This window comes from Phragmites australis, chromosome 6 (genome assembly GCF_958298935.1).
Source record: "Phragmites australis chromosome 6, lpPhrAust1.1, whole genome shotgun sequence".
NCBI lineage: Eukaryota > Viridiplantae > Streptophyta > Magnoliopsida > Poales > Poaceae > Phragmites > Phragmites australis.
In genome coordinates, this window is record NC_084926.1 from 35779605 (window position 1) to 35851693 (window position 72089).

General features: G+C 43.4%; 4 protein-coding genes and 1 pseudogene across 5 annotated transcripts in view; 3 read left to right on the forward strand and 2 right to left on the reverse strand.

Moving 5' to 3' along the window:
- Nucleotides 1-7527: 7527 nt before the first annotated feature.
- LOC133923170 (uncharacterized) lies at nucleotides 7528-8451 on the forward strand. The gene is made up of 2 exons (XM_062368603.1): nucleotides 7528-7909; nucleotides 8006-8451. Exons 1-2 carry the CDS (start codon nucleotides 7528-7530, stop codon nucleotides 8449-8451), a joined length of 828 nt encoding a protein of 275 aa, XP_062224587.1.
- A 15709-nt stretch (nucleotides 8452-24160) lies between these two features.
- On the forward strand, nucleotides 24161-24991 carry LOC133923171 (serine/threonine-protein phosphatase 7 long form homolog). Its single transcript, XM_062368604.1, has 3 exons — nucleotides 24161-24384; nucleotides 24461-24848; nucleotides 24980-24991. Exons 1-3 carry the CDS (start codon nucleotides 24161-24163, stop codon nucleotides 24989-24991), a joined length of 624 nt encoding a protein of 207 aa, XP_062224588.1.
- A 7530-nt stretch (nucleotides 24992-32521) lies between these two features.
- LOC133922322 (F-box/kelch-repeat protein At3g61590-like) lies at nucleotides 32522-35356 on the reverse strand. Its single transcript, XM_062367606.1, has 2 exons — nucleotides 34854-35356; nucleotides 32522-34022 (listed from the first exon to the last, which is right to left on the reverse strand). Exon 2 carries the CDS (start codon nucleotides 33988-33990, stop codon nucleotides 32767-32769), a length of 1224 nt encoding a protein of 407 aa, XP_062223590.1. The 5' UTR covers nucleotides 33991-34022; nucleotides 34854-35356; the 3' UTR covers nucleotides 32522-32766.
- A 12564-nt stretch (nucleotides 35357-47920) lies between these two features.
- LOC133923172 (uncharacterized) lies at nucleotides 47921-49334 on the reverse strand (annotated as a pseudogene).
- Nucleotides 49335-70973: 21639 nt separating this feature from the next.
- Nucleotides 70974-72089, forward strand: part of LOC133922323 (large ribosomal subunit protein bL21c-like) — a 2618-nt gene continuing 1502 nt past the window's right edge. The window contains exons 1-2 of one of the 2 annotated variants that reach the window (XM_062367608.1): nucleotides 70974-71353; nucleotides 71809-71888. In XM_062367608.1, the coding sequence (XP_062223592.1) occupies nucleotides 71036-71353; nucleotides 71809-71888 (398 nt within the window). In that variant the 5' untranslated portion in view covers nucleotides 70974-71035. Of the gene's footprint in view, nucleotides 71354-71808; nucleotides 71890-72089 lie in introns of both variants that reach the window. The other variant, XM_062367609.1, reaches the window with a different exon arrangement.

Genomic DNA, 72089 nt, shown 5'->3' on the forward strand with positions numbered 1-72089 from the left:
TTCCATATCTACTCTTATTCTTTTTCAACCTCATTTTTTGTTTCACTTAAATTCACTCCAAACTCAATTTAAATTCAAACTCTATTCAAATTTCTCTGCAAAAGTTTCTTTTCTAAACCCTAGATATACCTAAAGTATCTTTGGGCTCAATCTTGCTCAAGTCCAAACCCTTAGCCAAGTCTTCTAGATGGCCCAACAAAGGATCCATGAAATCTGTAAATTTTCGCGGAGTCCTCGACAGCCTTATCTTCTCATGAAGTTTCGGAATTCAAAACGGCTTCAAATATAAATCTTGACAATACCAAAGTTGTAGGTCTCTTCGAGAGCTTCGATTTGAACCTATGGAAGTCCTCTTTTGGATAATGGAGCTAGGAGTTATAGCCCCCGAAATCAGTGTTGCGCAGATAAGTCAGAGTTCAAACAATTTATCTTGTGGTGCATTTTTGGAAATCAAGATGACATTTTTAGAAGTTCCAATGACTACTAAAGTTGTAGATCTTTTTGATTAATACAATTTAGAGTCAAGAAACGTCCAATTTGGAGTCCGTAGGATAGAGATATCATCCTCGGAATAGAGAGCTGTGAAAAAGTAAACCGTAACCGACTCAAACTCGAATCCGATTCGTGTTCAGCTTAGACTCTACCTCAACCAGCCGCCCCTAGCCCTATAAATATGAGTTGCACGCCCTATCTTACCCCTATTCCATGCCACCAGATCCTAGAAGTCGTTGCTGTCCTGTCCGTGCGCCACCGTTCGCCGGAACAGCCATCGTCGCTGCCCGTGATGCTCTACCTCGTCGTCTTCTCCGCGAATCCTCCTTCTTCGACCATCAAAACAAGGTGAGGATTCCTTATTCTCCTCCCTTACTACTGTTTTAGCATCATACTAAGTCCCTAGCTAAGCCCTAGTCCAACCAAAGCCCGATCTACACCGTCACAGTCGTCGCCATCGCGGACAGCCACGCTGTAGCCAATTGGCATCGACGTTCCCGGCCAACTAATTCACCGTTCGCCATGCCCTTTCACCGGTGCATGTCCCATGATGTTCCCCACGCCCTCACCAACCAGGTCGGTCAGTAGAGCAGCCAAACCACCGTAATCAAGGTTGACATACACGCTGTCCGGTTTCGGGACGTGTTCTGCGCGTGCACCGGATTTGCATTCGTGTTCCCCGTCAATCCAAAAGCCATATGGATGCACCAACCACTTCACGGCGTGTCCCATCGAGTCTTCTATGTGATCCTAGGAGCTTATCCCTGTTTGTGCAGCGACACGACCAGGACATCATTGCTAACCACAGCACATCGCAGCCATCACCCGTCTCATCTCTGCTGATCGTTCTTCCTCTCAGTGGATGATCTACCCAAAAGTATGCCATAGCATTGTGTTCCCGGGATATACAAACATCTCTATTCAAATGGTTTCTCAAATTTCATAGCCAATCTCCTGAAATGCAAGCGTCTTTGTTCCTGCATCTGTTCGCGGTCACCACCAAACCTAGAAGCAGTCATCGCTGTTTTGCCGCTACCTTTGATGACCCCTTCCAAAACTAACCATACCGCTGAGTTAGTCTTTCCGCGTTCTACGCTATGCTTCCCTCGTTTCGCTGAAACACCACTGAAGCCTGATATCGATGTTAGTGGCCACGTGCCCGATCGCTGTCTTCGATGAAACCCGAACCATCGCCGCTACACAAAGTCACCGGTAGTATCCTTAACCTAGAAGCGCAACCTTCGGCCTTTTTGATCCATCATAGGTGATCAAGACTAGATCTCCGCGTATCCCTTCTTTAATTCAAGAGGGTACTTGCATAGTATGCCAAGTTAGCGCCACATCATTCTCCTTAGCCTAGTCAGCGAAGTCTGGTCTGCCCTACACTTCTTGAATCTTGCGCAATAATATTGTCAAGCCTAGCGTAATGATTGCACAATAAACTCTTTTCCCATAGAAAGATAACTCCAGTAAACTAGTCTTTCTTTTCAGTCTAATCAATCTCCCGAAAGCTCATTATCTTTTCATCTTAACTCCGATTTAGGCGATTCTTGCGTCTAAATGTTTCTAAAATCATCCCTATCCAACCATAGTATTTTTAAAGTATTTTAATGATGTTTAATATGTTTTTCTTAGTATTTTCCTTTGTGTTGTTTGTCGGTAGTTCTCGCGATTAGTCGATAACATTCTGGAGCAGTTCGAGTGACTTCAAGACCAAGACTTCGACAACACCGAGCAGTATTGGGAAAAAGGTAAGTGTCCTTGATCATCTTGAACCTATGTTTTTAAATATTTTGTTTTACAAAATTGCATGCAGGGTGTGTCAATATGATGGATAGTCACCTGTGTTAAAGTTTTTCCTATATTTTCCCTTATCATCCCTTGAAACCTATATGGTTTATGGTTAGATATCTTTGGTGGGTAGATTGCTTAGACGTGCTTTTGGGATACTGGGAAGTGTCATAATCTTGATTAATGAACTTATGCAATAATGGTCGTTAATGTGTTAATGGTCTAGCAATATGGAACCTTAGGCCTTGAGCAAAGTAGTGTTGTTGATGTTGATGGTTATGTTGTTGGTTTAGTGTTTGCTCAAGCAACCTAAGTAAGGATCAGTTCGTAGAGCGACAACCCAAGAAATATCGTACCAACCACGAGACCTGGTATGGAACAGGCCTAGCCTATTAATTAGTGGATTCCAGTTTTGTGCGTGCTAAATAGAAGAGTGGATGTGTGGGGATGGCAAAGGCCAGAACTATTTGGTTAGTGGTATGAGATGTGTAGTAGAAGGGAAGAGTAAAATCTTTCTAGAGCTACAAGGCGCAAAAGGGGGTTTCTGGGTGGTGTGAATGCCACTTTGACGACGGTGAAACCTAGCGGGCATACACATACTGGATGAAACTCTGTAACGGCTTTGTAGTGACTTTCCGGGTGACACACCACTGGCGTGTGTTAAGTGTCTAGCTAACACGGCAACATGGAAATCACGACTTGTGGGGAAAGCTGGACAACCTCTGCAGAGTGTAAAAACTGTTATAACAGCCTTGCTCACGGTTATGAAAGACTTGGATCCTCACATGATTAGTGGGTTGTGATTATGAGCTGTGGTTATAGATTTGATTGTGGTTATAGTTCTAGTACAAGGAGTACTAGATGGTTGTGGTTTTGCTTATAGTACATGGAGTACTAGACGGTTATGGTGTGCAAGGTGTGGAGTCTTGTATGCTGGATATTGGACTGTATGGGTTACATTCACTTAATAATTGTTTAATACTTTTGAATCCAAATATCTTTTTATTACTCGCATTTACGCAAATATACCATATGTTAGTCTATTCTTGATATAAGCATGCATATCATTATCTTTCCCACACTTGCTGAGCGCATTATGTGCTCACACTTGCTATTTTTCCTATGCCATGTGATATGTGTGATGCTACTCAATGAGTGAAGATGTTGAAGACTATCAAGACAAGGTTGTAACGTTCTAGGCGCGTGTCTCCCGGTCGGTTGACTACGGTGTTGTTGTCACCAGTGCTTCTGTTCCACTGCAGATATCTTTATAGAAGATAATATATGTCAATTACTGTAAGAGTTTAACGTTTATTTAATAAAAGTATTGCTTTTGTTACTTCACCTGTGACGTCCTTATGTGTGTTGAACATCCTTAGCACACATAAACCGTACCGGGTTTTGACCGTTAAAACTGAGTGTGACACCCAGGAGGGGGCAAGTGGGGTCGCTGCCCTGGGCGACCAAAACTCAGAGGCCTCCTCCTATATAAGTATACATGTATACTACTTAAGATCCAATAAAGCATTACAGTCCAAATTTTAATAGATTAGTGATCGTAGTTACATGATTGTTCATAGGCTTTAGCTTTCGTTCGGCCTAAAAGAAGCAGCTTTACTATTTTGTTTCCTTCACAACAGGTTAGTTGCATCCCAAATTAGCCTAAATTGATTTTACCATAGCGGTCAATGTCTTATATGGAGATTTCTGAGTATGTCGTAGAAGCATATTGCTATCCTAATGTTTATATTGTTTATCGAATTTTATTTATTGTGCTTGTAACCGTGATGTCAACTGAAAGAATGTTTTCAAAGTTGAAAATATTGATGTCAACTGAAAGAATATTTTCAAAGTTGAAAATATCGAATAACTATTTAAGATCCACAATGTCTAAAAAAAGATTAAATAGTTTTATAACTTTATGTATTGAGAAGAAATTATTGATCATCATCAATGACTTTGCATTTAGAAATGTTAGAAAAAATTATTTAAAATGATCTTTATAAAGTGTTTGAGGTGAGTATTATTTTTGATATACCTTAAGTGTTTATTGAAAATATTTTTTAATACACCAAATATTATCTTTATAATTTATACTTCAATTCAGTAAATCCTATTTCTAGTTTCATCTCGAACCACAAAATTTCAGAACCGGCGCTACCTCGGCCCATTGTATCCGTACCTCCCATTGCAGCTATCGCTGGAATGGTCTCCGGTCTCGAAGCCACCGACTGTAGCATTCATGCATGGCAGGCGCACGGCACGGCCATGTGTTAATCCTTTTTATAGCAGCACACGGAAGTGCAGATTTGCAGTTTCTTTTATAGGATTTGCAGTGTGTTGGTCTGTTGGGACAGTACAAGCCTCCGAGAAGAAGAAAGCCATGGTTGGGCCTTTTCCTCATTGGCGCAAAAAGACCACAATAGCCTTTGGGCCATGTAACGCAAGCCCATCCTGACACATAAGTAGCATCGTGAGCCTCCAGAGGCCATCTCCAACAGTAAAATGCCGCACCTTTTTTACCGTATCCCTCTCCAACAGAGATAGTATCGAGCAAACACTGATACGGGAGGCAGCTGCCCGACGGCATTTTTGCGGCACTATACGGCTGCCTCTATTACTATTCACAACGTATGCACTTGAGTTTGAGAAGAGGAGAAGGAGAGTAATGAAAGGTAGGAAATAAAGTAGCTGTTGAAGATGTAAAAAATAAGATATGTTGTAATAGTATTATAGGTGATGGATTTTTAGAGTTTTCGTTGGAGATGATCTAAAATGCACTACTTCATGTACACGTCTCGGCTTTATGGATTTCAGCTCTGTTTAAGATTTTAGACGTTTATTGCAGGGTGATATTAAGTGATCGAGAATTGCATTGTTTTCAGTCGCTTGACATCCAGACATTCCGCTTATAATAAGGAGAGGGGGAAAATGAACTGAAAAGATGACTGACTTGGAACTATAAAATCAAGCGACGGTCTTTATGATTGGGAGATCCTAAAATATCATGCAACACTCTAACAAGCCCGATTACTTAACAGAGATGGGATTAAGCTGGAAAAAAGAAATAAAATAGAAAAAAGGAGGACTATGCTAATCCGTCAAGTAAGGCTTAGGCCTAAAAAAAAAGGAAGGCGTTGTTGGGCCAGTATAACGGCTATTTGGGCCTTTGCCTTGGCACAACAAAGACCATATAGCTTTTTGACTACCTAACGAAAGCCCAGCCTGACTCATAATATATATAGGGTTATTTTCTTATATGCCACTAAATAAACTTTTATCCGTACTGCTAAAACTGGTATCCCATCAATGTCATTGAGTTGATTTTTTTTATCCCATCAATGCCATTGCCAGTGGATTGGCATCGAACGAATTCCAGTTTTAACCGTGGCAGAAGAGTGATATGTAATTCTAATATATATTATATGCTTTAACCTCTGTGGTTTTCTCTCTTTTTTTCTCGGTCACGCATTTTTGCGCGTATTTCACCTCCGTGGTTTTCATCCACATCCCTGCATGCTTACTAGTGAAACAACTATTATTACGTTAACTTACAAATTACTCATTTCTATAAAAAAAATACATGCCGTTTTTTATTTTTTATATTATACGACGTGCAGCTTTAATTATTATTATTTATTAGAATATAACTATAATATCTAATAAAAGGCTCATGCTTGTGTGCTTCAAGAGGAGAATGGAAAATATCCATAGTAAATGGAACTTCACCCAATTCAATGACCTCGGGTACTTATCTACTCATAATAATATTATAAAATATTTTCAAGATCAGTCTACATATGTCATTTTTATATTTTTAAATTAAATATTTTAAAAGTTATTGATGATCAAAATTTTAAAAATTTAACCGGATCTTAATATAACGACAAGTATTATTTTTATAACTAAAGAGAGTACATCCAAGAATATAATAGTTATATGCAGTGTATCTCTCTACTGATAACCGCATTAAGATGTATGGCTGTCATCTCCAGTATATCCAAAATTTGACAATATCTATTTACAGTAGCTCAAGAACTGTAAAATAAAGGAGTTCTGAAAGTGTCAGTACATGGCAGCATACCACACGCATTGAATGGATGCATCTGATCTCGCTCTGAAGTCACTCTCACTAGCTAGGCCCTGCGTCTGCATACCATACCAGTAAAAGATAATGTGACAAGAGAGATCGAATTCAGAACAGCATCATGAATTGACCAGGACACTTAAAATCAGGTCTCATCAGATGAAGTATGGCCTTAAAACATCTTTCCATGTTTCTTGACTGACAGCAGTATTAAACAGAGCTGGCTATAGAGAATTGAAGAGTCCTTTGCACGGCAATTTCCGCATCACGGGGCTTTGTATAACTGCAGTTACGCCATCTTCAATAAAAATCAATAGAAATCATAAAATTTTATCCTTAAAATACTATTACAATATTCTCTATCACTATTATAGTATCTCTTATTCCCTCTATCTCCAACAGAAACTCTATATATTATCAACTATCTTCTCTTTCCTATATTAAAATATTTTGTCCTTCACCGTCATAACCGCCGTAGCAGCATCAGGTTTCACCTATTCCCGTTGCAACTGGTATTGATTCGCACGATTAAAATTAGTGGTACGAAAAAATTGCATTTGTTCGGGGAATAATAAATATTTGTTCGGCATATTTTTTGTCGAAGCTAATTTTTTCGCCCATACAACTACGCAGTCAAAAATGATTGTTTGCAACGTATGAAAATTTAGCTTGCAGAGGAAGGAAGAAGCAGTCTTGCTGCGGAAGCCTCACGACTAGTGGCCTGTAGGGGAAGGAAATGCGGTGGATTCCGTCAAAAGGCTCAGCATCTCACTATATATATGAGGCTGATGTACTCTCACTTGCAACCCAGCGAAATGGATCCTCGTTCAGCCTGGAAGTAGTACTTGAGAGACTTATGTTTCTCCAATAATTCTTCCGATGAGGAAGATGATTTGGTCTTAGCGACTCTCAGCGCCTGACATGCGAACGGGGAGGCATCACACAAAAGACCGTGGGGCGGTTCAGTGCCGGGTCATCGTCGTATCCACCGGAATCGGTTGGAGGGCCACAATAGGTTGTACAACGACTACTTTGCGGACCCCGCGGTGTACCCCGACTACATTTTTCGTCATAGGTACAATTGTAAACAGAGATTGTCGTGTGTATGTACAGAAGGTGTGTGAGGTGGTAATGCTCAGTGTTCGTGCAGGTTCAGGATGAAACGTGACCTTTACTGCAAGATTGTGCAAGCGATTGAGGAGCATGACCCGTGGTTCCAGCAAAGGAGGAACGCTGCAAGCGAGCTGGGGCTGTCCTCCTTGCAAAAAGTTACTGCGGCATTCCGTATGCTAGCGTACGATGCTCCTGCAGATTCTCTGAATGAGTGCCTCCGGCTAGGGGAGAGCACCATCATTGAGAGCATGAGGCAGTTTGTACGTGCTATCGTCGAGGTGTTCGGCGATGAGTACCTCCGTGCTCCGAACGAGGAGGACACTGCTCGCTCGCTTGATATGAACCAGCGAAGAGGGTTCCCTGGGATGCTGGGAAGCATTGACTGCGTGCATTGGAAGTGGAAGAACTGTCCGACGGCGTGGTCGGGTTCTTTCACTGGCCATGTGAACGCACCGACGATCATTCTAGAGGCAGTGGCGTCGTAGGACCTGTGGATTTGGCACGCCTTCTTTGGAATGCCAGGTTCTCTAAACGACATCAACGTGCTGCACCGTTCACACCTCCTCGACAATCTTGCCGTCGGCGAGGCACCCAAGGTACAATACTCCATTAATGGACACCATTACACCATGGGTTATTACCTTGCAGACGACATCTATCCGGAGTGGGCTACGTTCGTGAAGCCCATACAATCTCCTGTTGGGAGGAAGCGGCAACACTTCGTGGTTCAACAGGCGGTAGCACAAAAGGATGTCGAATGGGCCTTCGAAGTCTTGCAGTCCCGATTTCCCATAGTTCAGGGAGCAGCGAGGTTCTGGGATCAGGAGACCCTTAATGACATCATGACCGCCTGCATTATCATGCACAATATGATAATCGAAGACGAGAGACCAGAGGGGGAAGTCGAACACATGCACGAGGGTGTTGGTGAGGAAGTGGTGCCGTCGCACACCGCAAAGGTATGGTGAAATTAGAAGCAGACCAGGTCATCAGCAACTCCGTGATGATATTGTTGAGCATCTCTGGCAACTCCACGGAGGAGAGTAGTATCAACCTCTTGTAGTTTGATCAATTACATGGTACGTAGTATGTCCTAAGGAACTATGTCGTATGTACGTGCGTATTATGTGAGTGCGTGTTATGTTTGGTAATGGAATAGACCGTGTTTGTTGCATGTGTAATCAAATGTACTCAATCCTAGAGTCTTTGTGCATTGCACTAGCAACATACAGAAGCGACAAATGTAACACAACATAATACCCCAAAAAATAACAAATTAACAACCAAATCTGGACAGACCAATGTTCACAGACTCAACTTGACCTTATACATCAACTCCTACACACAATGCTCGGAGTCTTGCAGACCAATGAACCATACAGTTCTACACACACAAATAAAACACAACATGTGAAACACAACCGTGCATTACATTGATTGTCCGTTAGATGCAAGAAAGATGGAATCTCAAACTTAATACAACCAAGTGCACAATTTAGCCGGATGGGCCAGAGGCAGCACGGCGAGCTGCAATAATGCTTTGCCGGAGGCTCTTGTAGTAGGCCTACTGGTCCTCATCCATCTGCGAAAGGTCCATGTTCATTATCTCCCTCTCCTCCTTTACCTTTTCCCTCTCCTCCTTGAACTTTTCCAATTGTACATGCTCCTCCTCTAGCCTGAGCCTCTGCTGCTCTATTCTCATCATCTCAGCAAATCTCTCAGCCCTCTCCTTCTCAACCTTCTCTTTCATGGCTATCTGGCAGTCAAAAATCTCAATCATTGGCCCATATGCTGAGTTTGAGGAGGAAGAACTGCGAGCAACCTCCTTCGAGCGGTTGCGGCCAGGTGGGCGTTTCAGCCGTGGACCGCCACTGAAAGGCCCTGCAGCTACACTGTCGGTTTCGTTCACCCTAGGACAAGACTCCACATGCTGCGTCGATGCGGGGCTATCCGCGGCGGACGTCTTCTACATCTTGCGGGAGGCCTCAGATTGCCACTTGGGATGATGCCGCAACTCCACCCAACAAGGCAGCAACGTGAACTCCTTTTCCACGGCTTGGAACATCTGACATGCCGCCGCAATCTGAAACACAAAGAACTCAGTACTAATTGGACAGTGCCATCATACAATGGCACATAGCTACATAAACAACATAAAATAAATGTACCATGTCGGGCTCGGTTGTCCCACTCCTCCTATTACGTAGGGCCTTAGCATAATGGCCGCAGAACCTCTACATCATCCCGTTGATGAAGGTCCACCTCCCCTGCAGAGACTTCTTGTTGCGGGTGGAATGGAAGTCTTTGTTCTCGTGGAAAAAGGTATCGATCCTCTACCAAAAACCCCCTATACTCTGGCTGCTCCCCACCACGGGATCCATACTCACGTTAAGCCATGCCTTCACAAGATGAAGGTCCTCCTACTTGGTGTAACTGCATCAACGGCCACCCGCAGCTACCACCTCTCCCGGTCCCTCGGGTTGCTGATCTCCTGCCACATGAGGCTCTGTCCCGAAGATGTCTTCTTGGGTTGGCGGCACAACATCAGCCCAAGGAATCCCATCGTCGTCACCATGCAGGAACAGGGTGTACTCCATAGAGTCCCTGCAAACCATTACAAACGCGATGAAATACAACAAAGCAGTACGAAAGCTAACCTATGAACATGGCATTATTTTGCACAAAATTATAAGCCATTCAAACATTACGAACATAACGAGGAATATGTCTTAAGGAGGAACCCTTCCATCATGTGGGAGTACCGGAGTACAAGACCAACAACTAGTTAATGACCTCGACTCGACAAACCGAACAATTACCCTACAACGTAGTACAGACCCTACCGAACTACAACCTCCAAGAGCGATCGGATTCTATGGACAAGGCATCAACCGAATCGCCGCACAGTAGATCATCCGAATAGGCACACAGTATCTCATCGGGGCTCCAGTCAGCAGGAACAATGTCATCGTCGTCAATGTCCTTTGAGCCCGAGGCTTCCTCTTCGACTGCCACGCATTCATTGGCACTGTGAGAAACATGGTTGCCCACGCCGCTGCCCCTCAAAGAATCTTCAACTTGGAACACGAGCTGCTCCAAGTCCCCCGCAATGTTGTCGACCACAAGTAGTGCTCTGTTCAGCTCCACGTCAGCAGGGGTGTTGTCCGTACTCAAATTGTCCTTCACCACCTTCTTCACCGCAGTAGCCATCTTTTGCACATGGTCCTGCATTTTTGACACAAGAGCGGCAAGCGATGCGGCGTCCATCTACAAGCACGGACAGGGATGCCTAAACCGAGGAACTAAATTTCAGCTCAAAGTGTACACTGCTTAAGCATTTCGGGAAAAATACATATACAGACAATACTACACAGTAATATAGTGGCCACTCTCATTACTGCACTAGCTCTCATGTTTGCCTCTTAGGTGAATTGACAAAACGTGTGTTGGCTTATGTATTTCTAGCCTAAACCAAAAATGCAAGTAATTCCTCAACTAATCAGAAGATGTTGCTATGCATTAGACGTAATGGAGGACTCGACACATGAAATCTTGAAAATTGAAATTAACTTGAATCATATTTAATTATTAAACTGCCATGTTACACCTCTTAGTGCTACAAGATAATCTACAATGCATCTATGGATCTTGTCTGATTTGACATATAATCTGCTAAGCTTATGCTTAGGGTTGGCGACAATGAGACTGAGCAGTATAGAATGTTTTTCATTCTATCAAATCAGAGGACACGTAAAAGTTTGAAGGTAGGTTACTTAACAAGATACTATTCTATTGTAATATAGTAAAACCATTTGCCCTATACTCCTATTTTATTAGAATGAGCTATTAACACTGGAAATATACACTGTGACAATAACAATGACTGTCATCTGGTTTGGGGGCCTAGGATAAGGAATAGAGAAACAACAGTGCAGCAGAACAAAGATTGGATATTCTATTTAGGACTGGTGAATCAGGATTCACTACTCATGACTTCATGATTCATTACTAGTTTCCACCATCCTATCATATTTCATTGTTGCACAAAACAATTACAGTCAGGAAGCAACTGTTGTCCATTGCATGACATCCAAATCTTAGTACTTGTACTCATTTGCCATTTCAATTGTCCCCTCATGGTAATAGGACTCTTTACCTTGCAACGACCGTAAAATGAACAAATGATACTACTAATAACTACTGCAATAGTATGTCCTAAAGAACAATCAATCACACAAGCTGTAACAATTATGGTTGTGTCCAAAGTTCATGCCTACATTTCTGTTATCAAACTCTATGCACCTAGATCACCCCGAAACATTCAGTCATAGTTTTTCATGTTTTGCAGACCTACAAGCTGCAGTCACATAGACTACAAGCTGATACAATCACCTTGCCACAATTCGATCAACTAGTTCATGACAATCCATTCAACCCCAACTCCACACTAACCCACCAGACGGCTTAACCGCATTGCAAAACACCTCAACAAGCATCATGCAGTGATAATCGTAGATCTACCAAATAAATAAGGCCCATTTCTATCAGAAACAAATCTAAATCTCAGGTTCTTCAAGCCGGAATAGACATTTGAGCATACACTACCAAATACATGGATCTGGGACACCAAATCACAAAGTAAACTTCAACCAAACTCACAAAGCAAGCAATCACTTATTCAGTCCCGCCGGTGAGCAGCCCACACTCTGGCCGTCCGCCACACACATACATGGATCTGGGACTGGAGTACTTACCACAAACTTGGGGACGACCTCGGTCCGGCTACTACGGCCGAGCACACGGAAGGTGGGGAAGATTCCAGCACGATCGCCGGATCTACGTCGCACCGGTCGTCTGCCGCGGGGGAGGATGCAGAGTCTCCTGGGTACCTGGATGGTGGTTGCTTCCGCTGGACACCGAAGCCACCCGACTCATCTCCGCACGGGCTCGCCAGCTCCACTTCCGCCGCTCCGCGGGAGCACCGACCGCTTCTCCACTCCGCTCGTGCACAGGGATGAGGACGCTGCATCGCTCTGCAACTTTGCCGACGCCGTGCCCCTCCCCGCATCCATGTTCCACTCAATACGGCGTCTGTTGGAGACGCTTATGGACGGCTTCGGTGGCAAATCAGTCGCTACAGTACTTTGCAGCGTGGAAACGGACGCTGTTGGAGAGGGCCTTAGTTACAGTATAAAGTTTCGATGTTTTTAGTTTTTTTTCCTTTTAATCTGAGTACAAGTATAATATCTGATATGTATCAAATTTATACCTACCCCATATATATATTGTCGGAGGATTAACTCCAGTCGCAGGGATCCCGAGAGATCCCTTTTTAGAGATTCGGCCGGGGGATGATCCTGAGTATGTTCGTCTGAAAAATAAATGAGAATGAATGCAACTGCCGGTGGTGGTGGAATGACCTAGTGCAAAAAGAAGTAAATGCACCAGAATTTAGACAGGTTCGGGCCGCACGGGGGCGTAACACTCTACTCCTGTATGGATACTATAAATGCCCTGAGGAAGTCCCTCAAGGATGTTGCTGGTTACAAGAATGTTGGTCTATCTTAGAGCCTGAGGCTCTTTGTTCTTCGGCCTGTCTCGTGCTGCTCACTTCTCAGCCGTGTTTCTCTTGTGCGGTGTTCTTGTCTGTGCTTATGTGTCCTCTCTTTTTTCCATACCCTTTCAGCTGCTTTCTTCTGTGCCGCCGGCAGCAACGTGCCCCGAACGGGAGGGGGGGCACGAGTTCCGAGGCACATAAATGGAAAGGGCGTCATCATTTCCTCTGGGCGAAGTGACCGGGGGTGGAAAATGCGGCACACGTCCGGTCATCCGTCACCATAAATGCCCTGGCAACGGGCGCCGTGGAGAGGGCCCACCGGGCAGCCACAGAGCGGCCCGACATGCCCACCCTGTCTTGTTCCCCTGCCACAGCAGCGCGGCAGACGGAACGTCTCGGCCCTTACGACGTTATCCTGAGACGGGCCAGATGGCACGGGACGGGACCTGTGCAATTAATAACCCCACGCCTCTCTGCCAGAACGTGGCAGGAACTGACGCTGAGCACGGCGGGAGCAGTTGGAGGTGACAGGCCACGTACGCTCGTTAAATGCGGCCTCGGGCCTTTGACTGGCTGACACCTCATCGGTGGGCCCCTCGAGGGCCTCTGCCAGGGGGCTTTCTGGGTCGTCGGGGTACCGAGTGCTCGGGGAGGTGAACAGTTCTCGGGAGAGAGTGCTCGGGGGTACCCCGAGCACTCTCTCCCGAGAATGCCCTTTCTTGTCCTCGGGGAACTGAGTGCTCGGGGGTACTGTTCACCTCCCCGAGCACTCTCTCCCGGGCACTCTTGTACAGATCCTCGGGGAACTGAGGCTCGGGGGCTGCTGCACGCAGCCCCGAGCACTCTCTCCCGGAACTTCCTTCGGTGGGTCCTCGGGATACTTGGGTGCCCAGAGGCCACCGCTAGCGGCCCCGGGCACGTTTCTCCCGGTACTTAGCTCTCCTGGTCGTCGGGGGACTAGGGTGCTCGGGGGTCACCGTACACCTTCCCGAGCACTTTCTTCCTGGTACTTAGATTTCGTGGATCATCGGGGAACTGGGGTACTCGGGGGCCATCGACTGTGGCCCCGAGCGCCCTCTCCCGGGACTCGATCTTTCTCACCTCGCGGGAGAGACTCCGCGGGATGGCGTCATGTGGCGGATGGCTGGCCTGGCCTCGAGATTCGGGGACCCCCGGTTTGTGATACACCTAGTCTACCCCTTCACACAGATATGAAGAACATGTCCTTTGCAGAGGTCGACGTTGTGGCTTCACGCGAGCAAGTGAGGCTGATGCAACACCGGTCGACATCCAGTGTCGAACCCAGGTGGGTGGGCTGCACAACGGTAGCACTCACCACCACGATACAAGCGTGTTTGCGTTTGGATGTTTTAAGTTGAACACGCCATGAAATGTGAATTATGTTAGGATCGATTAATGATACAGGAAGGATACCTGAACATGTTTAGCACCTAGCAGGCATCCTGTGTCGCTCCCCTCAGGCAACACAGGAGGTGACCAAACCAGCCACCAAAGCAGCGCTGCTCTTGGTCTTCATCGGCCGCCGCTGCCACCGACAGCGGCCAGCGGACACTCCAAGTGGTGTTCGTCCGTGGCTTCCTCCTCTCCCCCATATTTTTCTTGTGCATATCTGCTTTTTGAGGAAGACGCGCCTCGCCGTGCTCTTGCTAGTCGGATCCGACCATCCTTGATCCGGATCTACCGCCACCCAGTGGACTCGACGGCCTCGGAAGCTGGTTCTGGCATTGGGTGGTCCGTGGAAGTGTGTTTCGGCCTCCGGCCGCTCCTCGTTGGATCCTAAAGCGGGCCGCATCACTGCTTGAAGGGTGGGCCTCGCGCCCAAGGTTGTGCGACGTGTGGGCCATCATGCAACAGTGGCGGGCATCGGGTACGGCCAACGATAGCAGGAGTGGGTAAGGACGCACGCCATAGTGGTGTCGGGCCATGCGAGCACGAGGGTGGAACAGATCGAGACGCACGAAGCGGTGGCATGCAAAGTGGTGGCTGTTGGGCCTGTGTCTATACAAGGCGTGGTGGCAGAGGCGTGTGATAGTGCCCACGTGCAGCGTGCTAGCGAGGCTCGCTTGTGCATCGCGATCAAAGGCGTACGCGGCCTTCTGTGACAGTGTGACGCGGAGTCGTTGCGAGCGATGGATCCTCATCGAGCCAGCGCCACGCTACTCCTCGTCGGATCGGCACCGCGTTGCTAGTGTTGTTAATGTGGGCAGGGCCTCACTGCACCTTCTGGCCACCGCCGCTGCTTCTCGTCAGGTTTGCGGCAAAGCCTGGGCTTTATATGTGCCTGCGCGGGGGGTTGCACTTCATCTCAGAGCTCGTCCCAACAGCTGCGCGTGCACCACCATCCTTGACACCTTGCACGTTTGCGGCGCATCACCTAGGTGCCACCGCCATCGGTGGCCATCGGCTTGGCCTACCACCTACGCGTAGCCGCGGGGTCGTGCTGTCTGTGTTGGCCTTTGTTGTTCTCGTCGTGCAGTGGAGTGGGCAGCCAACATGGGTGTCTTGTAGAGGTGTGGTTCTACTCATCGTCTATTTGGTTTTGTTCATGCGCCGACTGGTTCTGTTGGCGTGTTTTTTCGTGACAGGTCTACTCCCTTCCGTCACCTTTCCTCGCAACGACGGCCTAGTTCCGTGGCGGGATGCAGCTCGCCGTGATCCGTGTGGTCTTCGGGTTGCGTGTGGTATCCTTCTTGGTGGTGGCTGGGTCCCTCACGGCAGCTGTGGGATCTGTGTGGTGTGCCACGCCTCCTGTTGTGGTCGGTCACGCCGTGGCCATGCTGCTCGTCGCGGGTGCCATTTTGGCCTCATGGTGTTCACCCTGTCTAAACCTACCAGTAGATCGGGCTCCTTCCCTTACCGGTTTGTCCTCTACTCCCTCCAGTTCTGGTCTGTGGGGAGTCTAGTCGACGGTGGCGGCCTTGTGGACAGCTTGTGCATGACGTGTCGACCGCAGCTGCATGGGTGGTTGCCTCGGTGATTGCTCAGTTGCATGGATGGTTTGCGGACACATGGTGTGTGAGGTGCAGGGAGTCACAGTCGAAAGCCCGACCCAGCTGGTTGTCCGGTGCCAACACTGACGACGCCCTTGGGCGTCGATCACCTCCCTTGAGGTGTTGTCGTGGTGACTCTCTCTCCCTCCACCCTTGCGAGACTCTCCGGATGAAAACCTAGTTCGAGCTTTCGGATGGGTAACGGCGGCGTTCTTGAATGTCACGTTCTCCTTGGAGTCATCGCCTTAGAGGTCCATCTTTGAACCGAGGTGCTCGCTGGTTCGGTTGTAGCTTTGGTCATATCAGCGACAATTTTTGCCACATCACCCCTCGATAAAGGCTCTAGAGTTGTCGATGGAGATGCTGCTTCTTTCTATTTTCATTTTGTATTTTGGTGGACAACTGACACAATGAGAGGAGCGTGTTGTGATGGAGTCAGAGCTACTGTGTTGATGGGGTCCGACAAAGCTCGGCAATTATGACATGAGGCATGGCTCCTTCTTGTGGTGGCCGTGGATGTAGATGTGATGACATCAAGGCAGTGATTGAGGTCCTCTACAGGAAGTCGAAGCTGTTTGCCGCTGGAGAGCTTAACAACAATGACCTACTTTGGACTCTATCTTTTTTTGATGTATTTTGAGTGGTGCGCGAGCCATATTACTTTAGTTGTTCCATCGCCTATTATTAAGGGTTTTAGCTGGTTTTCCCTCTAATTAACCATGTAGTTGTAAAATTTTGGATTTGGTTTTTCGTATAAAATAGGTTAATTTTCTTCTTCTACAATAAAATCGACAGAGGTCATACTATCCTTTTCCAAAAGGTTAGGATGGATTATTGCAGTAAGGTCGTTTGTTTGAACACATCTCTATTACGCTAAGATTCACCGGTGATTAGAATTGTTGTGGACAGCGCATAGAATTATTTGCTACCTCAAAATTTCATTGCCAAAATACGGTAAACCTTTTTACATTTCTACAGTTAAATTGTTTTGGACTTTTGGTAATCCTTCATAGTATAACTCCGTCGATGAAGTGTTGCCACTCACAACCAAAAAACCATTATCTGAAAAAGAAATCGCAGTCAAAACACCAACAGAACTTTGTGAAGGTGTCACCTAGACTCTGATTATGTATCATTGTACTACTGCTTACCTCCTTTGTGTCAATGGCAGCTTCAATGCCTGTGTGTAAACCGGAAGAACGCTTTGAATAGTCCGGTCCAGGTACGAGCTAGTCGAAGAAGAACGTTGGAACTCAGAGAAGCTCTCTCCGATGATAGCCCAAAACGGAAACAAAGCAGGAAAGAAGCAGAGGTCAGAGGAGCGTGAGGCAAGCAGGCAGGCAGCCAACACATGAATGCATACGCATGCATGCTGCATCTTATCAGGTCAGAGATTCGCAGGGACTCCGATTCCCATGCATGACCTCAGCTCATATTGAACTAGCTTCGCGTCGCTTTGCTTGGCCTCTCCCCTTGCGCAGCTGTCAAACACTTCGCATCTCGCAACGAGTGTTACCTAAACACAGACATCATAAATATTGAAATCCGATTTGAATTCGAGTATCCGATTCAATAAAAAAAATTTAGACATAAGTGCTCCCAACCCAACGGTCCCTCCGGCACTTCGTTTCTTCGACGGAGCGGCCAAGAAAGTCTCTCTCCTTACACGGAGCGGGCAATTCAAGTGCAGCATGGGGCCGGGGAAGCAGCTGATGGAGACATGGTCGCAGGGAGGTTGGGCAGCATGGCAGAAATGGAAGAGAAGTCATCGTTGCAGGCGAGAGAGAGACAGGAGGCGGAGCAGGAGAGGAGGGAGAAGACATGGTCAATGGTGCCCTGAATTCTGATGCCTGCGTTGGGGGTTGTGCCCTCTGGGCTACGGGCCTACGGCTCGGTTCAGCTGGCAGGCAATGCGTTGGCCACTGGAATGCGCCGAATGCCTCTGCCTGGGCTCCGGAACCGAGACGTACAGAAGTTCCTTGGGTGATGGAAAGGTTGAACGTTCAACAACCAAGATTTCGGGGGTGCTAGGCACGCCCGGTCCTACTTCTACCTCACTGCTAACTGTTCTCGCCTTCGGATATCGCTGCAGGTTTTATTTATCATTAGCAAAAAATTATTAGTACATTGATAAACGAGATTTTTGAATTTATTAGAATTTTATCAATGGTATATAAATTTTTTCAGTCAAAATAACTTAATTTCTTAAAAAATAACACCGATTGTCTCCAAACTATTTGACATAAAAAACTACACATAATAATATAAAAATAAGATAATATCACAGATTCAAAGATACAATAGTAATTGTGTACTGGTGTACCGCTATGTAGGAATTAAAAAAATAAAAATTTCAGTGATAATTTTTTTTTACCGAATCCAACCGATAAAACAGAAATATCGAAAATATTGGAATTCTATCTCCATAATTTTTTTCCTGCATCGCTCTCCTCTCAACAACCCTTCGCTCTCATTCGATTTCTCTTTGCTTTTGCCACCGCTCATTATCACCATCTCTAATCAGGGGTGGATCCACCGCGGCCGCACCAGAGAACCTCTCATCGATTTTTAGTATAGAAGAGAAAGAAGGAAAAGAGGAAGGAAAACCCTCTACTTTATGGCCCTACATCCGTGACTGTCTCTAATTAATTGACAACATATAAAGCCGATAATATCCACAGTACTCCTGCCATTACTATATTATTTTTGAACGGTTAGGCCAAGGATCACATGTGCCCAGCCAATTACACCGCGAGAGCGAGCACCCATGCCGATCCCAAGATCGAACTAATGTGGGTACCATTATTATATTATTTGAAATATATTTGAATGGCATTTAAAAAAATGATTTCCTTACAAAAGAGGCGAGAGGCAGATGTGGTCACGAGAAGCCGAAGAAGAGCTGCTCAGCTTGGCTTTATCACGGGCCAAAATACAAAATTAGAAAATATATGTGACCGTATTTATCGAAATAGATGACATATTATCGTATTTATAATTTTAATATTTATATTTAGCACCTCGTTTACCGAAAATTGACTTTTGGTACACTGTACACCGAAAATTGACTTTCAGTATAACATATTCGGCACACGGTGTACCGAATATGACACTGTAGCAACATATTCGGCACATGATGTACCAAAAATGAGCTACAGTACCATTTTCGGCACACCTAAGCAGAAAATGGTTCGGTCATAACAGTACCACGTATGAACAGTAATATTAGTGTGTTTGAATTCCGTTTTTTCTCTTTTTTTTTTTAAACGGTGGTCTTCTGCTACTCCAAAAAATTTAATTTTTTTTACGTGTTTCATAATCCATGTGCAACCTATTTTAATTAGATTCATTGAAAAAATCTTTGTATATTTAAAACTAAAATTCTTCAAAAAAGATTACTTTTATAACTTGTAATAATGGTCGGTGTCTAAGACTACTGTTTATGACCGGAGTATATAGTGTACCGAAAATGACACTGTAACCTATTTTTGGCACACCGTGTACCGAATATGGTGCTACAATGCTATATTCGGTACACCATGTGCCGAATATGTTATTTTCAGTATACAGTGTATCGAAAGTTAATTTTCGGTAAACGAGGTGCCGAATACGAATGCTAAAATTATAAATACGACGATATATTGTCTATTTCGGTAAATACGGTTACATATATTATCTAATTTTATATTTTTTCTATTTATCACTCCTGGGTAAACAGTACCCATGATTTTACTCTGTCAACCGTCGGATTAAAAATAAACAAACGAGCTTCCTGCTATAGTTATATTTGCTACAGTTCGCTTTTTCACGTCCTAGGATCCGGTTCCCCTGCCTCTGCCTCTGGATTGATTGCTTTGCAATTTGCAGAGGACAGGGACAGAAAGAGGACAACTCGTCTAGCTGCACCCTGGAGAAACAAAACAAAATACTATTCTGAATGATACAAAGAAAATTGGATTCTTCTCCAGGTCCCTTCTACCTTCACCATTAATTGAGGAAAAACTTCTCTACAGTAAGGACAAGAAGAAAACGTCTCTTGTTTGTGGAAGAATTTCTCCTGAAAAAAATGTAAATAGGATTGCTCAATATGTTCAGTGCATGTGCAAAGAATCTTTCTACCTTCACTTGCTCTATACTTTAAAATGACCAGGGCAGGTGGATCTGTTTAAAGAGATAAAAATTTAGTTCTTGTACTGCGGTGTCTTGTTTGGGCATGCTTATCAATTATTATGTCCCATTGCCCAAGGTGACAAAAGGACAAAGCACTGACATGCTTACATAAGACCATCTCCAGATGAGGAGGAGGTATTTTTCAGATTGCGCTACAGTGATTTGCGGTGCACTGTTCACGTACTGTAGCAATTCCAGTAGAATCGGTAGGGATGGAAACGGATCGGATACGCATGGAATCGAATTCAGATAGTACGATTTACCACATTTTAATCTGAATACGAATACGGATCCGGATATCTTCGAATACGAATACGAATCGGATAGTTCGAATACGAATCCGCATTCGGATATCTACTCGATCTTCGAAATTCAGATTGGAAATTTAAATTTTTGAAAAAATTTGACTGAAATTTGATAAAATTCGAATGAAATTTGTTCTACTTTGATTGGGCCGGAATTTTACAAATTTTGTTCAAAATTCATGTTGAAAATTTAAATTTTTGATCAAATTTAACTAAAATTTGATGAAATTTGACTGAAATTGTTCCAATTTGATTGGGTTGGAATTTCGTTCATATATGAAATTTCTAAAACTTTAGCAAAATTTAGTTCCCTGGTTGGCGGATACGGATACGAATCGGATATATCTCAAATTCGGATATCCACATTTGAATCCGAATCTCGAAAACGAATTCGGATATATCCATTTTAGTATCCATTTCAGAAACGAATACGAATATGGATATCCATATTCGCATTTTAACGGATACGGAATCGAACAATTCGGATTTTCTGCCATCCATTTCCACCCCTAAGAATCGGTGACAGGTGCTACAGCACTGTGGAGAGAGGAAATGACCTGCAATTCTGCGGAACTACTGTAGCGCCCATAACACTGTAGCAACACTGCTTACAGAGAATACCCGTGGGCCCGCGAAAATAGGGTAGCTGCTGAAGATGAAAAAATAAAGGATGCTGTAATAATGATAGGGGATGTTGTAATAGTATTTTTGAGAATAGAAATTTAAGGTAGCCGCTGGAGATGATTTAATATTGGTTAAAACATGGAACACGTTTAGGTTCTGGAGAACCTTATTCTTAGCCCTGGATCAAATGTCACCAATCGCAATGGCTATGTGTGAACTCTTTTTCTTTTTTTTTAAAAAAAAACACGGCCTTCTTTTGGAAGAGAAAAGTTTCGAGTTAACGGAAAATGCAACATTGAACACATACATTCTCATCACATACACATGTTGCATGCATATACTCTGGTAGTAAAATCTGTCTACCGAGAAGAAACCGAACCGAGCTGTGGCTTGTAACCAGCTGCTGTCATTTTCCTGAGCTCACCTACTAGCTGTTTATCAGCAAGGTAGGAGTAAATAGTTTCTTCTCAAGCCACAACATAGCACTGCACACCTAAATTTTCTTTTGCATCCTTCCTTGCAGGGCACAGATGACCTTTCACAGGCTTTAAGCAACATTTGGGAGCAGTGACAGCAGGCAAGAAGATATGCAGATGCTGCTTCTAGGACGGTACTACTAGCTGCTTAAAGTACATATAGCTCAGATGGGGCAAAATAATGTGGCGTTTGCATCCAAATCAGAGGCAGAGAGAGAGAGAAAGCAGCTGCCTCAGATGGATGCACAATGTACTCTGGAGCATGCTTCTTAGCCTGTCTTTGCGCAATCGCATGCAATGCATTTAGCTGCAAGCATCAGAAGCAGGCAAAGATTCTGGTACAGCAGGTACTACAAAACTGATGCATGGTACATTTCAGCAGTTAGATAAGAGAAACTGAAGCATTGGGCCATTGGCTGCAAACAATTTGAAAGAAACGGCAAATTTGGAAATTTAGACAACATACGCGACCGTATTTGCGAAATTAGACAACATATCGACGTATTTGCAAATCTAGCACTCGTATTCGGTATCTCAAATACCAAAATTTGAATTTCGGAAACTGAAAATCCGAAAACACCGCGGGCCCACCGTATTCGGCAACTGCTGCTATATTCGGCAACTGAGGTGCCAAATACGGCCCACAGTGCCGTATTCGGCACCTCAGTTGCCGAATACAGCCGGCCGGCGTCCCATCTTCTTTTTCCCCGCGTCACATCAATCTTTGTCACGTCACGTCGTTCGTTTTGTTGCATCCCGTGAGTTCGTGAGTTCGGCCGGCCGGTCAATAATTGGTGCAGGATTCATGCACGTTGGTCCGCGGAGAGCTAAATAAATTGAGGTCGCGAAGAAGAGAGCAGCACCAGAGCAGAGAAAGGAGCAAGGAATGCGAGGAGCGGCAGAGGAGCAGCATCTCGAGTAGAGAAAGCAGCAGAAGAGGAGCAACGCGAGCAGCAGCAGCGGCAGTTTAATACTTCGAGATCAGCCACTTTCGTACCGGTTAGTTATTAGATTACCTATTTAATACTTAGGTTAGTACTAATATTTAGAGTAATTAGCTTATTTGGTTAGTCAGTTTCGAAATAGATTAGTTCTTTCGGTAGTAGATTGTTTAATCCGTTCAATTACATTTATTTAATTATATTAGTTTATTTAATTAGAGTACTTAGATTATACAAATTAGATTATTTAATTATGTTATTATATTACTTAGATTATTTAATTAGAGTACTTAGTTTATTTAATTAGAGAACTTAGATTATACAAATTAGATTATTTAATTATGTTATTATATTACTTAGATTATTTAATTAGAGTACTTAGTTTATTTAATTAGAGTACTCAGATTATTCTAATTACATTATTTAATTACGTTATTATATTACTTAGATTATTTAATTAGGGTACTTAGTTTATTTAATTAGAGTATTTAGATTATAGAAATTAGATAATTTAATTACGTTATTATATTACTTAGATTATTTAATTAGAGTACTTAGTTTATTTAATTAGAGTAGTCAGATTATTCTAATTAGATAATTTAATTACGTTATTATATATTACTTAGAATATTTAATTAGGGTACTTAGTTTATTTAATTAGAGTACTCAGATTATTCTAATTAGATTATTTAATTACGTTATTATATTACTTAGATTATTTAATTAAGGTACTTAGTTTATTTAATTAGAGTATTTAGATTATACAAATTAGATAATTTAATTACGTTATTATATTACTTAGATTATTTAATTAGAGTACTTAGTTTATTTAATTAGAGTAGTCAGATTATTCTAATTAGATAATTTAATTATGTTATTATATTACTTAGAATATTTAATTAGGGTACTTAGTTTATTTAATTAGAGTAGTCAGATTATTCTAATTAGATTATTTAATTACGTTACTTAGATTATTTAATTAGGGTACTTAGTTTATTTAATTAGAGTACTTAGATTATACAAATTAGAATATTTAATTATGTTATTATATTACTTAGATTATTTAATTAGGGTACTAAGTTTATTTAATTAGAGTACTTAGATTATACAAATTAGAATATTTAATTACGCTATTATATTACTTATATTATTTTATTAGAGTACTTAGTTTATTTAATTAGAGTTTTGAGATTATACAAATTAGATTATTTAATTACGTTATTATATTACTTAGATTATTTAATTAGAGTACTTAGATTATTCTAATCTATTGTTCACCTATTTGTTGAACCATGAAGCCTTAAATCATTATCATGGCTCATGGTGGTCTTCCCGAGCTTTTTCAGCAGCGGTACGACGAGAACCATAGGGAAAGGATGATATTCACAGGACAGCAGGTACCACGTTTATATGTGCTATTTTATTGCCATGATAATTTCGAACTAACTCTGTATATGTATTGGATAACTCATGCAGTTGGGTCCGTTACGAGCCCGGAGTGTGCACAAGATTAAGGAGTTGGACCCTCGATTCCACGAGCCACTTGCACGGGCGGGACTACTACCTTTCGCTCTCATGATGGCCGGAGCTCCCATGGAGGTGGGCGGTAGGACACCTCTGCCGGCGATTGATGAGGCACTGCTCACAGGTCTCGTCGACCGGTGGCGTCCTGAGACGCACACGTTCCACTTTCCTTTTGGCGAGATGGCTGTAACATTGAGGGACGTGGCTATGCTGACCGGGCTACCAATCAGGGGCGCCCCGTTAATAGTTTCGCGACCCGCAAGGGAGGAGTGGAAGGGTTATGTTGCGGATAGGTAATTATTTGTTATGTAATGCACTTCGAATATTATAGTGCTATTAAAGCTTCATCTGACCATCTGCATGTTATAGGTTTGGTGTGCAATACGACGGGAAGGATGCTGGCCTCTCCATGTCCTGGGTTCATGGGCTCCCACAGTTCGGTCCTTGCCCACTGGATGCGGACGAGGCTACACTTATGCAGCACTATGAGGTGTACTTGTACATCCTGCTCGGAGGCATCATGTTCTGCAATACAGCAGGCGATTATGTCGTCCCCCATATTGTATGGTTAGCAGCCCACCTCGCGTCACATCCTTTTGAGCCTACATCTTACAGTTGGGGATCTGCAGTGTTGGCTGCAACCTACAGAGGTTTGTGTGATGCAACCCAGCGAACAAAGAGGAAGGCAACTATTACAGGGTGCTTACACCTCTTACAGCTATGGAGTTGGGAATACCTCCCGATTTCCAGACCTTGGGTGCTCAAGTGCTACTACCCAGTCCACATCTCCGATGGCATTACCGATGACATAAGGCCAACTATGGGGTATCGGTGGATTCATGCCAGGCTAAGATGGAGTCAGCAGCAAGACCATGGTAACTACTCCAGGGTGATCAGTGACCTGAACGTCCTCAGCGCGGATCTAGTGGAGTGGGATCCATGGCGTATGGCATGAGTAGAAGAAATTGCAGATGGTGGACTCATCGCATCCTCTTGTAGCCGTGACGCAGACTTATGGTTGACCATATGCTTCTTGTTGTACATGAACTGCGTAGAAGTATATTCTCCAGAACGTGTACAAAGGCAGTTCGGGTATCGACAGGTGGTGCCAGTACCACCACCACGAGACGCCGGACGGGCGCACGAGTAAGTGTGTTATTGTATGTTGCCTTAGTACATTGGTTATCCATGTTAACAAATTATAACTGTTTATGTAACGTATAGGAGGAGCTCACAGGGGGGTGGAGGCATGCAGAACTGGGCATCCAAGAATGCCGACTACATAAGGAGGTGGACAGAGTCAGCTGCGGTCGATGTCATCATTACTGCTGGACAATACGATGAGGCCATGTACTGGGACTACCTTGCTTGGTACCGTCCGCGCACGCGTGCCACCTTACTCAGCGGACCTGTACAGCCGGGCCCCAGACCCTTCCCCGAGGATCGTGCCCGCCTACTTCATGTTGTGGTAAGTGATGCGTTACTTATAATGGTTTTATTTAGAAAATCACTGTATTACTGACATGTCCCTCATCTTATACAGACTGAAGAGGCGTATGAGATGCATACGCAAGCGGATCAAGCTTGTGGGGAACCAAGCAGGTCATCATCGCAGAGGGATCGTAACCCTCTCCGGGAGTACATGAGGACAAGAGGATCCCGCTTCCTAAACGCTATACGTGGTCTAGGTGGGTGTGCCCCGCAATGGAGGGGGTATGACCAACATGCCATGGACCCGTCTCGTGCCTCCCACAGCAGGCGGTCATCCAGTGCTCGTGAGGAACCCGTCCGGTCAGAATCACAACATACATCTTCAGCTTCAGCGCGTCATGTCTCATGTTCCGGTGCTGAGGCCGAGGAGTGCACGCAGCCTCCTGCGCCCGAGCAGGTTACGCTGGGTTCACTAGCACCTCCGGCTACGATGACACCTCCGGCTGCAGCATCTACTCATCAGGAGGATGTCGTTGACTACACGCAGCAGACCCCTTGCTGGAGCGACCCTAATGCGTTTGACTGGGGTGCTGCAATGCATGCGACCGCCACCTTCACTGATCTACTTGGCGGACAGTCCTCCCATGATCTCAATGAACCTGGAAGTTCACATTGGTACCAGCATGGCGAGCCTTCGGCACACTGGACTCCATCGGAGCATGTTCTAGGGCCGTCCACACTTCCGCACGAGGATCCTTCGGCATGGTACATGCAGAGCCGAGTAAGCGGGGCGGGATACACGTTCGGTGGGGTTCCCACAGGGCAGGCAGATGATGATGAAGACGACCAAGGGCACGCAAGGCAGGGGCCTGCGCAGGCTGCTGGGATGAGAGCCACACACCCGCCAGACGCTTACACGCCTGGAGATTGTGTGAGGCATCGTCGCCGTTGAGTAGCCAGGACAATTTGTCATGACACATGTATTATTGATTTTAATGTCGAGGTCATCCCTATTATGTCTTATTCACTGTATTGTTAATTTAAGAAATTCTCAGTACAGAGGAAACAATAGTAGTTGTAAAGCATAAGTAGCATGGAACCCGGTACAGAGGTTACACATAAAGAGCGGATAACAACAAACATTATCATGTACGATACGCCTAAAGAACATAATAACATGCCTTAAGGGAATAAAACCTATAGGGTTACAATAGATGCTTAGGGCGAAGGAAAGTGGCGACGCAAATTAGCGTAAGAATTCCAGGTGCGATGGTCAAAGCTATCCGGGTAAGATGGTTGTCGTCTTCGAGGTGGTTCTGGGAAGTTGTAAAAATGAGTACGACCAAATCCATCATCATTTTCAGGGTCATCGGTGTCCTCCGGAGATGGAAGCCTCGGAGGGCGGGGTCGTTGTGGCATGAAATCGTCGTCGTCGTCATCATCTTGAGGTTTCTCCGAGGTGGTACCACATCCTATTTCCCTATCAGTTGTATGGCATCTCGATGTTGTGCGTGAACGTCCTCTTGCAGTATTCCTAGAACTTTCTCCTGTATTTCTGTTCGAACGTCTAGGCATGGGGGCCATGAAATCGTCATCGTCTTCGTCCTCGTCATTATCTGGATGATTCGTAGAGGTCGCCTCTGTACCCCTTTGATTCGCTGCCTGTCGTCGTCTTCTACGCGAACCAGGCATCACACCCCCGTCGAAGAGCATATACATCGTCAAGAAGTGTGAGATTTCTTTGTTGATCAACTGTTCGTCTTACGGGAAAGCCTGACGCACAAGAGGACCGTTCGAATCAATGGAAATAAGATAAGTAGGGTGACCAAATGTTTATATGGCATACCTGAATATGGGATGCATACTGGTCCGGCGACATTACTATCGTTCTTTGCCTCCTAGAGAAACCTATCACAGAAGGATGGTCGGCCAGTTCGCGGACCCTCAGATACATTTGACGCCGGTGATACAAGAGGGCCCTAAGGTCCTCGGTGGTTACCCATTGGAGCGGCGCGGTTAACCTAGAACATATGGGTCTTGCATGCAATTTCGCCACGGCTTGGATTATGTTGTTCTCCTTTAACGGATCATCGTTTCCTTCGCGCACAACCTGTAAGGAGGCATTAAGTGCTATAGCGATCGTTGCAGGTGTCCATGGAAAGCCTGTACTAGAGGATCCCGCCATAGATTTCTTGCTCACTGACTACCTACGCTCTGTCTCTGCATCAAAACACGGATCCATGAATATTTAGGAAACACGAAATAAATAAATAAAATTACATTTACAATACAATGGTCACTTCTTGTCTAAAGGGGTACAGTGCAAACCTCATAATGCACAATAAGTAGTACAACTAACAGGTGAATAACATTTTACAATACAAAGTCTCTAAGACAGTTCAGTTTGACAGTGGGCTGATAGTTTACTGACGGGTCGGGCAAGTCCTCCTGTCATGTCCAGGTTGTTTGCAAAGTTTGCACCTACGAAGGCCATCAACAGCATCTGTTTCATCCATGTCACCTTGCAGCCTCGTAGATCTAGGTCTTCCAGGATCTGTGCGTCGTGCTCGTGGATAAGGTACCCACTTAGGGCCCTCGATCGATTTGTAGTTGATTCCGATGTTAAAGGACTGCATCTTTGGAAGCCATGTGCTCCTCAATGCATCGATCGTGAAGTACGGTGATACGTACTGTGATCCGTCATTGCCACCTATGTCCCTGCAAGCGGCTAAGACATGCGAGCACGGGATATGGTGCAGTTTTGGCTTATTGCATGCGCACTTCACCTCGTTAGGTCCAAGTTGACATTGCTGCACGGTGTCCCCGGCGCTATACCCTGAAGCATACCTACGGTGGCACATGACCTCAAAGTCATTGTTGGCCAAGTCGTAGATCCTCGACTGATGAAAGTGTGCCTTGCTCCTCCTTCTTGATATGATTTGCTCCACCTTAGGTGCAAACCGTGTGGTGCACTTCATAGCAGCATTACCACGGTCTCGAAAGTAGTCCGCCGTTCTGTAGAATGTGAGCTCAATAATGGCACACAACGGGAGGCCCCGTACTCCCTTCAGGACATTGTTGAACGCCTCCGCTATGTTCGTTGTCATGATAGAGTACCTAACATGGGATACAATAATTTTAGAATGGCTATTTGCATAAGAATCAGTACAATATGATCATTACAATTCTATGCGCTAACCTGGCACCATGAGTGTCATGGATAAGGGCCCAACGCTCCGCCGGCTTCCCCGCTATCCACTGGCTAAATGTACCACGTGAACGACTAACGATAGTTTGGCCCCCAACCATTTGCGCCCGCAGTTGATCCTCCCCTGCTTGCTGGTCTGCCATCATCTTGCGAGTGGTCTCATTTAACTCTCTCCATATCTCGTTGAACTTCGCCTGCTGGTTCTGAAGACATAGCCCTTTGAATCTCTTTACAAGCGACTTGCTGCGGTACCTTGTGTACAGGTTCGCGCCCATGTGTCGCATGCACCATCTTCTCTTCACATCAGGCCATGCAATGGAGCAGTTTGTGCTATCATGCAGCACGTCCAACGCATGCAGAAGACCCTTGTTGCGGTCTGAGATGACGCAAACTCGTTCCCTATTTCCCACGACATGTGTCCTTACCAAGGTGAGGAACCACAGCCAACTATCATTGTTTTCACTCTCAACCATTGCAAAGGCGAGAGGAATGATCTGATTATTTGCATCCGCCGCCATTGCTGTCATAAGGGTACCATGGAACTTGCCGCTTAGAAATGTGGCATCCACGCATACAACCGGCCTACAATACCTGAATGCTTCGATGCATTGTCCAAAGGACCAGAATAACCTAATGAGGTATCGGTCAGTGGTGCTATATGACCCATCATCTAGCCTGATCGGCTCATCCGCCATGGCCCACTGAGTCCCTGGATTCGTCATGGCAATCTTCTGCAGCAGTCTCGGAGCATTGTTGTATGACTCTTCGAAGCTTCCAAACAGCATCTTCAACGCCTTCTGCTTCGCTCGCCACGCGGTGTGGTAATTGATAAGCATGCCAGTATTAGTGTGCACCTCCCCCATAATCGATTTTGGCGACAAACAAATTTCTGTGCCAATAAGCGTGATGAGGAGTTGGGCTATGAACCTCGCATCAACGGCGTGGCTCACATTCCTAATAGCCTCTTCGCTGCATGTATGTGGGGTGTGTCTACTGATCACAAAATAGTTCTCATATTTCGGCTGATGTGCTCGTACGAAGTAAGGGCAATTCGGGTGCTTGGTACACCTTACCTCATACTCCGTAGGGTTAGACCGGGTGCACTTGTGGTCCCTTCTTGTTATTACATCATAATTGCTAATAAAGTGGATGACCTCCCCTCTGTTACGAAACTGTTGCCCGACCTGAATGTCGCTATTCTGGTATCCCCAGTTAGATAAGGTGTTATACTCAACGACGACACACTCCAGGAGCCCAGTACCACGAAAGTACTGGATCGCCGGGACCGGGTCATCATTGTCAGCAGCTTCTTCATCCCCGCTACCACCGTCTTCATTATCCATGCATCCTGCATCGACCTCACCAGGATCCACTCTACCTCCCTCTCTACTGGAACTGCCCTCCCCGACATGCCCTCCATCCTCTTCATGCATCACCTGCTGGCTTGAGCCTTCCACAGTGGTCACTGCATCACCTTGCACCAGTCGTGACACTATGTTTACGTACACCGCCATATCAAAGTTCTCCTCCAATGCCTTGCGTGAGTACAAAGCCCATGCGTTGTTCCTACTCATCTCGAACAACGTATGGACAACGACCGAGCTATTTGGAACAAGCCGCGGCCGTACACCCTCTAAGACAACAGTATGGGACTGCTGGTTCACACGCAAAAGGCGCATAATATGTGATTTCAGGCCATCTAGATCAATAGGTACCTCAACCGAACTCTCTATGTGCTGGCAGTTCTGAATTGTTACAAGTCTCCCGTGCAAAACTGTGGGACGTTCTCCATAATAAATATAAAAAATCATACCGTATCTCCTAAATAAATATACATGTAATAAATAATAAGTACAAAACTAATACTAATTAAATAGTGCAATATACAACTAATATGCATCTTTGTTGCTACTGGACACTATCTTCTACGGTTCTACCAAACCTAAGTGATTAAACTAATTAATCAAGTTAATTGATTAATTATATTACTTTAATAAAACTAATTACCTAGATTAAATCACGTAAATTCATGTTACTATATTAAGTAAAGAATCTAATCACACTTACTAATAAAAATTATATAACCCAACTAAATCATTAATTTAAATACTCTAATTTACCAAAATAATATAATTAATCAAATGTACTTGAATGAATTTAACAATATACTGACGAAATGACTAATATACTTCTGAACGAACTAAGAAAAATCTAATTATAATTACTAATTAACTACGTAATTATATTACTTTAATAAAACTAATTACCTAGATTAAATCCCGTAAATTCATGTTACTATATTAAGTAAAGAATCTAATCACACTTACTAATAAAAATTATATAACCCAACTAAATCATTAATTTAAATACTCTAATTTACCAAAATAATATAATTAATCAAATGTACTTGAATGAATTTAACAATATACTGACGAAATGACTAATATACTTCTGAACGAACTAAGAAAAATCTAATTATAATTACTAATTAATTACGTAATCTTAAAACTTACCTTAAGGAAATTGAGCGCGACTGCTGCTCGCGTTGATCCTCTCCGGCTGCCCCCTCTGCTCGAGCTGCTTCTCCTAGCGTTGCTCCGCTGCTGCTCTCTTCTCTCCACTGCTGCTCTCTTTTCTTCTCCCTTCTCTCCTTTGCTGCTCTCTTCTCTTCTCCCTTCTCTCCTTTGCTGCTCTCTTCTCTTCTCCCTTCTCTCTTCTGCGAGCCAGGGCTTTTATTAAGCGCAAAAGCAGCATCCCGCTGGCACGCACACACCGAAAGCATCGACAGGACGTGAAAGTGACATGATGCACTGAATTCGGCAACTGAGGTGCCGAATACGGCACTGTGGGCCGTATTCGGCACCTCAGTTACCGAATACAGCAGAGTACAGGGTGTATTCGGCAACTGAGGTGCCGAATACGGCCCACAGTGCCGTATTCGGCACCTCAGTTGCCGAATACGGTGGGCCCGCGGTGTTTTCGGATTTTCAGTTTCCGAAATTCAAATTTTGGTATTTGAGATACCGAATACGAGTGCTAGATTTGCAAATACGTCGACATGTTATCTAATTTCGCAAATACGGTCGCGTATGTTGTCTAAATTTCCAAATTTGCCGAAAGAAACTGAAGCAGGCTTAGCACAGTAAAATAAAGCACAACAAATTCACACAATTTAACATATTAGCAGTCAGTTATGTATACTGTTCAGGTGCACATGCAAGTTTTGGTTAACTGTCTCCATTTGCATTTACTTGGATCATTAAAATCGCTGGAGATTAACACACAAGAAAGTGGAGTTACACTTCGGTGCTCCGGTGGTTTGACAGATAAAATTTTATTTGCACAAAGGAAAGAGGAAGTGACCATTAACAGGCTCTGCTCTTCGTAAAATGGCTCCAAGGACGGCATAGCAGGTACTCTGCTTCAATTACTGGTCCAACGACAAAGGACTAGCTTCACAACTCAGATGTATCATCTATGCATGCAATTGCTGTTAAAATAAAATAAAATACTCTCACAAATAAATGTATTATCTTTTCCAATGCAGAATAAATAAAGAGCAACAAGATCATTTGATCTACTTTCTTAATTTCCGTGCACAAATCTAAATTGACCTATATTTGTAATCGGAGGGAATATAATTTAGTAGCCGTTGGGACCAAAAATCATTTGAAGAGGGAGAAAGACTTCAGGACTGTAAAACAAGAAAGGGACAAATATTTTGAGACACGAAGCGCTATGTTTGCAGGCAACAAAAGGAAAGCGAATCAGAAACAATAGTTCTTGTGTAATTTGTAGGTATCATCTCTCCCTTTACTATCCAACCAAGTCAACAAAAAGATCGGCGAAAGTTTAATCAATCACTTCAATAAGAAGATATACCCAATACACCCAGCAATCAATTGAATAGATCTATAAAACCGAACATATTCTATGGTCAAATGGCATCCGATGGCAGCATCTCCTGACTTTCGCCACTCCAAAATCAGGCAAAATATAATGTAAGAATTGTGGCGGAAGTGGAACAAATAAACAACTAGGAAGCAATGTCCAGCCTTGGCTCAAAAGAAAAACCAGTAAACAGCTGTAGCGGAAACCTCTTCGTCACAGGGCTTTTCACTGACCACTTCCACAGCTTCTGGTTTATTTCAAAGGTGAGAAGAGCTGGCGATCCATAGCTCTGAATGTAGATAAGATCATCCGCCCCACAGCTTGCAAAAACATCGTCGAACTCACCAAATCCTTGAAAAAACTTGTAAGGCATTCGAGCAACCTCACACCACTCTTTGTTATAGAGCTCCCAAATGCCAATTCCCTTGATGATACCTGGCCTATCTTGCCTGCCAATGCCGCCAACCAGCACAAGCTTCTCACTTAGGTTCATCAACCGGCCACATGTAAGAGCACATGGCACTGGTATAGCCACGCTCATCAAAGAAGTATGGTTAGGTCTTGCAGATAGATCATACATGACAAGACAATGGCGATGCTCATTATTGTTCATGACAACTCCCGTTGAGTACACTAAGTAGTAGAGGACTCCACCACAGATGACACACTCATCACCTCCTCGCCATCCGGGCAACACTCCAGTAAAGGGAGTCACCCAATTACCAGAGACCGACTGGTACAAATGGATGGCAAACTCCCACTGATAATACTCAGATGGGACCTGGTTGCTTCTTGCCACAGCCACAGTGTATTGGTGAGAACTCCTGTCCACAGAAAAGGCAAGAGCACTGTAATCAGCCGTTTTGCCACCAGGAGCATCGAGAAGCCTCTTCCAGTCCTTAGTGATGGGGTTGCACACCATGATGCGGCGCCTGTTCTCACTGTCCATCAGGCACACCAACCCAGCCGATGAGGATGTAGACCAGTTGCTCTTCTCAATGCAAGGGAAGTCAAATCCATACCACTTGCGGAGGCTCGGGTCATAGGCAAAACCTGACACCTCTTCCTCGCTGCAAGTAAACATGAAGTACCATGGCTTCTGAGGCACCATTTTGCTCCAAGTCTGCCTCTGGGCATGCACAATCTCGTGCCACCTCTTGCAAACAGACCCAGATCTTATGATACTTGCAACAGGCAAGAAGGAAAGAACCTTCTCCAAGAGATCATCAGGGAGAATGGCGTCCAGCGACACAGCCACATCTCCATTCCAGTCATCGTTGCTGTCCTCAGTAGTTGGTCTGTATTCTATGACCTGAGCACCAATGTTAGAAGGATACAGCTCCCACTCTTCTGACCCCATTGCCAGCATCCAGTGAATAAAACAGTAACTAATATAAGATCCTGCAAGTGATAATATTTCATCAATCAATAAAATAAGGGATGATGCTATAGCAATATGGAAACCTCTCAAATATTTTCAGCTCAACAACATTTTTTTTACTGAGTATGGAGTGTATTTACATAGAGCAGCAAATTTAAGGTCAAGTACTCAAGTTTAGCCTCCATATGCACATCAACGAGGGGGGAAAGGCAGGTGGAACGGAATGCAAATTCGATCAAAACATCTTGATGGCTGTCTACACCTCAGAAAGGGAATTTCACAGCTCACCACAACTGACAAGAACCAAACACCAAAACTGTTGACATTTCTTTAACAGACTAAATTCGCCTAAATGAAGGGGTGACTAGTCAAACCTGACCAATCTAACCTTTCAACGACACAAAAAGACAGTAAGATTAACAAACAGGGGAGCTGCTCTCAATCCTTTTTTCTCTTTACATAGAAACCCTTTTCAATCTTAGTGTTTTTTTTCTCACTAAAATTATACAAAGAAATGTGAGAAAACAGCTATTAATGAAACGGATCTTGGGAAAAAGAAATAGTGGAAACATAAACAGTAACCTCTCCATCACAAATGGAACCTTTTTCTTCGAAGAGAAAAAAAATGGAATTTTTAACACCACATTCAATTTGCCGCGGAAAGGGCCACATCGCGGCCATTGAAGGCATAGACAAATAAAGCAACCAGCGGAAAATTGAATGTGGTTGTCAGTTGAACACCCACCCAATCCTTCTTCCTTTTCGGAAAATTTGGATTCGATAGCTCACAAAGCAGGTAAGAGATCTATCTCCCAGAACAAATTGCATCCAAGCAAGTTAGGGTTCCTTACCGACGACGAAAGAAAACAACCCTGAGTCTGAATTGGGATGGGTCACCAATCCAATCGACGCGTCGGCGGGGGAAGTGTGACTGGCTGCCTGGCTGCCGTTCTTCAGTGGAACCACCAGAGTGTGGCGGCCGCCGCTCTTCTTCGTCGGTGGAACGAGGAGGTTCGCGGCGGCCGTATCGAGTGGGAGCTGCGATTCGGTGTTTACGGAGGGAGACTCTGAGCCAGCCTGGTGCTTCGTCTCGGCCAGTTGCTAGGCCGATCTGGTGGGGGCGAGTGGGTTGGAGAATGAGGGGAAGGTGAGGAGCCTTTCCGCCCTTCTACTCCAAGAGATGGATGGAACAGTGGGCTTCCTCCTCCCCCTACGTTAGATCAGGGCCCCCATCCCCATGGTGTCTAGCGGAGCGCCCCCAATGGCGTATATATGAGCGAGGCAGGGTGGAGACTAGAGAGGGAAGAAAGGGGAGGTTGCTCGCTTCAGGCGGGGAGAGAGGGGGGGGGGGGTGCTGAGCGGAGCAGGAAGAGGGGTAGAAGAGGGAACGAAAATTTCTGGTTTAACTCCACCTGACAACGGTAATCTTAAAGGTTACTGTTATAAGTATGTTCTTTTCTTGACATGTCTATCTGAGCTGATGGGAAGTAAATTTCATCAGACTCAGTCCTACAAAACACTTTTTTTTCTTACAATGATATATGTTTTTTCTCTTTTCTCTTTAATTTAACTGTTAGATCAGAAGATATATAATGTAGATAAGATCTTATGATGATCTTTTTATATACAGTTTTATAAAATTTACTTTTGAGGTAATGAGTATCCACTACTTTTTTTGGAAGAGCATTCACATGTCAAATTTTTTACTTTCTTGCAGAGTTTGGCCTCCAATGTTTGATTCATGTCTTTAAGGTAAAATTGATGCCGACGATTGAGCCAGAGATTTTGATTTATAGTGTGTGTGGTTGATCAAATAATTGTTGTTGCATACAACATCATATGCATCCGTTACCATTTGAATTCGGTGTTAAGGTGTTCATTCAGTATTGTCTCTCTTAGCACCTTTTATTTTGAAAGGAGTTGATGTCCATATATTAAATGATGGCATCTAACTCTGGAGTTTTTATTTCTTCGTCTTTACAAATTATGTTTAAAAAAATAAGCCTGGAGGATCTTTTTTTTTAAAAAAAACCTTTCGTTCATTGACCATAACCCACAATTTTTCGGCTTTGTAGCTTTATCTTGCGATGCATTCACATTGGATGCAAAACATTTATTTTTAAAAATAAGCTTCCGATGGGTTTATTTCAAATTTTACTAAGAAAAGGTTTAACAAATAAAGTTGATTCCAGCTCTTCCGCATATTGCCCCGTGCTTTAGACATGGAGTAGAGCATGTACAACAGCGTCGCTCTAGTTGTATTTTTTCCTTAACATAAACAAAGTTCTCGACGTTCGAACGGAACAAAGAGATGATACAAGTCACCTCTTAGCTAAGAGATATTTGGACAATCTGTCTGTTTGAAACGATGACATCCTAAGAAAAAAGATAAATTATACTTTAAAAACTAATTGTTCTAAAAATTATCTTAATTTCTATCTAAATATACTTTAGATTTATCTAGTGTATCTACTCTACTGCTTAAGAGAATTTCAATCTACTATAATAAGATAAATTGTAAATACATAAATGCAAAAATGTAAATAAGATAGAGACACAAATTTGGCATAAGAAATTGTTATCCTATGGTATTAGTGGCATACAAGTCACCTTTATATCACATTGAAGCTTCACAAAGTATACGCTTCAATCACCAAATCTCTTCCGGTCACGACTCTTGACCTACCAAGTCACCAAGATAAGATCTCAAGCATGATGAATCATCAAGCCACAAAAAGATGTCACTAACCTCTTTTCCGATCACTTGTGCACCGTCTTCACTTCGGAGCTTTAGTCACAAAGACAAGAACTTCCGCGTCCCCGCACAATCTTCTTGCCAACGCTCCACACCAAGGGTCAACAAGTTACCAGTAAGTCACCAAGAATTCAAGACACTGACGTACTTCGTGGTACACGTTTGGATCACTCTTTGATCTACTCTCTAAGTTGCAGCATATAGCAATATTTCTCTCTAGGCCTATAAGTACTAATCACTCTTTAATGGTTGCTAATTGATTTAGATAAACACTTTTAGCATTTTGATGGTTTGGATGTCTTCTCAAGTGTATATAGGATTCTCTGGACTCTAGCAGCTTCAAATGGCCGAGTAGGTGGGTATTTATAATCTCAAACTCGTCAACTAGCCGTTACTCTAACGACTCAACTTTACTGTAAACACCGGACAATCCAGTGATAACAGTAGTATAAGCACCAGACCATCTGTGTGTATAACCTCAAAAACTAGCCATTAGAACCTACTCGGAACCACTTCTGAACACCAGATTGTTCGATGTATATTTCATCTCTATCACCGAACTATCCGGTGTGTATACTTGAGCCTGACCGAGCCAACTTCTTCACTGTTTAACTGTTTAGTGTATTGATCTTCTGATCACCGGATCTTCCAGTGTGTATAGATTCATCTTCTTAGGATTTTTCACACACTCTGTTAAATACTCCGGTGTGAGCATTCGTTGCACACAGCATTGATCACCAGACCATCTGGTATATTGATCTTCACTCTTTAATTCTGGAAGCATCTATGTAGGAAATACTTTGGTGTCTTCAACTCCAAGCGATGGACCTTCCACTATATGGAAACTTCTCTGGCTTTTTTCTGACAAGAATGTTCCGGTGTGTATAGCTCTCTGAGCACCGGATCATCTGATGAGTATAACACACCCGAGAGAAATACTTCGATGTGTACAATTATGGTATGACCAGACCATCTGGTGTAGTTATTTTTCAAACGAATTTTGTCCCTGCTTCGGTGTTTCTTGATGTATTGTATCCATAAGACCTACTAAAATATATTCTTAACAAATATATTAGTCCTAAGAACTATATTATCATTCATCATCGAAATCATAATCATAACCTAATAAGATCATTTTCGTTACATTATCTCTAATTATTAAATAACATTATTGTTTTTAAGTGAAGTTAGATAAATATGCATCTTGAGTGAGAGAAAGGCTACCTTTGACAACTTTAGCCGCCACTGATATCTTGATCAGGATGGAAATTATTTCTGCGACGGGGCTTTCCTATGCATAGATCTTGATGTCCCGTCAAAGAAGGTCACAGCACAAACCAGGGCCACAAGAGAAAGTTGGATGAGTTCTATTTTATGATTGGTGCGGGAGGCACCATGGGCCACCTTTACCAAATTAACCCTGCTCCATCTGCATCACTCACACAAGTCACCACAAAATTGTTTATCTCATGGCCCATCCCCTCATCTCACTTCTTGTTTGTTGCGGCCGTCTCTATCCCATGCACGCTTCCATGCTCCTCCTTTGTAAGGTTACGAAAGGTGTGACCTCACCTGTGTCTAGGGTCTCAGCTTTGTTGCTATGTTGTGTGCACTAAAGAAATGGATTTGCTCATTGATTAAAATTTCAGCGAAATTTTAAGAATTTTGAAGATAAACAAAATATCTAATTTTAGAAATTTTTACTGACATGTAAGACCTACAAAGCAGAAGAGAAAAATTACCAGGATTTCGACAAAATTTCATGAATTTCGGTCTTTTCGTCGCTGAAAAAAATTATAAAATAAAATTGAAATCCATGGATTTGCTAATGCCATTAGTTAGCTTCTCATTTTGAAAATCGAATGCTAAGAAAAGAAATGCTCATGTTTGTGCACACAAGAATTTTGCAAGAATAAAACGGTACACCGAAAATCCAACGAGTTTCCTCGATTCCAATTATGAAGCTAGATCTTTGTAAAAGAAAAGAAATTTATGTGACTCATTGTATGTAAAATGTCTGGGACTGGATTCATTGTGATATGGCTGACCGGCGATTCCTACATTTGAAGGGAATTACAACCTACAACGGATGGATTTTGGTGCTTTTTTTTAGGAAGATATATTGCGTGGAACGTTAATTGTATTAAGCCTCTCGAGCAGTATAAATACAATACAGAGACTTGTAGGGTAAGAAGTCTCTCTAAGAAATAAGACAGGTATCCTGGGATTACAATCAATCCTAAACTACCATATCTGGAGATATCCTAAATATACTCTAACATTCCCCTTCCCCCGGAAGTGCAGCGGGAGCGTCGCAGATGATAAGACTGAAGAGGAAGACGAATGACATCCCCTCGCAGCTGAAATAACATGATGCAGATACTGTGGCTGGAGAAACCGATGAGTTACTCATGCAGATGGTAGCCCTTTGTACCGATGTCGAGGTAGCTGAGAGCCAGACGAGTAGCTGTGGTCGAGGATGCCATGCATGAGATAAGCGTTGTCGACGTAGCTGTAGTCAGGGTTGCCCGGTCAAGTGAGTCGCACTTGAAGCCACAGGCGCCAGAGACGCCATAGAGATGGACGCAGGGAGGTCCGAGGGAAGAAGATGGTGACACAGATGAGACAATCGTCGAGGAAGAGGTAGATGCTAAAGTCGATGCAGTTGAAGTCATCGAGGACGAGACGTGCACCTGGTTTGCCAGACCCAGAAATGCGTCGGGGATGAAGGCACATACCGATGTTGCCAGTACTAGATGCACGAAGTTAAGGAGCCTAACCATGCACCAATGTCTGAGGGACTAGTAGATAAGGCCTCGACGGTTACAATGCACAGAGTGGCGAGGAGGAGAGTGCCAATGCATCTTGAGGTTCCCGAAGTAGATGAAGTAGTCGGGAAGGAGACTTCGACGTTGACGAAGAGGTTGTGCTGGACGAAAGTGGTAGAGTGAGATGGAACCAGCGGCCTGGAGCGATGATGCCGATGTCTGAGAGAGTGTGGTGATGGTGCTCGAAGAAGTCAGCAAAGAACACCCGAATAGTGTGACAAAGACCAAGAGCGCTGACGACTAAGGCAATGATGCGCCGAGAGAGGCGACGTCGGTCGGCTGAAGCGTCATGGTGTGCGGGATGGTGATGTAGGGCGACGGTGGGATCCTTTGTTCGAATGGACCATGCCATGGAGGGTGCGACGGCACAGACCATGGGCGGCAGCATTGTAACCCAAAGGCAATGCAGCGGTAGCCCTTGTTCTCGAGAAGGGGCTACGCGCGTACTCGAGGAGGATGAGAGCCACTGCAGATCGATCAGGAGGAGCTACATGCGATTGACTGATCAGACTGAGGGTGCGCGAGGTGGTCGAGGCATAGGCATCCCAAGTGGCAATGATGATGAACCAACGATGAGCGTGTGCAGACAAGGCAGCCAGGTGACGGCGTATGAAGGTGTCCCTAGGGCGTCGTGTGCCCAGCCGTGTCGCACGAGTGGAGACGAGTCGATGGGCGGATGGCATGCGAGACACGGAGATAGGCGTCACTCCAGCGCGTGGAGACGGGCGATGAATAGACGTGTGGACGGGAGACGTGTCCCATTCACGAGCATGTGGAGACTTGCGACGTGGGAGATGGTGACGAAGACCAACGATGTGTCCTGTGCGCGAGGACGTGGAGACGTGCGCGTGGAGATAGGCAATGCATGAGATGGTGGTGGAGACTGGCGATGTCCAAATGCATGGAGAAGGTGGTCAGTGTCGAAGCCGAGGTCGGAGGAGAGGTGCGCGAAGACGACGGGCGGCGGGTGACAAAAACTGATCTTGGATCGGAAAAACCAAATAGAAACACCAATCAATGACTGGTGAGAGAGCAACCCCTGATCAACAGATCATGAAAAGACTCTCTAAGGCAGCCAATCAACATGATCGATGGCGTAAACCCTAGGTACGGATGGCATTAATCCAGTAGAGATCATGGAGAACGATCTCCCAGAGGCGCACGGTGTGGAAGCTAGTGGCAGCTAGGGTTTATGACCTAAGATTAGAACCTAAACTCGTAATACCATGTAGAAAATAGATTACATGGAATGTTGATTGCATTGAGCCTCTCAGACCGTATAAATAGACTATACATACTTGGCGGTAAGAAGCCTCACGAGAGATAAGACAGGTATCTAGAATTACAATCAATCTTAATTATCATATCTAAAGATATCCTAAATATACTCTAACACTTTTAATTATTGGACGAAGAATATGTCGCTAAATACTAACTATTATAACTATGTACTCTACCATAGCTCATACAAGAAAAATCTTAGTATTTTCCTACCCACCAATGTACGAATCTTGTACTGTCACATTGGATTACCATCGAATTAGCATGACAGACCTACCGAGAGCAGCGAATGTGCTACTAACGCATTGGTTGTTTCGCCGATGGACGTATGACCGGTCGGGAGTTTGACTCTCGGTCTCGTATCAGGGTTTGTTCTCGTAAATAGAATTTTTTTATAGCCTCAAGCACCTGTGAATCACAATAAGAGTGTAATATGCACGTCATTTGCAGAGCCTGATGTTTCGTGAATCTCTTCATAGACATGTGTGTGTATAGGTGGTAGATCTAACATGTGCCTTAGAGTATGCGTGTGTAGAGTATGATGTGCGTTTGAACGTACATTTAGATACTATAGCTTGCACCCAATGTTGAGACTTAAAAAAAACCCTACCAAGAGCATTGTGACTAAATAGAGACAAGACTCCAATGTATCCACTCTTGTTTCATTCTCTTTTTTTTTTTCACTTATTGTCTCACTTAGGGTGCGTTTGGTTGGTACCTCCAATCAGTTCCACCAATTTTTTGGCACGCCTCAGGTAATTAGCTGCTATTTGGATTGGTTTCAACTTTTGGTAAGCCTAAGCACGCCCAAGTATTTCTTCAGTCGACGCGGGTGAGAACCAGGGCGAGCAAAACTCAAGGAATATCTCACTTGGCAACATCTCACTTATACACGGATTTCAAAACTCATATATTAACAAGTTTTAAATTACTATATCTACTAAACTGTATATCTAAATTGTGATATGTTTGCACCGATATATTCTTTAGAATTAAATCTACAAAATAATATTTCACCTAGGTATATTTCATTAGGGAAAACAATGACATATGGGTCCCATATGTCATGTCCACAACTTTGATAAAATTGGCAAGGCTGAAATCCAAACGTCATTTTTTCTTCTCAGTTTTGGTATTGCCCATGAATTGGAAGGCTGTGATCCAAACAGTATTTTTTTCGTCTGCATTTTGGCATTATCCATATTTTGGTGACACCAAAATTTTAATGGGGCTAGTTAGAGTTCAAACCAAGCATGCCCTTCCTACATCTATGATTACATAGACACCAACTAAATTGACATATTAAAGACGTTGATTTAGTTATATCCATGACTAGACAATGCATATCTGATTCTTCCACCATAAGCATATCAAAGCCACGTTGTGGTAGGGACCAATTAATGAGTCAAGAGCATGCAGCAGGCAAAGAAGCTTTGCATAGCTTTGTTTTCACACACTAGATGCAGTGGATACAAAACAAAGGGACAAGCAAACTACGTGCATGCCCTGAATTCTTACATAATCCATTTGATCTTAAATACTTGATCTTTTAAATAAGACATGGACTCCGATGCTTAGCTTTGATCACTATTTTTTATTATAATATGTTTATAAAATCTAATAATTTTGTGGTGTTATAAAAAGTATTTTAAAGACAAATCTACATATATGATTGTAATTTTTGAAAGTAAATATTTTAAAAACTATTATTAGTCATGGTTGTAAAATTTGACCATATCTTATTTAAAAGATCATGTTTTTATGACCGGAAGAAATATATAACAAAACTTGCATCCATCATAGCTGCCAGGTGCCATGGCGTGAAGCTGCCAATGCATGCCTTATTGCCCTTGGACACACCAAGACCCATGACACACGCAATCTGTCCCCGTGAGCTAGCACATCACATGCCCACAACTCATCAACCTTATTTGTTGCTGCCCACTGCACTAGAATCTAGCAATCTTCCCTGATATATATAAATGCAACTTCTGAGCTGCCGTTTCTCCTCTCATATCACTGTTCCAAATGACTAAAAAGAGGACGTGTTTGCCCTTATAGGGTGGTGATGAGGTTGCTGTACATTCCTATTTTGAGACTGGTTGTAGATGTTGCAATGTTTGGCCTACCTTTCCTTCTTTTTTGAACAAGGGTTTGACTGTTTGAACAAAGACATACTATACTAGTACTTTTTAAGCCATTGAATCACCACAGCACTCGCTCCAAAACTCATGTTAACCACGCCATCTTCCCAAAGATTTCAAGTTGCAATTTTTAAAGGAATAGGAACACGCATGCCGAACCATTTTTCATGTCTAAATTGGAGCCACCTGACAGCATCATTATTCTTGTGGTGGCAAAGCAGTAGGATCTCAACTATGTTCAAAAATAAAATGAAAGGCATGCTAGCTAGTGCACTAATGAGAATGTGCCAGTAAGCATGCCTCAGTGCCTTTTTATGTTGCATGAGAAAGCTAAGATCTTGCTTTCCAGCTCTGAGCTAGCATGAGTCAGATGCAGGCAAGATGTTAGTGCAAATTACAATCGATAACATAGTAACTAGAAAGTTCTTAGACAAAGCGTTTGAGTCATCCACCAAAAATAGTATCAAAGTAGAGATCAAGAATGCATGGAAAGGGCACAATTTTTAGGTAGTGGCTCCTCCACTTGCATTGCCTAAACAGCTAATACTTTTTCCCCTATTCTACTGCAACCTGCTCATTCTTTCCCATAGATATCGATTCATGATAATGGTATCTTAGTGTTCCCCATGCAAATACCCGAAAAATATTTGGTGCAAATGTTCTATTTGGTTCAAAGGTGCAAATTATGATTAGCTTGCTGAAATACATCTAACGAACAGAAATGAAAGAGAAGAGTTTAACTCTAGTGGACATTAAAGTAATAAGAAGCCTGGTAAAAAGAACTGGCAGCATCTCCCATCTCATCCGTCCTCACATCTCCCTCCTCCGGGCTTCCTCCGATTTGGACCCAATAAGACTATCTTCAACCATATTCCCTTCATTTCGTTCCCTTTCCGATTCTCTTTCCCGTTCACATTTTCTTTATTTTCTTTCATCTCCAACAGCTTCCCTTCGAGGGGAATCGCGAAAGGAACGGAGAGAGAATCCCGTCCTGAAGAGAATGACTCTGGGAATCCCATCATGAAGGGAACCGTGAAGGAAAACCGTTGGGAGCGCTGAAGGGAACGGGAATCCCTTCACGACGAGAATCTGCCCGTGAAGGGAATCCCTTGGCTTGGTCTAATCTTCTTTGTGTCGACAGTTAAACCTATGACTGCCGCGTTATCAACAACGTGCTTCTGGTGCCTCACCACCTTTTTCGGTGAAAGATTCATTTTTAAACTCAAAAGTATTTATATTTGAAGTTCAAAATTTGCATCTACATGTTTTTACCTCAATTGAAAGTTCAAATTCACACTGCATTATTTTCAATTGAAAGTTTCTGTCTCTAGAGGAAATTTCTCGCGTCGAGGGGATCGACAACCATCGCAAAGATTAGCAATGATCATCTGTTAGACGTGTCTTGTGTCTTAGGCATGGTCTTGTAGCAATTAGTATATCTCCCGCGCTTTGCTGCAGGTTGCTTAAATAATAATATACTCGTATACTCACCCACCAATAATTCTAGACTATATACAATTGCTAGTGAGTGTCATAGAAATATGACTTTTCATAGAAGGGTGCATTTTTGTGAATAGTGTTTAAAGTTACATATATTGTGCAATGATGCGTAGCTCACCTGCGTGTTTGAGAAAAAAAAATTCATATACTGCCACCATTTCAACGAAAAGTTGTCTAATCATAGTATGTCAAAGTATTTAAGATCTAACGGTAAATAGTCTAATTAAGTCTTCTAGGTTTAGAGATAATATGTCATAATGTATAATGCGGTTCCTGCATTAGGAGTCTTAGGCCAACTTCAGTAACTACTTTAAAATTTTATCCTCTAAAATACTATTACAGCATCTCCTATCACTATTACAGTATCTCTCGTTCCATCCATCTCTAGCAGGTAATCTATATCTCATTCCTTATCTTCTCTCTCCTATATTAAATTCTTTTTTCTTCAATCGATGCCTCCTTCTCTTCTCTATTCGTTCAGCCCCGTCACCTCCCCCGCTAGCGCTCCCCGCCTACGCCTTCTCCATTGGCGTCGAATCCCGTGCTCTCCTCTCTCCCTCCGCCACCACACCCCCTCCCTTCCTCCCCCCACCGCGCCCCCTCCCTCCCTCCGCCGCACCCCTCCCTCCCTCCCTCAGCTGCGCCCCCTCCCTCCACCCACTCCGCCACCGCGCTCCCTCCCTCACCCACTTCGTCGCGCCCCCTCCCTCCCTTCGCCACCGTGCCCCCTCCCTCCCTCTGCCGCCGCGGCCCCTAACTCCCTTCTCCGCCGCGACCCCTGCCTCTCTTCGCCGCCGCGTCCCCTCCCTCCCTCCGCCGCCGCGTCCCCTCCCTCCCTCCGCCGCTGCGCCCCTCCTCGAATCTGTGCGAGTCACCGTCAATCCACGTCGCCACCTCCGCCTCCGCCACGACCTATTCCGCGAATTCGTGGGAGTGCCAAGCCGTTGCCGAGTGGGCCCTCGCATAGTGTTGCTACAGAGCATTTCCTCCGGCAAATATGCCGCTCCTCTCTCCTCCCTGAGCAGTCGCTACATCACTGTAGAGCTTGAAGCCGCCTCCGCTGGAGCGCAGATGCGGGTGCACGGAGTCCGTATCCACACTGTAGCAGTGGAAGCCGACTCCACTGGAGTTGGCCTTAGTAAAGAAGGACGATGTGCAACCGCAACCCGTTGGGAAGTGTCAGGACTTCGCCTCAACCAACACATCACATGGAAGAACATGAGATAAGAAATAAAAATATCTTTAGCAAGAGTTTTGAGATGGAAACACTGCAACATCTATGGGAATGTTGACAAATATTTTGCCATCAAGAGCACGTCCATTAGCTCCACCAGGAGAGGCTTGTAGATGGATATCGGCATCAACTCGCTGTCCTCATGTCCTTGTCCTTGTCTAGAGTGACATTAATATTAGCCATCCAGGACATTTTTCATCTCAGGGTTCCAAATATTCATGATCAAATTCTTGGATCAAAGAGGAGGGTTTATTCAAAATGTTTTCACCTTTCTTCCCTCTTTCCTCGAATCGTCAATTGGATTATCATGATAATGCCTTTTTTTTCCAAGAAAAAGTCATGATAATGTCAAGCCCTGTAAGTTAATTAAAATAAAAATATGTGAATGCCCTGACAATAAATAAATAAATATGTGAATGGGAGTATGGGACAAAGGTTTATATCATCAAGTATAAATACTTCTGTCAACAATCGCAATAGCATCGCAATCCCATGATATGTTTCTGTCAACTTCTTGCTATTGGTGATGTGTTCCATTATTGTTCAATTGAGCTTGGGAGCTAGAGAACTTAGCTAAGAAAACCACCAGATTCTTAACAGCCACACATGAGCAAATAAAGGAGCTCTTCTACGGTTCACTCAATAATATTATTAGCACGATGAAGATGAACTTCTACAATTATATACATACCCCGATAAACAAATAGCACCTTAAGTTTGTCTGTTTCCTCATGGTTTGATTCTGTGCTCTAGCTTCCTACCTTCCTCCCCTTTGGACCTCCTGGGTCCAGATTTGTACAGCCTTTCCTTCTCTTTATTTAATATATAATATTAAATAAAAACAGATAGCACGCTCATGCTAATGGGGGGCCTCCATGCCTCTCGGAATCCTGAAATGATGGTCCACAGGGTTTGGTCAGTTTGGTAGTATACATTTGTAGTGAGAGCATGAGGGGATGGCATGAAGTTCTGACAATGTGTTGATGAATGATGAGTGTGTTCCAACGACGGAATATCTCATGATGTTTGCCATGCTTTCACCTTTTTCTGAAGCCTCTCAGCTTTCTTCTACAATGGACCTACTTTCCATGGAGAATACCAGATTTTGTTCGTCGGGAAATCAGCTTTTCCAGGGAAGTAGGCGAACTGAATGCAGAATTGTTCAGGATTGCACTCTGCTGTACCTTTTGCTTTGACCTACATCTTACATGTTTGATAATCTTTTCGAAGACCTTTGGGTCAAGTTGTTATGATCAAACCAGCGTGTACTCCAATTTCAAGCCCTGCAGAAGTACATTTTTTCTTATAGTTAAGCTTTATTCATGATTTAGAGAGAACTTGACAAAGCTAGAGGCATGAGAATTTACTGAACCCAGCATTCTAGGTATACCTCTGTGCAAACAATATTAGAGCCTGAACCTGAACCTGTGACTTCACATTGAGCAGCCCATGGGATTTCGTGATCTGAGGAAAAGTTTGAGTAGCATCTTTTGTCAAACATTGCAAGACAGCACACCATTTTCCAAAACAAAACAAAAAATATAATAGCTGGACTAGTACAAAGCAGAACGCAGAATTAGTTGGCCAAGCACATTGAACTCCAAAGGGCAAAGGCCCAGCTCCCACTTTTTCAAGTCAACTTTTCTGCAGCAAAAGCTACACTAAACTGCGAAAATGAGCAGGCAAAATGGAAACAACACACGGGGGCCACCTACCTTCCCCAATCCCCAGAGACCATGGCATACCTTGACTATCCCATTGGCAAATAGTAGAAATGATACGGCACGCGTGAAACAGCTTTCTTCGAATCTTTGTGATAATTTTGCACCACAGTGATAAAATCTTCCACGAAAGCATTCTGCAACACCGCCTGAATCTGTAAACTGCAGTGCAACACCAGCAAAATATCTCACCGGTTCAAGCATTTGTGTAATCAGCATATTCGAGGTTTAACCAGATCATTAGCCCACAATCATCCCACAAAACATTAGGTCAACTTGGGTGTATTGCACATACACACAAAATACAGAACATACAAGATCTTGAGTTCTCCAGGACATAGCATAGTGGCACAAAACAGATGTATTTATCAAAAGTAGTACATTGCACATACAACATGGATACAAGCAGTAACATGGGATCCATACAGCACAATCTCAAACTTCAGAGACCATCTTCAGTGAACCTTGGCTGTCGCATGCCTGGCTGGCCTGTGCACCCTAACCTTTGGCTTCTTGCATGCCAGCTTCCTCTCAAGCACCTTGAGCTTCTCGCTTAGATCTGTGATGACCCCCATCTGATCGTTGCCAGATGCGAGAGGCTTCTGCAGAAGCTCTTTCAGCTTCCGGTTTTCTTCAGCCACCTTCTTCTTGTCACTATCCTTCAGAACATCAGGAGTTGCAGAGACAGATAAAGCTTCTTCAGAAGCCTTATTCTCTGTCTGCACGCCGGCGTCTTCTTTCGGTTTATCATCTTCCCCTCCAGCAGAATTTACTCCTCTTGCGTGCACTGGAGTATAATTCGGCATCTCATTGCATCCATCTGTCTCAGACACCCGCACATCAATCTCTTCAGCGGAATTTTCTCTCGTCGACCCTACCGGAGCTTCTTTCAGTGTCTCATTGCATTCATCTGTCTCTGACACGCACATCTGAGTGCAAACTATCTAAACAGTAGTGAGCTTTCTGTGTATCAGTTTGGCTCTCCGATGATACCTTCATCTTAGGCCTCTCATATCCTGAGATGGCACCTTCATGCACACATGACAGCTTAGAAGAGTCCAGTTCTGGGAAGACTGTTTCAGCCCTTGTATTATCGTCTGTCTCTTCTCCAAGGTTAGGATGGCTCTCCTGAATGTCAGGTTCCTTTCTTGATGCCTCAAGAAGAGGATATTCTCCATTTGCAGAACCTCCAGTCAGCTTGTCAACAGTAGGCTCAATTTTCTGATCCGCTTTGGTGAGTGGTCCTTGCCAGAAACCTTACATTGCACTGCATCTTCAGACTCCTCCAAAGCAGTTTGTTCACGGGCAGAGTCGACTCTGATGTTAGTCCCAGCAAGGCAGCCTGCTCAGGCTTTTCTGCAACTGCAGAAGCAGCAAGTTTTGTATCATCCATTGAAGCCTCTGGTGTTTCATCTGGTTCTTTGGTCATGTCTTGCGTGGTATCCACAACTTATTCCTGAATGTTGATATCCCTTCTGGTTGAACATCTACCTTGGACATAACAGAGTCAATTGTAGGAGTTGGATCATGCTCATGTGGCCCTGCATCCTTCGAAGATTTCAGTTCTGGGCTTTCTACACCTACAGCTTCCCGCCTCTGACCTCCCGCTGAGAGTTATCAAGACAGTGTCAATATCTTCTTCACAAATTCTATCATTACAGAGCTAATCATCTAAAGAAATAAAAAGAAAACTCACTTTATCAGCTACCAGTCCACTATCCAGAGATGCTGTAGTGGCTTCAGTGTCAGTGGCAGCAGGTGACACCACCGTATTTGGTTCTTCAGCATGGAGGTTCTGCCCAGTAGAAGCAGTGCATTGTTTCAGTCCAGTAGAGTCCCCTGAGAAGCTACATCATGCAATGGTTCCATGGAGTCCACTAGTGGCACCTCTTGTCCTTCACCCTAGGTTGCTGCTTTCTCCTGTTGACAAAGCACTATCAATACCCAATTGTAAGGTAAGGCATTTTCTTAAATAATGAATGGTAGCATGAATGGAAAAGACAACTTACTTCTTCAGTCACTTCTTGCCATTGAAACGAAGTTTGATTCTTCTATTTGATGGTCCTGGTGGTCAGCGGGATATTCCGGCAAAGCTGCATCACTCATTATATCCATCGATACGATGAGTATTTAAATCTGTCCCGCAGCTCTCCCCTGTTGAACATGAATATTTAAATCTTAATTGTAAATTAAAGTTAATCATTTACGAAGAAATTATATGCAGACAACAACAATGACAGTTTTTTTTAACTCTTTTACGGTGGTTAATACTACTTAGAGGTGAAAAATAGTATAAATTTAATCGACGATCCACGTAATTAAATATTTTTTTAATTATATAAATTTTGTTAAAATTACCTACCATACCTTTTAAGACTACAACAGTAATTTTATTAAAATGATTTTTTAAAAAAGGACGATGAAGAGATGAAGAGATCGTGATAGAGTGGATTGATGGCGGGATGAATGGGGTTTAAGTTTTTGTTTCATATCCTTCGGATTCTTGCTGTTGAGGCCTGATCGTGGAGCTCGAGCGCTGCTGCTTGCAGTGAGGTGCCGGGCTGCGTTTTGAGTCTCTGATGGTGGAAAAATGAATGAGCGTGAAGTGTGCGACCGGTTTTGATTTCTGCTGGGCCTTGGTGCTGTTTTATTGCGCACTAATGCGAGCTTGGGCGGTCGGCCATGGCAGACGGGAGAGAGAGACGACGACGTCTGGAGGTAAGAGATGAACGAGTACGTGCTGATGCAGTTGGACCTGGATGCAGCTTGGGCCATGTAGTCTGGTTGTGGCCCCAGGTAGAAAAGGAGGTGATAGGAAACGATTTGGGTCTACTAGTATGGTCTCAAATGAGACCAACGGGATGGCCTGCTCCCTGCCTCTTCTGTGCAGAGCAAGAAGAAAAGGGAAGGAAGAAAAAAAATGAAAAAGGAAGAAAGAGAGAAAACAGGAGGGTGAATGACGTGTGGCGTCAGAGCCCATACGTAAGGTTAAGAGAGAAGAATTGACGGTTAGATCCCAAGGAATATTCTAATGGAATATTGTTTTTGGAATTTCGGAATTAAGGGATTTATTGAAAATTAGAAAAGGCTAAGAAATTCAAACGAGCTCAGAAAAATAACAAATGATCTCTAAAAAATCTAGAACAATCCATAGAAACATTTTTTGAAAGGTTTTGGGTCCAAATAAAATAGTTTTGTTTCAAGAAAACATTTTTCATCGATAAATTATAAAACCCTAAAACCCTAAACTTTATCCAAGTAAATTTGTTATAGTCATCAATAAACTAACATAATATTTCTTTCTTTCAAAAGGTTTGAAGCAAGACCCCATACATCAGAAAATAAGTTCTAAAGGCACACTTGACACACTAGGTGACTTTAGATAAAGTAACTGATAACTCCTAGCTTTTTTACCAGCATCACAAACTGACTTAAGGCTATATGACTCACTTGCACAAATCAGCGTTTAAGTAAAAACATTTGAAAAGAAAATATAGTTAGATTTCCATCCATCTTGACTTAACCCACTAACTAACACCTCAACCAAAGTTCCATCTACTAAGCTTGAACTCTCAATCATAATTCCCACCACTATGATTGACAACTCTCAACTATAATTCTCACCATCACAGTTGATCTAACTAACCAAAACATCCAGTTATAATTATGGTAGGTTTTCAGTGCCGCTCATGACCGTGAGTACAGCTGAATATTCAGTTTTAACTGCAGAGGTTATACTTTATCCACAAGACGTATCATCCCGTTTTGCTGAGCATCCGTTGACCGACGGATAACTCTTACACACTATCAAGGTGTACGCTAGGAATCCACTACAAAGCCTTTACAATACCCCCTTTCAGCACATGTCTACCCGCTAAGGTTTCACTTCCGCGTGATTTCACCTCAACAATGGAAGCCCCCTCTTGCACCTTTTGGATCCCAAGACATCGTCCATTCACCGCTCTTCTGTTTGGTCTACACTATGCTGAGAGTAAGCAAATTACTTGGCTAGGCCCGTCCTATTTCAGGCTTGTGGTTGTACTATAAACACAGAAATATCACCCCACAAACCAGTCCTTAGATTTGAGCAAAACTACCACTTTCCAAACCATACATTCCGTCATACCACATGCTCAAATCCCTATACCATGTTGCTACAAAAGTTATACCATCATATTTTATCATTGTTACATAGGACCATTATCAAGTTCGTAAAGCATTAATCATGTTTACCATCCCAAAGTAAGGCTAAGCATCATCTACCCATCCATAACCCAAAACTATACTAAGGCGATAAGGATGATAAGGGAAAACTAGGGTAAAGTCTAACTTTTGGGATTCCCAAAAAATTATAAGCATGCATGTTTATAAAACAAAATATTTAAAAATTAGGATAAAAATGATCAAGAACACAACTTGCCTTCACTGAACTCAGTTGGGTCTTCAAAATCTTGATCCTGCAGACCTCCTAGTTCCTCCGAAACGTTGGCGTCTACTCGCAACATACGCAGAAAAACAATAACACATAAACACCAAGATCCAAAAAGAACCAAACATCACACAACAAACATCATCATCACAAGATTACACTATTCCAGAATATTCGGTGAAAGAACGAGTTAAAACGGAGCTACGGTTTACAAGTTATGATTTTCCAAAGATTAGAACAGGACTGAAAAGATTATCTATAAATGAATTTATGTTGCTAGGAATTTTCTAGGATTTCCAAAGCCATCTATGATTTTTCTGGGATTTTTTCTAAAATTTTCTATCATTTATTTGAATTATGAAAATATTTAAAACCATTAAACATAATTAAATAAATCTATAAAACATTTTCAGAAATTAATTTCTTATTGATTATTATTTTTAGATTTATTTTTATACTGAAAACTATTTATTGTGCAATATATAACTATTATGACATCATCAAAGCAATTAAAACAATTAAAAGAAAAGAAAATGCTGACTGGGCACTCAAAACGCTGATGTGGCTAGATGAGGTGGCAAGCAGGGTGACTAGGATTATGGAGGACACATGGCCTTCGGCTATTGGTCAAAGGGGTATGAGGGGATCTAATCCTCACCGTCGAATCAAGATCCTACGGTTCAGATGCACTGGTGCTCAGCTTCGGTGGAACAGAGGGCGGCGGCGTCTCTCCCGTGGTGGCGCATGGCCGGAAGCTTGCCGGAACGGCGCTCCGGCGACCTATCTACTCTGGTGAGCGGCGGAACATGGTCAGGGAGGCACGGGGAACTCACCTAGGCCACGTGTCGATGTCAGAGAGGTTCCAGAGAGGCTGGTGATGGCGCACAGTGGCTTGGAGCTTCGGCTCTCGACGGCGATGAGCTCTGGCGACGATTTGTTGACGTGAAGATGGGGAAAAGGCTCTGGATGATCTGGGGAGTCTCTAGGGTCACAAATATATAGGCGGGAGGCTCTCTTATCTCGAGTTCGATTCGGATTTTGAAAAAAAGGCGGCAGCGGCTCGAACTCGAATCTGGTAGTTCAAACGCACTTGGGTCTCCATCTCTTGGGTAAAAGATCGTGCGTAGCTTATGGATTCTTCCTTTCTTTGATCCATAGCTCGCCTCTATCTCTATCTCGCGGATTTGGATGGATTTCAGGCGGGCAGCAGATGAATTCAAGCGCACAACACGCGATTAGCTCAGGCTTTGGTCAATCCAACGCAAGCTCTATCTTCTAGAGGCTCGGGCGATCCCGTTTGGCGATTGGGCTGTCAATCTCCGACTCGGACTCGGCGACGACGGCGCTGGCGCGGGCGGTGGCCGACTGTTGCTCTGCGAGCTGAAGCAGAGGAGAAGGAGGGAAGAGAGAGCAGTGGGCTGGGCTGGTTGGAGCTGGGCCGAACAAAGAGAAGATAGGGAAGAGAGGTGGGTCTCGGTCCATTTCATTCTAAAAGCTCTTTTTTTCTTTTTCTCTTATGTATATACACATGTATACTTATACTTACATATAGTGTATATACCACATATAGTTTATTCTAGCTCACAAAATCAAGCACTCAAACAAGCAATCAATATATACACATATATAAATATTCTTTTTACAGAAAAATATCCCTCAATGTATATATGTATTTATACACATAACACACATATTAGCATATATGTATATAAATGTATAAAGCACATATACACACTTAGGGTTTTATTTAACTTTTGCAAATTCTTTTATTTTCTTTTGGAAAAAGTTTTTGACTTTCATGATTTTATGAACTTGGGCTGTTACAGAGGGCAAGGTTGTGGACTTTTCGGAGGATAGTCAAGGCATCTTATGGTTTAGGAAGCGACTTGTGGTCCATAAGGTCCATGAGTGGAGGAAGAAGATCTTGGATGAAGCCCATGACTTATTGTTGTCTATTCATTTTGGGAGCACCAAAATGTATTAAGATCTCAAGCAAAGATTTTGATGGACTCGCATGAAGCGTGATATAGCTCGATATGTCACCGAGTGTGATGTTTGTAGGAGAGTGAAAGCCAAACATTTCAAGTTGGCTGGTACACTCTAACCCTTACCTATTCCCTCTTGGAAGTGGGAGGAAATTGGTATGGATTTCATTACCAGACTACCTAAGTCCTCTCGAGGGTATGACTCAATTTGGGTCATTGTGGGCTGGTTGACCAAATATCCTCATTTTCTTTCTGTCAAAACCACGTATTCTTCCAAGCAATATGCGGAGCAATACCTCGCTAGAATAGTTTGTCTCCATGGTAGTCTCCGACCGTGGATCCATCTTTGTCTCCCATTTCTAGAAGAGCCTTCACGAAGCTATGGGAACTGAGTTGTTCCATAGCATTGCCTACCATCCTCAGATCGATGGCCAAACGGAGAGAATGAATGAAATATTTGAAGATATGTTGCAAGCTTGTGCCCTCATGTATGGAAAGCAATGAGAGATTTGCTTGCCATTTATCGAATTCTCCTACAATAATAGTTTCCAATCAAGTATCAAGATATCCCCATTCGAAGTGCTTCATGGAAGGAGGTGTCGAACGCCTCTAAATTGGTTCGAGTCCAGCGAAAGGGCTTTTCTAGGTCTGAATTTGGTCAAGGAGTCAAAAGAACATGTCCTAACCATCCGCAAGTATCTTCTCATAGCTCAATCTCGTTGGAAGAGTTATGCAGATTGTCGCTGATGTGAGCTTGTGTTTAAGATTGGAGACTTCATTTATCTTAAGGTGTCTCCCCTTAGAGGAACGTGATGTTTTCAAAGAAAAGGAAAGTTGGCACCGCAATATGTTTGCCCTTTCCAAATTACTGCTCGGTGTGGTGAGGTGGTCTTATAGATGGAGCAACCTCGACCCCTCTTTGCCTTGCATATTGTCTTCCATGTCTCGCAATTGAAGAAATATCTTTGCATCCCAACTAAAGTTGTGACAGTGGATGACCAAGAACTTCAACCCGATCTTTCTTATTGTGAGCATACTATTCCCATTATTTATGAAGCCAAATGGAAAACGCGGTGCAAATCAACTAAGTTCCTCAAAGTTCAATGGAGCAATCATACCGAAGATGAAGCGACGTGGGAACATGAAGATAAACTTCGTGTTGATTATCCCGAGTTTTTCTCCAACCTGTGAGTGATGCATTCGTTTCCATTCTCACAGTGTGGTATTTTTCCTTTACCGCAAAAGACTTGAAGCTCTTAGTTTCCCCTTACTCTCCTCTAAACTCACATGAATCTCAAGATGAGATTCTTTTAGGGGGAGGGGGGAGGTTTGTCATGTCCCAATTCCTTAATCATGTCATTAATCATCATAAGCATCATATTTAATGGTTAAGCATTCTGATTGCTTGTTAATTATTTTGGTGGTTTAGAAATTCTCTATGAGTTATGAAATACCCGATCTTAGACTTTTCATTTAGTTTGAGTCTTGCCTAGTCTTTTGGGTAAAAAAAAGAGAGAAGGAACTGACGAGGGATAGAAATATTTTTCAGCTGTAACATTGTTAGTCTCTCCAACACGTGGGACCCATTTGGCCGACCCCACCACCGTTTACCTCTCCTGGGAAGCAGCAGCCCACCCCTCCCTCTCTCTTTGACCCTAACTCTCTCCCTCACTCACCCAATCGAGTAGCAAGAGCAGAGCTGCTGCTCCCCTCTCCCTCTTTCAACACTCTCTCAATCTCCCTCAAATCTCCCCTTCAAACACTAGGATTTGAGGTATGCATGTATTACCATTACATTCCCCACCTCTCTAGATCTCTATCCATCAAAGAGTTTTTCACATGCATGAAGGTTTGTAGGTTTTGCAAATCAAATTCGTCATCTTGCTTCACTGCATTATCATCAGCTCTATCATCCTCTCCGCCGAGCTTTTCATTCGTTTTCTCCTTCCCCGAAGGTCACCAACTTGGGCAAGGGACTTTTGGTAAGTATCCTAGGACCCCATGTGATGCGCGTTTGCCCCATCTTCTGAAAGGTAATATGATAAGTCGATTGGTGGAGCTTTGACGTTGATGATTCAAAGGCTTCGAACAGAATAGATCGAGAACCATCGCAACCACTACACCACTACTCGGTGGTTATCAACCACGCCAAGACGTGGTTGACCTCACCAAGAAGGCTTTTCCTGCAAACTTTGTCAGACAATGCTCGATATGATGAGTTCGTAGGATGTCCGAGAGCAGCCAAAACAGATAGACTCCAACTAGATTGTGGAGGCAAAAACTAGTGGATAGTTGAATCCGACTAGGTGGTCGAACCCGAAAGGATGGTCGGATTCGAGAAGGTGGGCGATTTCGACTAGGTGGTTGAAGTGACTGGTCGGGACCCCTAGTGGGTGGTCGGAGTGACCGATCGGACCCCGAGTGGGTGGTCGGAATAACTGGTCGGGACCCCCAGTGGGTGGTCAGAGCGACTAGTGGTTGAACCCAAGTAGATGGTTGGCTCAACTAGTGGTCGAACTCGAGTAGATGGTTTAAGCGACTAGTGGTCGAACATGACTTGATAGTCGACTCGACTAGTGGTCGAACTCGAGTAGATACACAATCTCAGCTATAGCAAACAAGGCCAGACCGCGACGACTAAATAGCAAGACTCGACACTAGAAACTAGAATACGATGACTTGACCAGCAATAAAGACACCGATGATGGACTCAAACTCAATGACCTGAATACTGAAAACAAAATTGTGTAGGCTCAAAGTGGTTTGGACAGCGGAAAAACTAAGATCAAAATATTTTGTGGGACAACTTTTTGGACTCTAGGTAATGAAAAACGACGAAACAAAGGGGATAACTGAGATTATCTAACGGGCAACCGAGGCTCTGATACCACTTGATGCGCGTTTGCTCGATCTTTCGAAAGGTAATATGATAAGTTGATTGGTGGAACTTCGACGTTGATGATCCAAAGGCTCCAAACAGAATAGATCGAGAACTCTCGCAGCCACTACACCACTACTCCGTGCTTATCAACCGTGCCAAGACGCGGTTGACATCGCCAAGAAGGCTTTTCCTGCAGATGAATCGAGAACACAAGCAAGAATAGGTAGATACAATCTGAATATTGCTAATTACCAATGAAGTACTCGAGTTGGGGTTCAACAAACCGATAAACGATGAAACTGTCTAAAACAGAATAATCTAAGCTAAACCCGAGTCTAAACTATGATGGCTACTGTGTATATATAGAGAGGACGTGAGGAGGTTGAACTAGGGTTGTGCAGCCATGGAAAGAGACGTGCACAACCTGGACTCTGACCCCGACACAATTACAAGACCCAACAAGGTTCAATACGGTGGCGCAACACCTTATTTCTTTGACTCTAACTAAACTATAAGGAATATTTGGTCGAGCTCATATTTATTAGAAAGGGCTCGTCGTAAGTTTTCCAGAATGTACAAGATGACCTAAAAATGACTTCGTATGAGAGAGTTATGCTTGTTTTTACTAACGTGTTATCCTGAGACTCGACCACGACCACGACTAGAGCTCAGCCTCGAGTCCGAGTAGACTTGGCCTTCGAGGGGTGATATCCGGGTAAGGTTGTGCTGCTTCTCCTACATTCCTAAGCAATAAAATATGATAAGAATTTAGTAGTAATCCATCCAAGGAAGCATGAACAGCAAGGGACGAGTTCACCTGGTGGTCTAATTGTCATGCACGTGCTCTTATAATTAGACCTTGTATGATTTGAGAATTATTGGCGGTATTGATCATATCCGAATGAGCCATGGGCTCATCACCATGGTATCAATGCACGATTTTAGCTCGGTTTTTGATAGGTTAGGAGTTGTGTTGCGAGTGGTGAAGCACATTTTCGTTCTTGAGGTTGTAGATCTAGAAGAGATGTTTGAATGAGTTAGAACTAGTGAATCAAGATTGTGGAGTGAGCAAGGTAGGTTTAGAACCAATGCTTTAGTGCCCTTGCATCTTTATGTGGTTGGATTTCGACATGCAAGATGAATCGGCAAAGAAATCGTCGCAAAACCCCTTTTTACAGGAACAAAGAGGTTCCAGGTGAAACCCAGATGTTCCGGGTTAGCCTAGTTTTTTCTACCCCAAGATTCGTGTTGTTTAGCATGTAATTAAGTTTAGAACCCTAGTTCTAGTGCTTATATATGTTTAGGTGGGTTAGGTTATTCATGCACATTGAATCGACCGTGAGAATCATCCGAAGTTCATATCTGCCAGAACCCAGAAGTTCCGGGTAATTCATTTTAGAAATAATCAAGCACCCTCTCTCGGAGTAATACCCAAAAAATCCAACCCAACCCGGAAGTTCCGGCCTGGCCCAAAAATCCGGATTGGTTTGAGTTAGGATTTGATCGAGAACCCCACTTGGAGGTTCCGGCCCAACTCGGAGGTTCTTGCCTAACCTAGAACTTATGGATGCCTGTCAGTTTTCCCAATGAAGTTTAGTTCGTAAACTTTCTTTGTTCCTTCACGTGTCTTGTACTCTTAGCTTGTTTACGATGCATCCTTTATGGTTATGCATCATGTAGCATATTTTATGGCATCTCTTTCACACTCATCATTGCACACATTCATCTTTAGTGAACGAAGGACCGGAGGGTAACACGGGCGTGATCGAGGGTGAACCGGATTTTGTTGCTGTTGATTGTGATCAAGCTAAGCACCAAGTCAAGCATCTAAGCATACTCTACCCATTACTTTGGATCATATGTTATCATTAATTTGATAAAGTATGCTATATGTATGTCATGCATGATAGTTAGTCGAGGTCGGGTTTTTGGGAATAGATCCTAATTGTTGCATTATCCTTCCTTGGTGTTATTGTCCTTTGATCCATTGTAACCTTTGGTATTAGCACTCAATGGTCTAACTTAAAAATGAATATGTTATGTTTAGCAAGGCTTAGGTCATCAGTATAAGTTGGGCGGTGGTTCGACCATCGTTCGTGATCTTAGTGCTTATTTTTATTCACAAAGACAATGATGATGATGGTATGCGTATTTTCGTGAGGATGAGACTATATTCGGGCGGGCAATAGGGATGGCTCGAGAAGGGAGTCTCAGATGCTATAAGCTCGCTTAAATCATTTAAGCACCGTCTGTTGTGAAGGTGGCTTTAGCACTTTCTGTACTTACCACATATTGATATAATGTTAAATAAGCTGAATACCTTTTGTAGCTGTGACCTTTTGGCTTATGTGCATATGGTGTCATGGGCATAATAGGCTTGTAGAGGTAATATTGTAAAGATGTTGTAGGCCTAATAAGCTTGTAGACGTATCTAGTTTACTCGAGGAGTAGTTCTAGTTACCTCCATACCTTTAGACGTAACTAGGGTGCTCTAGGAGTAGCCCTAGTGGACCTCCGCACCTATAGGTGCATGTTCAAACGGTTGGGGCTCAATTGGAAAACGTTGACACATGTACCCCCTTGTGTGCACATTAGCGGGTGACACAAGCCGGATGGTCTTCGTGTCATGTGGGTAAAGATGTGCCCCTCTGCAGGGTGTAAAAATAATTTGAATTGCAACACTCTTGGTTATGAGTATGCTTCTGTCCATTTACATCAATCTTAGAGTTTCGCTATTGGGATGTTGTGATGGAATATTAGGACATAGATGGTGTTGTTGATGAAGAGTTGATATGGTACAAGTTACAGTTAATATATGTTGATGATATCTGGATATCAGGATGTTTTGGTTAGGTATAGATGCTTACACTTGAGTCCAAATTGCATTAGCATTATAAATTCATTTAATCCCTTTTGGCTGAGTCCTTGCTAATTTATCCAATTGTATTCTCCTTGGAGTCGGGCTATTTATAAGTATCCATTATGGATTAAGTATTACGAGTACCTTCATACTCACGTGCTTTGTTCGTTTTTCAGGTGAGGAAGATTTTAGCTACTTTACACCCACCGATGTTGGTGACGGGCATGAGTAGTGCAACCTACTCGTAGGCGGATATTTTGGGGTGTTGTATTAGGGCAATGGCGCTACCCATCTTTTGTCGTTATGTGACTTATTCCGCTGCGTAGCTACTCTAGAAATGTTTGAGTTATGTTTTTTGATGTAAAGTTTAATCTGCTTAAAGACTTGTAACTCAATTTAATTACTCGCTCTTTATTATGTTTTGTGATGATTTGCTTGTTGTAACAGCATGTGTTCCGATCCTGGAAGTAAACACATGCTGGAACTACCGAGGTGGTATTCTGGTTAATCAGTGCAGTCATGGTCATGTTAATGATCAACTTAGTGATTAATTAGATTACTATTTGGATGATTCCCCATAGGAAAATCCAGAAAAAGGTAGGCTGGCATAAGCTCTCCCCAAAATGGGAAGGACCCTACACAGTGGTCGAGGTTAGCCGACCGGGTGTGGTCAAACTAGCAATGGAGGATGGTTGGGAATTACACAATACATGGAACATCAATTGCGTAAGTTCTATGTGTAAGGTTGCTTAAGCGTGAGTCCATTTCTGTTTTGCAGGATCTCGTGGACAAGAGTGGACTGCCCTTGGCTTGTAAGTTTTTTCTGATTCAAAGGTTAGACCGTATGGTCGGTAGCCCTCCTGCCAACCAGATGATCTATTTTGCAGGATCTCCTAGATAAGAGCGGACTGCACTTGGCTTGTAAGTCTTTCTGATTCAAAGGTTAGACTACCTGGTCGGCAGCCCTTTTGTCGATTAGATAGTCAGGGGCTGAAGTAATGTTGGATTTGTGTTCCTTTTTATGCTCATAGATTACTTCACGCTCCTAGATTATTTTGCTTGTTCACTCAGATTGTGAGTACCAAGTCGCTTTGAGGGGAAAGAGAATTACTGCTTGCGTAATGTCAGGGATGTGGGCGGTTGAAGGAAAACGGCCAAGAGGTCGAATGTACCAATTTGGGTCAAGCACTGGTCACCACCGAATGACTTGTCGTGCTAAAAGCTCTCCTAGGCACCACAAACCTAACTAGCAAGCAATACGAAAAACCTTGGCTGAGTGTAGGGAAAATCTATTTAGGAGCAAGTCCTTGGGTTACAAAATGACTACCCGGGTAATGTCCGGGAGATGGTTCTAATAATCTGTTCAATGCCCCCATGATCCAAAGACGCTTCTCAATGGTTCGAACCAGAAGGTCCAAAAAGAGGGCGAGCTACGAATATAAATGAGTCAGCAAGGTCGTGAAGCTCTGTCGTGGTCTTCTGGGCACCAGCGAAGGCTTTGGAGACTGCCAGAGCAAGGTCGAGGTTGGAGAAATACTCGCTGACACAGGCAAGAGCAAGGCAGGTGCCATAGATTCCGACCAAAAAAAGGTGGTTGCCAACAATCTTGTGAATCCTCTAAAACTAAGTTTGGTTTGTATGAGTGGTTACAAATACCTTTTGGGTTAACCAATGCACCTAGTACTTTCATACGATGGATGAACGAAGTTCTACATGCTTTCATTAGGAGATTTGTGGTGGTCTACTTTGATGACATTTTGATTTATAGCAAGTCATATGAACTACATTTTGATCACTTACGTGCTGTTTTAATGTTTTGAGAGATGCACGTTTGTTCGGTAACCTCGAAAAATGCACCTTTTGCATGGATCGAGTCTCTTTTCTTTGCTATGTTGTTACTCCACTGGGAATAGAGGTGGATGAAGCAAAAGTCAAAGCCATAAAGAGTTGGCCAACTCCTGAGACTGTTACACAAGTAAGAAGCTTTCATGGTCTTGCAGGTTTCTATCGGCGATTTGTGCGGGATTTCAGCAATATTGCTGCTCTATTAAACGAGTTGACAAAGAAAAGAGTAGTTTTCAAATGGGGACCTGTACAAGAACAAGCATTCAAGTTGTTGAAAGAGAAGCCCACCCATGCTCCATTGCTCTAACTCCCTGATTTTGGTAAGACCTTTGAACTGAAATGTGATGTTAGTGGGATTGGAATTGGAGGTGTGCTAATTCAAGAAGGTAAACCTGTTGCTTATTTTAGCGAGAAATTAAGTGGGTCAAGTCTGAATTATTTCACTTATGATAAATAATTGTATGCTTTAGTTCATATTCTTGAAACTTGACAACATTATCTATGGTCCAAAGAATTTGTTATATATCATGATCATGAATCACTAAAACATATTAGAAGTTAAGCCAAACTGAATAAACAATATGCTAATGGGTAGAATTTATTGAGTCTTTTTCATATGTCATAAAACATAATAAAGGAAATGACAATATGATTGCTAATATGCTTTCTAGGCGTTACACCATGTTATCTCAATTGGATCATAAGATTTTTAGTTTAGAGACCATTAAGGACTTATATGCTACTAATTTTAGACTTTAAAGAAGTGCTTGAACATTGTAAAGAAGGAAAAATATGAAATAAATATGTGCTGAATGACGGATTACTCTATCATGCTAACAAGCTATGCATTTCATGGATTTTGTTTTAGGATTGTCTAGGACAATGAGGGGGATGGATAGCATATTTGTAGTTGTGAATAGATTTTCTAAAATGGCACATTTCATACCTTGTCATAAGAGCGATGATGCTACAAACATAGATGATTTATTTTTCAGGGAAATCGTTCGACTACATGGAGTGCCTAATAATATTATCTCGGATCATGACACAAAGTTTTTGAGTCACTTTTGGAGATCACTTTGGAATAAATTGGGGACGAAGTTGCTATTTTCTACTACGTGTCATCCCCAAACCGATGGTCAAACAGAGGTTGTCAACCTTGCATTATCGACCATATTATGGGCAGTTCTAAAGAAGAATTTGAGGATGTGAGAAGAGTGTTTACCACATATTAAATTTTCTTACAATAGGTCGATACACTCCACCACCAAGGTAAGTCCGTTCCAGGTAGTGTATGGATTTAATCCCCGTGCTCCTATTGATTTACTACATTTGTCTACTTTTGAAAGACTTAATTTAGATGCTAAGAAACATGCTGAATTTATTCTTAAGTTGCATGAAACCACTAAAAAGAATATAGAGAGTATAACTGAAAAGTATAGAATTACTGGAAGTAAAGGTAGGAAGGAAATAAAATTTGAACTGGGTGATTTAGTTTGGTTGCATTTGAGGAAGGATAGGTTTCCAGAACTAAGAAAGTCAAAATTGATGTCTAGAGCTGATGGATCATTTTTAAGTTAATTGAGAAAATCAATGATAATGCATACAAATTGGACCTACTTATAGACTTTAGGGTTAGTCCCATGTTTAACATTTCAGATTTGAAGCTGTACTTGGAGGAATTAGAAGAGCTTGAGTCGAGGATGACTCCATTTCAAGAGGGGGAGGATGATGAGCCCATAGCTCCTTCAGATACGATCAATACCGCTAATAATCGTCAAATCATACAAGGTCCGATTACAAGAGCACGTGCATGACAATTAGACCACCAGGTGAACTCGTTTCTCGCTGTTCATGCTTCCTTGGATGGATTCCTATTAAATTCTTGTGATGTTTTATTGCTTAAGAACGTGGGAGAATCATCACAACCTTACCCGAATGTCACCCCTCGAAGTTCAAGTCTACTCAGATTCGAGGCTGAGCTCTAGTCGTGGTTGTGGTCGTGGTCGAGTCTCAAGACAACACGTCAGTTAAACGGGCATAACTATCTCATACGAAGTCCGTTTTAGGCAATCTTGGATATTCTGGAAAACTTACAACGAGCCCTTTTCAATGGATATGAGCTCAACCAAATATTTCTTATAGTTTAGTAAGAGTCAAAGAAATAAGGTGTTGTGCCACCATTTTGGACCTAGTTGGGTCTTGTAATCGTGTCGGGGTCGGAGTCCAGGTTGTGTACGTCTCTTTACATGGTTTGACAACTCTAGGTCGACCTCCTCACGTCCCCCTATATATACACAGTAGCCATCATAGTTTAGGCTCGGGTTTTGCTTAGATTATTCTATTTTATACAGTTTCGCTACTTGTTTGGTTTGTGTAACCCCAACTCGAGCACTTTATTAGTAATTAGCAATATTCAGATTACATCTACCTATTCTTACCTGTGTTCTCGATTCGCTTGTAGAAAAAGTCTTCTTGGCGAGGTCAACCACATCTTGGCACGGTTGATAACCATAGAGTAGTGGTGTAGTGGTTGCGAGGGTTTTCGATCTGCCTTGGTCATAGCCTTTGGATCATCAACGTTGAAACTCCATCAATCGACTTATCATATTACCTTCGAAAGATCGGGCAAACACGCATCAAAGAGCTAAAATTGCTATCTTCTCTAAATACTTTAGGTTATATTGAAATTGATATTCTTTGTGATCTAAATAGTTTAGAGGAGAAATTAAAACTTAATTCTAACTTGTCATGCTTGTCATAGAATATTTTTCATGTTATTGGCAAATACAATGATAAATTAGAGTATATGACACATCGAGTTTATATTTGTTTAGATATGAAATCTTCTATTTTTATACCACAAAGTGATCATTTAGAGGACTGCATTAGCAATATTAATATCATGTCAAGTTTTTCTAATTATATTTGCACCTCACCAAATAGTTCGTAAGAATGGAAGCGTTGTTGGTTGCTACCATACACAATAACCATTGCTTCAACTATCTTTGTACAGAAGATACAAATTTATATCAGGTTACGATGCAATATCACTTCTTTTAAAGAAGGGGAGCAAAAAGTGACACGTGCATATATTATACCAATTTTGTCTACTATGGCCAATTATGATAAGGTATAACTGTTTCAAAGAGAATTACAATTGTTTGCTAAAGAAATCATAATATTACATAACGAGATTTCCTTGCGTATTTTGCTTTGTGTAGAAGTTTGTGGACAAGACAATGCTATACACAAACCGAGGATGGTTTGTTGTAAAGAAGGGGAGGATGATAAGGGTATGACTCCCTCGGATACACACAAGGTGAATTCGTTCCTCATTGTTTATATTTTCTTCGTAAAGAATAGAACACTACTAAGTTTTTGTGTTGTTTTGTTGCATAGGAATCTAGGAGAAGCACCACAACCTCACCTAGATATCATTACTTGAGACCAAGTCTACTCCGAGTCAAAGTCAAATCCTAGTCGAACTCCAAAGTCTACTCAGAGTCCCATAATAATATATCAGTAAAACGGGCATAACTCTGACATACAAAGTCTGACTGATGCGATCTTGGACTTGCTGGAAAGCTTATGATGAGTCATTTCCAATGGATCTAGCCTCAACCTAATATTCCTTATAATTTAGTCAGGGTCGATGAAATAAGGTGTTGCAACACCGCTTTGGACCTTATCAGATCTTGTAATCGTGTCGGGGTTAGAGTCCCGGTTGTGTACGCCTCCCTCTATGGCTGCATATAACCAGGAGCGAGGCCTTAGAGAAATGAATGAATCCCGCCTTGACTTACAACCCTAGGTCAACGTCCTCATGTTCCCTATATGTACATAGTAGTCGTTATAGTTTAGGCTCTAGTTTTACTTAGATTATTCTATTTTAGATAGTTTCACCATATATCGGTTTGTAAAGCCCCAACTCGAGTCCTTCATTGGTAATCAGCAATATTTAGATTGCATCTACCTGTTCTTGCTTGTGTTTTCGATTCGCTTGCAAAAAAAACCTTCTTGGCGAGGTCAACCGTGTCTTGGAACATTTGATAACCACGGAGTAGTGGTGTCGTGGTTGTGAAGATTTCTGATCTGTTCACATTAGAGCCTTTGGATTATCAATATCAAAGCTCCATCAAATTGGCTTATCATATTACCTTTCGGAAGATCGGACACCCCGTTCCCTATCAATATAGACTACTAATTAGAGAGTAGCCATTAATTTGGGAACACTCTCATTACGCAAGTTTATATAAGAATTAGGGTTTTTGCCTCTTTCTTTCTCTGTTGCATTGTCGTTGTAGTCTACTCCATCCTGGTATAGGCGTGCACCGGCGAATGGGAGAGCGGGTCTCCGCAACTCTCGCTCTTGAGATATTGTACTGAAAGAGGGCAAATAAGGTTTTTGAGAAGCACTCCGTGCGGCTGCTCAAGTTCTTCACCACGGCTCGTCTTTCTGGTCACCTGGGCGCCACCCGCTATCATCGTCAACAAATCTGGCGCGTCGTCAATATGATCGATCATGTCGTGAACACAGTGCAACTCGCATCTTCAGCAACCTCCATAGCGCAGGACCAGTATGTAAAAACCATGTTACTCATACTTTATTTCCTGCGGTTCCTAATTTCAAGTGTAGTATATCTAGTCATATGTAGCGCAATTATATACATGTCTAGATTATACTCTGATAATATGAACATGTTAGTTTATTAGTTTACGCTCATAAATAATTTATGGATTAAATTAAACCTAGAAGTGCTTATATTTCCAACATGAAGTTCCGACAGGAGTTTCCGCAACCAACAAGACTCGTCCATTGCATTTGCCATGCCTATATACTCATCTTCCACATTAGAGCGCGAGATAGTGGCCTGATGCTTGGATGACCATGAAACCAAGTTATCACTGTAGAACACGCAATAACCGGATGTTGAACACCGCGTGTCTAGGCAACCAACCTAATCGGAGTCGGAATAGGCCACTAGATCACTCGAGGAAGACCATTGTAGATGCAATCCAAAGTGCGATATCCCATGAATGTAATGAAAGATGTGCTTGAGGAGATGAAAGTGCAGAACTCTTGGATCATGCATAAAAAGACATATTTACTGCACTGCATAGCTAATATCTAGACAGGTAAGAGTCGGGTAGAGTGACAGCCAAGCTCCTATGCTCAGTTGGATTGGACACAGGATGTCCTGAAGAAGTAGACAACTTGGACTTTGTGTCTACTGGTGTAGAGCAAGGATTGCAAGAGACCATGTTAGCACGATCAAGAAGGTCAAGAGCGTATTGTTGTTGGGACAGAAATGGTCCTAATGTGGCGCGATGCACTGAAATCCTGAGAAAATGCTCCAATGGTCAAAGATCACTCATAGAAAACTCATGGCGCAGCTTGTTGATAATGTGATCAAGAAAGGATGTAGAGTTAGCAGTGAGGATAATATCATCAATGGAAAGTGCAGATAGGAAACATGAGCTATGGATTTATAGATGAAGAGTGAGGAATCAACCTTTGAAGCAGTGAACCCAAGGGACTTGAGATAACTGGTGAATTGAAGGAACCAGGTACGGTGCCTGTTTGAGATCATATAAGGATTTGTTGAGTCGACAAACATGGGAAGGGTGGTTTGGATCAACAAATCTAGATGGTTATTGACAAAACACGGTCTCAGAAAGAGTTCCATGGAGAAACACATTTTTGACATCCAATTGATGAATGGGCCAACCCAAGGAGGTAGATATACGGAGAACAACATGAATGGCAGCATGCTTGATGACAGGACTGAACGTCTCATCATAATCGACACAGGCTTGTTGGGAGAAGCCATGGACAACCCAACGAGCCTTATAACGAGAAAGAGATCCATCAAGGTTATATTTGTGATAAAATATCCACTTCCATGCATCAATGTTAACGCCAGCAGGTCATGGGACAAGAGACCAAGTGTTATTGGCCATTAACGCTTTGTACTTATTGAGCATTGTGTTATACCAATTGGGATCCTTGAGAGCTGACCGAGAAGTAGAGGGGATCAACAAGATGGAAGCGGAGGCAGTCAAGTTGAACTGGTGTTTAGGGACAAACACACCAGACTTTGTCCTAGTTTACATATGATGTGTTATCGCATGTAGCAGTGGAGATGAAGTAGGTGGCGAGGCTGGGTGGATGTAGCGTAGCGAAGTGCCCAGGACCGGAGGTGCAGCAAGTCCAGAGACGTAGACATGATGGATCCTGGCGACATGCTTTGAATGGGACTGTGCTATTTCACGGGTGCGCGCTGGTATAGTAACTCGCAACTTTCCTTTTTTGGAAAAAATTCCCTCCGCAACTTTCAAAAAAGTTATCAAGATAAGTTTTCTGAATAAGTTTTCTGAATAAATTTTTTGAAAAAGTTAACGAGAAAAGTTTTGAGGAAAAGTTTTGAAGAAATGTTTGCTCAGAAGAATTATTCAGAAAAGTTTTCAAAAAAATTCCAAAAATGGAAAGTGGGTCTGTCAGGGGGGCGGCGTGAGCAAAGCAATGCACGCGCGCGTAAAAAGGAATTTCTGCTTTGAATGGGAGGTGGAGAACCGAGGACAGATGGCATCTCGAGGTTGGTGGGTGAGGGGGCAACTGAATCTCACAGAGGAGACATTGTGACTCGGTGATGCGATGGATCAGTTGTGTGCAGGCCGGTAAAGGAGATCAGCACCAAATCTAAGAATGATTCATTCGGATCAGTTGTGGTCGGCTTTGGCAAAGATGATTTTATGGTTGGCTGTCGCTTGAGATTGGCAAAAGGAAACATAGTTTCACCAAAAGTAACGTGATGGGAAAGAATAATCTTCCGTGTGGAGATATTAAGATAGCAGTACCCTTTGTGTTCAAGTGGATACCCGAGGAGCACACATGCGGCAGATCTAGGGGCGAGTTTGTGACCAGATGTAGCAGCTAGGTTAGGAAAACAAGACACCTAAACACCCTGAGATGATCATAGCGTGGATGTTCCTAAAAGAGGACATAGGAAGGTGTGCGACATTGAAGAGAGATACATGGATGTCTGTTGAAGAGATATGTGGCAGTTTGTAGGGATTCGACCCAAAATTCAGCAGGCATGTGAGCTTGAAATAGTAAGGTTTGAATGATGTTGGTGATGGTGGGGATAACCCTTTCAGCTTTCCCATTTTGAGAGAAAGTGCAGGGGCAGGAGAATCGAAAAATAGCACCTTTAGAAGCAAGGAAAGTACGCAAGTAGTTATTATCAAATTCTTTACTATTGTCACATTGGACACATTGTATAGAGAGATGAAATTGAGTAAGCACATGATGATAGAAATTTTGGATGACGACATATGCATCAGACTTGTGACGGAGGGGAAAAGTCCATATAAAATGCGTAAAATCATTGGGTATGACAAGGTAAAACTTGTAACCACTGAAGCTAACAATGGGAGAAGTCCATAAATCATAGTGGATAACTCAAAACGAGAAATAAGTGGCAGAAGTGGAATGAGAAAAAGGCAGCCAGACATGGTGCCCTAATTGACATGCTTCACATACATCATCGTGAACATGTTTATGGAGATGGCAAATGAGAGCGAGCATAGGAGGAGAGGATACCAGAGGCGCCCGTCATGTGGGAGCTTGCACCCATGTCGAGGTACCAATCTCCAGGAGCCTAGGGCTAGCCGAGGGACGCTGAGTGAAGGGCTCGAATGAGACCCTAAACATCCCATGAAGGAGCACCTGTGGAGATAGAGGATGACGAAGGCTATTGCAGCATAAAGTATGTCTGGCCTTGGGCTGGAGACGGTGGTCGGGCACCCATAACACTAGGCCCCATGGCGCCAGTCTACGGAGGGCGCCAATATGCACCAACAAGAGCACCAAACTGAGGAGCGACCCATTGTTGTTGCTATTGGTTATGTCCGCGACCACCATAGGTATTGCTATTGCGGCCACCATGCCCGCAGCCGCGACGACCACAACCATGACACCGCTCGGAGTTGGAGTGGGCACGATCATTGATAGATTGATTATTGGAGGAGTCCGCAGAGCCTAATGCCAAACTGGCAGCAAGGAGAGCAGACTCAGTGTTCTGCTTGTTGTTGTTGGCTTGCGATAATTCTTTGATGGTGAGGTAGTCCCAAGCCTACATAAAGGTAGGAAAGGAAGGAAGAACAGGCAGGATTGCCCGCAACACACTAGATTTGGGGTTGAGGCCGCAGATCTTCTGATGAACCAGCGTCCGATCGGAGACCGACTGGTCACAATCGGTAAGAGCATTGGAAAGCGTTTGGAGCTTGTGATAGTAAGCAGAGATGGAGAGATCGCCCTGGCTGAGATTGTGAAACTCAGCCTCAAGGTGGACGGCATAGTTGGGCTTGCTGTTGGAGAAAATCATGTGGAGATGCATATAGACACCGAAGGCTGTTGCCGATTGCTTCATCACCATGTCCAGGAGCTCCTCGGAGATGGTAGCGTAGATCCACATGACGACCATAAGGTTTTCACACACCCAATCGGGTCGTTGTGGCTCGGCTTGATGTCGGAGACATGAGATTGGAAGGAGAACAGACCGAGGACAATGAGGAACAAGGTGCACCACTTGAAGTAGTTGTTCAATTGGATATCAAGCGTGAAAGAAGTCAGCGACTTGATATTGATGCTATAGATGGCCTGAGAAAGAGCTACAGGGTCAGGTGGGAAGGCAGGGGAGGTGGGCAAGATGGGAGCAATAGGGTTGCTGTTGGGAAGAACGGGAGCTAGTGACGGCGGAGGAACCTTCAGTGCTCATAGTGGCGAGATACTAATGGCCCTGGAAAGAGGCTGCTGATACCATGCTAGAGTTGTAAACTCGAGTGCTTGACTTTATTGAACATCAATCGATCCTATTTATAGATTACAAGGGGATTAATCGAGTACAAATGCGTAACTAACTAGGGCGTTGAGGCTCTTGCATGTGCAATTGGTGATGCGCGGTCGGTGGAGGAGAGCGTGCATTGTAGGAGACCGTTTGGAGACCTGTAGACTTGTAGATCGTTGAGAGCTCTCGGTGAGGTCAGTGGTGAAGCTGTTGTGCGCATAGGAATCGGTCTCCTGACATAACATTCAGGTCCTGAAAATTACTTTTATTTCTCATTTTACATGTGTTGTTTTTGTCTACATATTTTTGCAGAGATAGATGATAACATCCTCTACAAGACAATTATTTTTTATAATTTTTATGACTATTTTGATACCGTTTTGAATTGTGAGGTCATCGTAATGATGTATTTATATATTTTTTAAATATGTCGTCTGTTGAAAATGTGATAGCTACCGAGTTACAAAATTTCAAAACAGATTATGTATTTACAATTATGAAAATTAAAAAATATAAAAATAAAAACGTCTTAGGTTGCGACTTGATATCTACCACGCGTCTCTTCCATTTTCTTTTCTCATGACCAACCTGACTGATCTGAACCGTTCCATACCGATTGGACGGTCCACGATCCCCTCCTCCACAATATTATCTCTCCTGTCTCTTACTCCGAAAGCTCACTCGCTTCGCTCGTCATCCATCGATCCCCGCCGCGGCCATGGCGACCGCCACGCTCCCCCTCCGCCTCCTCCCCTCCAAAACCCTAACCCTCCCCGCAGCCGCGCCATCCTTCCCCTCCGCGCACTGCTCCCTCGCCTCCTTCGCCGGCCCCGCGCCCCGCCGCTGGCACCTCCGAGCCTCCGCCGAGGAGGCGCCCGAGCCCGTGGAGGTCGAATTCGTGGAGCCCGAGGCGGAGGCCGGCGGGGAAGACGAGGAGGAGGTGGTGGAGGAGGAAGCCGCGGTACCGGAGCCCGTAGAGGCGCAGCTCGCCGCCGCGGGGGCCGGCAAGGACGCTGACATCTTCGCCGTTGTCATGGTGGGTTGTTTGGCTTTGCTCCTTCGCTGCGCGCCAATAATGCTGCAATGTCGGTCCCAGTTGTTGAAAATTGTCCCTCCTTTATGCTGCATTGGCGCAATTTTCTTAATGGCACCCGAACAAGTAGTCACATGCATACCTGCCTTGTGGTGAAGCAAGCATTCTAGGCTTGTATTACGCTGCATGGAAAGCACCTAGCTAGGATTGTGGTGTGAGTGATAACAGGAATATGCACTCACTATTGATCAATTTGCAGAGGCTACAGTATTAGTACAAATGCGAAGATTCAAATGGTATGCTAGTAGTCTTACAAAGACTTGATCTTCTAATTTCACTTTTAAGAATGCTGAAATATGCAAGAGTGCATCTCGTAGCGTGCTACACCTTTTGTGTTCCTGTTTGCATGAACACCTTGGAAAATATGAATCTATTTCGAGTACTTTCCTGATTTGCAGATTGGTTCGAGGCAGTATATTGTGATGCCAGGCCGGTATATATACACGCAGAGATTGAAAGGTGCCAATGTCAATGATCAGGTTTGACGATTGTCCTTCTCTGCATATTCTGTTGAGAACTCAGACTGGTATTTGTAAGATAGTGTAGGTTATGAGATGTTGCATGGTTCCCCTCATGTAATTTTTGGATAGGGAAGTCCTTTGGAGAATTGTCAATTTATCTTGCTGCATTCGCGTTCTTATAGCAGCAATTGATCGCTAATTATGTCCTCCAAAGCTTA

Bases quoted from the DNA above. Each gene is read 5' to 3' on its own strand.
- LOC133923170 (XM_062368603.1), top strand. From the start codon at position 7,528: ATGAAACGTGACCTTTACTGCAAGATTGTGCAAGCGATTGAGGAGCAT. The intron at 7,910-8,005 runs GTTCTTTCACTG...TTGGAATGCCAG, and splicing joins CTGTCCGACGGCGTGGTCGG to GTTCTCTAAACGACATCAAC.
- LOC133923171 (XM_062368604.1), top strand. From the start codon at position 24,161: ATGGAGGTGGGCGGTAGGACACCTCTGCCGGCGATTGATGAGGCACTG. The intron at 24,385-24,460 runs GTAATTATTTGT...TGCATGTTATAG, and splicing joins AAGGGTTATGTTGCGGATAG to GTTTGGTGTGCAATACGACG.
- LOC133922322 (XM_062367606.1), bottom strand. From the start codon at position 33,990: ATGCTGGCAATGGGGTCAGAAGAGTGGGAGCTGTATCCTTCTAACATT.